The sequence below is a fragment of the Rissa tridactyla genome, chromosome 25, assembly GCF_028500815.1.
Source record: "Rissa tridactyla isolate bRisTri1 chromosome 25, bRisTri1.patW.cur.20221130, whole genome shotgun sequence".
NCBI lineage: Eukaryota > Metazoa > Chordata > Aves > Charadriiformes > Laridae > Rissa > Rissa tridactyla.
In genome coordinates this window covers 1,927,509-1,995,975 of record NC_071490.1, presented here as the reverse complement: position 1 = coordinate 1,995,975, position 68,467 = coordinate 1,927,509, and positions in this window count along the sequence as shown.

Sequence of the window (68,467 nt, the reverse complement as noted above, 5' to 3'; positions counted from 1 at the left end):
GAAGGCAGCAGGAAAGCCCGCAGCCCCCAGGTCTGCGGGGCTACGCAAGTGGTTCCCAAAGAGCTTTAGAACAAGGCATAGTTTTCCCTGCTGGCTCTTTGGGCGGGGGACCCATCTCCAGCCGTATGGCCATTATTGTGCTTGGCGCGGCGCCTACAGGGAAAGGGTGGTGTCGAGGCTGAAGGTAACAGGAAAGCCCGCAGCCCCCAGGTCTGTGGGGCTGCGCAAGCGGTTCCCAAAGAGCTTTAGAACAAGGCATAGTTTTCCCTGCTGGCTCCTTGGGCAGGGGAGCCATCTCCAGCCGTATGGCCATTTTTGTGCCTGTCGCGGCGCCAAGTGGGAAAGGGTGCTTTTGAGGCTGAAGGCACCAGGAAAGCCTGCAGCCCCCAGATCTGTTGGGCTACGCAAGCGGTTCCCAAAGAGCTTTAGAACAAGGCATAGTTTTCCCTGCTGTCTCTTTGGGCAGGGGACCCATCTCCAGCCACAGGCCTATTCTGTGCCTGGCCCGGCTCCCTAAGGGAAATGGTGGTGTCGAGGCTGAAGGCAGCAGGAAAGCCCGCAGCCCCCAGGTCTGTGGGGCTACACAAGCGGTTCCCAAAGAGCTTTAGAACAAGGCATAGTTTTCCCTGCTGGCTCCTTGGGCGGGGGACCCATCTCCAGCCATATGGCCATTATTGTGCCTGGCGCGGCGCCAAGTGTGAAAGGGTGGTTTTGAGGCTGAAGGCAGCATGAAAGCGCGCAGCCTCCAGGTATGTGGGGCTACGCAAGCGGTTCTCAAAGAGCTTTAGAACAAGGCATAGTTTTCCCTGCTGGCTCTTTGGGCGGGGGACCCATCTCCAGCCGTACGGCCATTTTTGTGCCTGGCGCGGCGCCAAGTGGGAAAGGGTGGTTTTGAGGCTGAAGGCAGCAGGAAAGCCCGCAGCCCCCAGATCTGTGGGGTTACGCAAGCGGTTCCCAAAGAGCTTTAGAACAAGGCATAGTTTTCCCTGCTGCCTCCTTGGGCAGGGGACCCATCTCCAGCCGTATGGCCATTTTTGTGCCTGGCGCGGCGCCCAGAGGGAAAGGGTGGTGTTGAGCCTGAAGGCAGCAGGAAAGCCCGCAGCGCCCAGTTCTGTGGGGCTACGCAAGCGGTTCCCAAAGAGCTTTAGAACAAGGCATAGTTTTCCCTGCTGCCTCCTTGGGCAGGGGACCCATCTCCAGCCGTATGGCCATTTCTGTGCCTGGCGCGGCATCAAGTGGGAAAGCGTGGTGTCGAGGCTGAAGGCAGCAGGAAAGCCCGCAGCCCCCAGGTCTGTGGGGCTACGCAAGCGGTTCCCAAAGACCTTTAGAACAAGGCATAGTTTTCCCTGCTGGCTCCTTGGGCGGGGGACCCATCTCCAGCCGTATGGCCATTTTTGTGCCTGGCGCGGCGCCAAGTGGGAAAGGGTGGTTTTGAGGCTGAAGGCAGCAGGAAAGCCGGCAGCCCCCAGGTCTGTGGGGCTACGCAAGCGGTTCCCAAAGAGCTTTAGAAGAAGGCATAGTTTTCCCTGCTGGCTCTTTGGGCGTGGCACACATCTCCAGCCATATGGCCATTTTTGTTCCTGGCGCGGCACCAATTGGGAAAGGGTGGTGTCGAGGCTGAAGGCAGCAGGAAAGCCTGCAGCCCACAGGTCTGTGGGGCTACGGAAGCAGTTCCCAAAGAGCTTTAGAACAAGGCATAGTTTTCCCTGCTGGCTCCTTGGGCGGGGGACCCATCTCCAGCCGTACGGCAATTTTTGTGCCTGGCGCGGCACCAAGTGGGAAAGGGTGGTGTCGAGGCTGAAGGCAGCAGGAAAGCCCGCAGCCCCCAGGTTTGTGGGGCTACGCAAGAGTTTCCAAAAGAGCTTTAGAACAAGGCATATTTTTCCCTGCTGGCTCCTTAGGCGTGGGACCCATCTCCAGCCATATGGCCATTTTTCTGCCTGGCGCGGCGCCAAGTGGGAAAGGGTGGTGTCGAGGCTGAAGGCAGCAGGAAAGCCTGCAGCCCCCAGGTCTGTGGGGCCACGCAAGCGGTTCCCAAAGAGCTTTAGAACAAGGCATAATTTTCCCTGCTGGCTCCTTGGGCGGGGGACCCATTTCCATCCTTATGGCCATTTTTGTGCCTGGCGCACTGCCCAGTGGGAAAGGGTGCTTTTGAGGCTGAAGGCAGCATGAAAGCCCGCAGCCCCCAGGTCTGCGGGGCTACGCAAGCGGTTCCCAAAGAGCTTTAGAACAAGGCATAGTTTTCCCTGCTGGCTCTTTGGGCGGGGGACCCATCTCCAGCCATAGGCCTTTTTTGTGCCTGGCGCGGCGCCCAGAGGGAAAGGGTGGTGTCGAGGCTGAAGGCAGCAGGAAAGCCCGCAGCCCCCAGGTCTGTGGGGCTACGCAAGCGGTTCCCAAAGAGCTTTAGAACAAGGCATAGTTTTCCCTGATGGCTCTTTGGGCGTGGGACCCATCTCCAGCCGTATGGCCATTTTTGTGCCTGGCGCGGTGCCCAGTGGGAAAGGGTGGTTTTGAGGCTGAAGGCAGCATGAAAGCCCGCAGCCTCCAGGTCTGTGGGGCTACGCAAGCGGTTCCCAAAGAGCTTTAGAACAAGGCATAGTTTTCCCTGCTGGCTCTTTGGGCGGGGGACCCATCTCCAGCCACAGGCCTTTTCTATGCCTGGCCCGGCTCCCAAAGGGAAATGGTGGTGTCGAGGCTGAAGGCAGCAGGAAAGCCGGCAGCCCCCAGGTCTGTGGGGCTACACAAGCGGTTCCCAAAGAGCTTTAGAACAAGGCATAGTTTTTCCTGCTGGCTCTTTGGGCCTGGGACCCATCTCCAGCCGTATGGCCATTTTTGTGCCTGGCGCGGCACCCAGAGGGAAAGGGTGGTTTTGAGGCTGAAGGCAGCAGGAAAGCCCGCAGCCCCCAGGTCTGTGGGGCTACGCAAGCAGTTCCCAAAGACCTTTAGAACAAGGCATAGTTTTCCCTGCTGCCTCTTTGGGCGGGGGACCCATCTCCAGCCGTATGGTCATTTTTGTGCCTGGCGTGGCGCCAAGTGATAAAGGGCGGTTTTGAGGCTGAAGGCAGCATCAAAGCCTGCAGCCCCAAGGTCTGTGGGGCTACGCAAGCGGTTCCCAAAGAGCTTTACAACAAGGCATAGTTTTCCCTCCTGGCTCCTTGGGCAGGGGACCCATCTCCAGCCGTATGGCCATTATTGTGCTTGGCGCGGCGCCTACAGGGAAAGGGTGGTGTCGAGGCTGAAGGTAACAGGAAAGCCCGCAGCCCCCAGGTCTGTGGGGCTGCGCAAGCGGTTCCCAAAGAGCTTTAGAACAAGGCATAGTTTTCCCTGCTGGCTCCTTGGGCAGGGGACCCATCTCCAGCCGTATGGCCATTTTTGTGCCTGTCGCGGCGCCAAGTGGGAAAGGGTGGTTTTGAGGCTGAAGGCACCAGGAAAGCCTGCAGCCCCCAGATCTGTTGGGCTACGCAAGCGGTTCCCAAAGAGCTTTAGAACAAGGCATAGTTTTCCCTGCTGTCTCTTTGGGCAGGGGACCCATCTCCAGCCACAGTCCTATTCTGTGCCTGGCCCGGCTCCCTAAGGGAAATGGTGGTGTCGAGGCTGAAGGCAGCAGGAAAGCCCGCAGCCCCCAGGTCTGTGGGGCTACACAAGCGGTTCCCAAAGAGCTTTAGAACAAGGCATAGTTTTCCCTGCTGGCTCCTTGGGCAGGGGACCCATCTCCAGCCATATGGCCATTATTGTGCCTGGCGCGGCGCCAAGTGTGAAAGGGTGGTTTGGAGGCTGAAGGCAGCATGAAAGCCCGCAGCCTCCAGGTATGTGGGGCTACGCAAGCGGTTCTCAAAGAGCTTTAGAACAAGGCATAGTTTTCCCTGCTGGCTCTTTGGGCGGGGGACCCATCTCCAGCCGTACGGCCATTTTTGTGCCTGGCGTGGCGCCAAGTGGGAAAGGGTGGTTTTGAGGCTGAAGGCAGCAGGAAAGCCCGCAGCCCCCAGATCTGTGGGGCTACGCAAGCGGTTCCCAAAGAGCTTTAGAACAAGGCATAGTTTTCCCTGCTGCCTCCTTGGGCAGGGGACCCATCTCCAGCCGTATGGCCATTTTTGTGCCTGGCGCGGCGCCCAGAGGGAAAGGGTGGTGTTGAGCCTGAAGGCAGCAGGAAAGCCCGCAGCGCCCAGTTCTGTGGGGCTACGCAAGCGGTTCCCAAAGAGCTTTAGAACAAGGCATAGTTTTCCCTGCTGGCTCTTTGGGCGGGGGACCCATCTCCAGCCATAGGGCCATTTCTGTGCCTGGCGCGGCATCAAGTGGGAAAGCGTGGTGTCGAGGCTGAAGGCAGCAGGAAAGCCCGCAGCCCCCAGGTCTGTGGGGCTACGCAAGCGGTTCCCAAAGACCTTTAGAACAAGGCATAGTTTTCCCTGCTGGCTCCTTGGGCAGGGTACCCATCTCCAGCCGTATGGCCATTTTTGTGCCTGGCGCGGCGCCAAGTGGGAAAGGGTGGTTTTGAGGCTGAAGGCAGCAGGAAAGCCGGCAGCCCCCAGGTCTGTGGGGCTACGCAAGCGGTTCCCAAAGAGCTTTAGAAGAAGGCATAGTTTTCCCTGCTGGCTCTTTGGGCGTGGCACACATCTCCAGCCATATGGCCATTTTTGTTCCTGGCGCGGCACCAATTGGGAAAGGGTGGTGTCGAGGCTGAAGGCAGCAGGAAAGCCTGCAGCCCACAGGTCTGTGGGGCTACGGAAGCAGTTCCCAAAGAGCTTTAGAACAAGGCATAGTTTTCCCTGCTGGCTCCTTGGGCGGGGGACCCATCTCCAGCCGTGTGGCCATTTTTTTGCCTGGCGCGGCGCCAAGTGGGAAAGGGTGGTGTTGAGGCTGAAGGCAGCAGGAAAGCCCGCAGCCCCCAGGTCTGTGGGGCTACGCAAGCGGTTCCCAAAGAGCTTTAGAACAAGGCATAGTTTTCCCTGCTGGCTCTTTTGGCGTGGGACCCGTCTCCAGCCATATGGCCATTTTTGTGCCTGGCGCGGCGCCAAGTGGGAAAGGGTGGTTTTGAGGCTGAAGGCAGCAGAAAAGCCCGCAGCCCCCAGGTCTGTGGGGCTACGCAAGCAGTTCTCAAATACCTTTAGAACAAGGCATAGTTTTCCCTGCTGGCTCCTTGGGCGGGGGACCATTTTCCAGCCGTATGGCCATTTTTGTGCCTGGCGCACTGACCAGTGGGAAAGGGTGCTTTTGAGGCTGAAGGCAGCAGGAAAGCCCGCAGCCCCCAGATCTGTGGGGCTACGCAAGCGGTTCCCAAAGAGCTTTAGAACAAGGCATAGTTTTCCCTGCTGCCTCCTTGGGCAGGGGACCCATCTCCAGCCGTATGGCCATTTCTGTGCCTGGCGCGGCATCAAGTGGGAAAGCGTGGTGTCGAGGCTGAAGGCAGCAGGAAAGCCCGCAGCCCTCAGGTCTGTGGGGCTACGCAAGCGGTTCCCAAAGACCTTTAGAACAAGGCATAGTTTTCCCTGCTGGCTCTTTGGGCGTGGCACCCATCTCCAGCCGTATGGCCATTTTTGTGCCTGGCGCGGCGCCAAGTGGGAAAGGGTGGTTTTGAGGCTGAAGGCAGCAGCAAAGCCCACAGCCCCCAGGTCTGTGGGACAACGTAAGCGGTTCCCAAAGAGCTTTAGAACAAGGCATAGTTTTCCCTGCTGGCTCCTTGGGCAGGGGACCCATCTCCAGCCGTATGGCCATTTTTGTGCCTGGCGCGGCACCAATTGGGAAAGGGTGGTGTCGAGGCTGAAGGCAGCAGGAAAGCCTGCAGCCCGCAGGTCTGTGGGGCTACGCAAGCGGTTCCCAAAGAGCTTTAGAAGAAGGCATAGTTTTCCCTGCTGGTTCCTTGGGCGGGGGACCCATCTCCAGCCGTACGGCAATTTTTGTGCCTGGCGCGGCACCAAGTGGGAAAGGGTGGTGTCGAGGGTGAAGGCAGCAGGAAAGCCCGCAGCCCCCAGGTCTGTGGGGCTACGCAAGCGGTTCCCAAAGAGCTTTAGAACAAGGCATAATTTTCCATGCTGGCTCTTTGGGCGTGGCACCCATCTCCAGCCGTACGGCCATTTTTGTGCCTAGCGCGGCGCCAAGTGGGAAAGGGTTTTTTTGAGGCTGAAGGCAGCAGGAAAGCCCGCAGCCCCCAGGTCTGTGGGGCTACGCAAGCGGTTCCCAAAGACCTTTAGAACAAGGCACAGTTTTCCCTGCTGGCTCTTTGGGCATGGGACCCATCTCCAGCCATAGGCCTTTTTTGTGCCTGGCGCGGCGCCCAGAGGGAAAGTGTGGTGTCGAGGCTGAAGGCAGCAGCAAAGCCCGCAGCCTCCAGGTTTGTGGGGCTACGCAAGAGTTTCCAAAAGAGTTTTAGAACAAGGCATATTTTTCCCTGCTGGCTCCTTAGGCGTGGGACCCATCTCCAGCCATATGGCCATTTTTGTGCCTGGCGCGGCGCCAAGTGGGAAAGGGTGGTGTCGAGGCTGAAGGCAGCAGGAAAGCCTGCAGCCCCCAGGTCTGTGGGGCCACGCAAGCGGTTCCCAAAGAGCTTTAGAACAAGGCATAGTTTTCCCTGCTGGCTCCTTGGGCGGGGGACCCATTTCCATCCTTATGGCCATTTTTGTGCCTGGCGCACTGCCCAGTGGGAAAGGGTGCTTTTGAGGCTGAAGGCAGCATGAAAGCCCGCAGCCCCCAGGTCTGTGGGGCTACGCAAGCGATTCCCAAAGAGCTTTAGAACAAGGCATAGTTTTCCCTGCTGGCTCTTTGGGCGGGGGACCCATCTCCAGCCATAGGCCTTTTTTGTGCCTGGCGCGGCGCCCAGTGGGAAAGGGTTGTGTCGAGGCTGAAGGCAGCAGAAAGCCCGCAGCCCCCAGGTCTGTGGGGCTACGCAAGCGGTTCCCAAAGAGCTTTAGAACAAGGCATAGTTTTCCCTGCTGGCTCTTTGGGCGTGGGACCCATCTCCAGCCGTATGGCCATTTTTGTGCCTGGCGCGGTGCCCAGTGGGAAAGGGTGGTTTTGAGGCTGAAGGCAGCATGAAAGCCCGCAGCCTCCAGGTCTGTGGGGCTACGCAAGCGGTTCCCAAAGAGCTTTAGAACAAGGCATAGTTTTCCCTGCTGGCTCCTTGGGCGGGGGACCCATCTCCAGCCACAGGCCTTTTCTGGGCCTGGCCCGGCTCCCAAAGGGAAATGGTGGTGTCGAGGCTGAAGGCAGCAGGAAAGCCCGCAGCCCCCAGGTCTGTGGGGGTACGCAAGCGGTTCCCAAAGAGCTTTAGAACAAGGCATAGTTTTCCCTGCTGGCTCTTTGGGCGGGGGACCCATCTCCAGCCGTATGGCCATTATTGTGCTTGGCGCGGCGCCTACAGGGAAAGGGTGGTGTCGAGGCTGAAGGCAACAGGAAAGCCCGCAGCCCCCAGGTCTGTGGGGCTACGCAAGCGGTTCCCAAAGAGCTTTAGAACAAGGCATAGTTTTCCCTGCTGCCTCCTTGGGCAGGGGACCCATCTCCAGCCGTATGGCCATTTTTGTGCCTGGCGCGGCGCCAAGTGGGAAAGGGTGGTTTTGAGGCTGAAGGCAGCAGGAAGGCCCGCAGCCCCAAGGTCTGTGGGGCTACGCAAGCGGTTCCCAAAGAGCTTTAGAACAAGGCATAGTTTTCCCTGCTGGCTCCTTGGGCAGGGGACCCATCTCTAGCCGTATGGCCATTTTTGTGCTTGGCGCGGCGCCAAGTGGGAAAGGGTGTTTTTGAGGCTGAAGGCAGCAGGAAAGCCTGCAGCCCCCACGTCTGTGGGGCTACGCAAGCGGTTCCCAAAGAGCTTTAGAACAAGGCATAGTTTTCCCTGCTGTCTCTTTGGGCAGGGGACCCATCTCCAGCCACAGGCCTCTTCTGTGCCTGGCCCGGCTCCCTAAGGGAAATGGTGGTGTCGAGGCTGAAGGCAGCAGGAAAGCCCGCAGCCCCCAGGTCTGTGGGGCTACACAAGCGGTTCCCAAAGAGCTTTAGAACAAGGCATAGTTTTCCTTGCTGGCTCCTTGGGCGGGGGACCCATCTCCAGCCACAGGCCATTTTTGTGCCTGGCGCGGCGCCAAGTGGGAAAGGGTGGTGTCGAGGCTGAAGGCAGCAGGAAAGCCCGCAGCCCCCAGGTCTGTGGGGCTACGCAAGCGGTTCCCAAAGACCTTTAGAACAAGGCATAGTTTTCCCTGCTGGCTCTTTGGGCATGGGACCCATCTCCAGCCGTATGGCCATTTTTGTGCCTGGCGCAGCGCCAAGTGGGAAAGGGTGGTGTTGAGGCTGAAGGCAGCAGGAAAGCCCGCAGCCCCCAGGTCTGTGGGGGTACGCAAGCGGTTCCCAAAGAGCTTTAGAACAAGGCATAGTTTTCCCTGCTGCCTCCTTGGGCAGGGGACCCATCTCCAGCCGTATGGCCATTTTTGTGCCTGGCGCGGCGCCAATTGGGAAAGGGTGGCTTTGAGGCTCAAGGCAGCAGAAAAGCCTGCAGCCCGCAGGTCTGTGGGGCTACGCAAGCGGTTCCCAAAGAGCTTTAGAACAAGGCATAGTTTTCCCTGCTGCCTCCTTGGGCAGGGGACACATCTCCAGCCGTATGGCCATTTTTGTGCCTGGCGCGGCGCCCAGAGGGAAAGGGTGGTGTCGAGCCTGAAGGCAGCAGGAAAGCCCGCAGCCCCCAGGTCTGTGGGGCTACGCAAGCGGTTCCCAAAGAGCTTTAGAACAAGGCACAGTTTTCACTGCTGGCTCTTTGGGCGGGGGACCCATCTCCAGCCATAGGCATTTTTTGTGCCTGGCGCGGCACCCAGAGGGAAAGGGTGGTTTTGAGGCTGAAGGCAGCAGGAAAGCCCGCAGCCCCCAGGTCTGTGGGGCTACGCAAGCAGTTCCCAAAGACCATTAGAACAAGGCATAGTTTTCCCTGCTGCCTCCTTGGGCGGGGGACCCATCTCCAGCCGTATGGCCATTTCTGTTCCTGGCGTGGCGCCAAGTGGGAAAGGGTGGTTTTGAGGCTGAAGGCAGCAGGAAAGCCCGCAGCCCCCAGGTCTGTGGGGGTACGCAAGCGGTTCCCAAAGAGCTTTAGAACAAGGCATAGTTTTCCCTGCTGGCTCTTTGGGCGGGGGACCCATCTCCAGCCGTATGGCCATTATTGTGCTTGGCGCGGCGCCTACAGGGAAAGGGTGGTGTCGAGGCTGAAGGCAACAGGAAAGCCCGCAGCCCCCAGGTCTGTGGGGCTACGCAAGCGGTTCCCAAAGAGCTTTAGAACAAGGCATAGTTTTCCCTGCTGGCTCTTTGGGCGGGGGACCCATCTCCAGCCATAGGCCTTTTTTGTGCCTGGCGCGGCGCCCAGTGGGAAAGGGTTGTGTCGAGGCTGAAGGCAGCAGAAAGCCCGCAGCCCCCAGGTCTGTGGGGCTACGCAAGCGGTTCCCAAAGAGCTTTAGAACAAGGCATAGTTTTCCCTGCTGGCTCTTTGGGCGTGGGACCCATCTCCAGCCGTATGGCCATTTTTGTGCCTGGCGCGGTGCCCAGTGGGAAAGGGTGGTTTTGAGGCTGAAGGCAGCATGAAAGCCCGCAGCCTCCAGGTCTGTGGGGCTACGCAAGCGGTTCCCAAAGAGCTTTAGAACAAGGCATAGTTTTCCCTGCTGGCTCCTTGGGCGGGGGACCCATCTCCAGCCACAGGCCTTTTCTGGGCCTGGCCCGGCTCCCAAAGGGAAATGGTGGTGTCGAGGCTGAAGGCAGCAGGAAAGCCCGCAGCCCCCAGGTCTGTGGGGGTACGCAAGCGGTTCCCAAAGAGCTTTAGAACAAGGCATAGTTTTCCCTGCTGGCTCTTTGGGCGGGGGACCCATCTCCAGCCGTATGGCCATTATTGTGCTTGGCGCGGCGCCTACAGGGAAAGGGTGGTGTCGAGGCTGAAGGCAACAGGAAAGCCCGCAGCCCCCAGGTCTGTGGGGCTACGCAAGCGGTTCCCAAAGAGCTTTAGAACAAGGCATAGTTTTCCCTGCTGCCTCCTTGGGCAGGGGACCCATCTCCAGCCGTATGGCCATTTTTGTGCCTGGCGCGGCGCCAAGTGGGAAAGGGTGGTTTTGAGGCTGAAGGCAGCAGGAAGGCCCGCAGCCCCAAGGTCTGTGGGGCTACGCAAGCGGTTCCCAAAGAGCTTTAGAACAAGGCATAGTTTTCCCTGCTGGCTCCTTGGGCAGGGGACCCATCTCTAGCCGTATGGCCATTTTTGTGCTTGGCGCGGCGCCAAGTGGGAAAGGGTGTTTTTGAGGCTGAAGGCAGCAGGAAAGCCTGCAGCCCCCACGTCTGTGGGGCTACGCAAGCGGTTCCCAAAGAGCTTTAGAACAAGGCATAGTTTTCCCTGCTGTCTCTTTGGGCAGGGGACCCATCTCCAGCCACAGGCCTCTTCTGTGCCTGGCCCGGCTCCCTAAGGGAAATGGTGGTGTCGAGGCTGAAGGCAGCAGGAAAGCCCGCAGCCCCCAGGTCTGTGGGGCTACACAAGCGGTTCCCAAAGAGCTTTAGAACAAGGCATAGTTTTCCTTGCTGGCTCCTTGGGCGGGGGACCCATCTCCAGCCACAGGCCATTTTTGTGCCTGGCGCGGCGCCAAGTGGGAAAGGGTGGTGTCGAGGCTGAAGGCAGCAGGAAAGCCCGCAGCCCCCAGGTCTGTGGGGCTACGCAAGCGGTTCCCAAAGACCTTTAGAACAAGGCATAGTTTTCCCTGCTGGCTCTTTGGGCATGGGACCCATCTCCAGCCGTATGGCCATTTTTGTGCCTGGCGCAGCGCCAAGTGGGAAAGGGTGGTGTTGAGGCTGAAGGCAGCAGGAAAGCCCGCAGCCCCCAGGTCTGTGGGGGTACGCAAGCGGTTCCCAAAGAGCTTTAGAACAAGGCATAGTTTTCCCTGCTGCCTCCTTGGGCAGGGGACCCATCTCCAGCCGTATGGCCATTTTTGTGCCTGGCGCGGCGCCAATTGGGAAAGGGTGGCTTTGAGGCTCAAGGCAGCAGAAAAGCCTGCAGCCCGCAGGTCTGTGGGGCTACGCAAGCGGTTCCCAAAGAGCTTTAGAACAAGGCATAGTTTTCCCTGCTGCCTCCTTGGGCAGGGGACACATCTCCAGCCGTATGGCCATTTTTGTGCCTGGCGCGGCGCCCAGAGGGAAAGGGTGGTGTCGAGCCTGAAGGCAGCAGGAAAGCCCGCAGCCCCCAGGTCTGTGGGGCTACGCAAGCGGTTCCCAAAGAGCTTTAGAACAAGGCACAGTTTTCACTGCTGGCTCTTTGGGCGGGGGACCCATCTCCAGCCATAGGCATTTTTTGTGCCTGGCGCGGCACCCAGAGGGAAAGGGTGGTTTTGAGGCTGAAGGCAGCAGGAAAGCCCGCAGCCCCCAGGTCTGTGGGGCTACGCAAGCAGTTCCCAAAGACCATTAGAACAAGGCATAGTTTTCCCTGCTGCCTCCTTGGGCGGGGGACCCATCTCCAGCCGTATGGCCATTTCTGTTCCTGGCGTGGCGCCAAGTGGGAAAGGGTGGTTTTGAGGCTGAAGGCAGCAGGAAAGCCCGCAGCCCCCAGGTCTGTGGGGGTACGCAAGCGGTTCCCAAAGAGCTTTAGAACAAGGCATAGTTTTCCCTGCTGGCTCTTTGGGCGGGGGACCCATCTCCAGCCGTATGGCCATTATTGTGCTTGGCGCGGCGCCTACAGGGAAAGGGTGGTGTCGAGGCTGAAGGCAACAGGAAAGCCCGCAGCCCCCAGGTCTGTGGGGCTACGCAAGCGGTTCCCAAAGAGCTTTAGAACAAGGCATAGTTTTCCCTGCTGGCTCTTTGGGCGGGGGACCCATCTCCAGCCGTATGGCCATTTTTGTGCCTGGCGCGGCGCCAAGTGGGAAAGGGTGTTTTTGAGGCTGAAGGCAGCAGGAAAGCCTGCAGCCCCCAGGTCTGTGGGGCTACGCAAGCGGTTCCCAAAGAGCTTTAGAACAAGGCATAGTTTTCCCTGCTGTCTCTTTGGGCAGGGGACCCATCTCCAGCCACAGGCCTATTCTGTGCCTGGCCCGGCTCCCTAAGGGAAATGGTGGTGTCGAGGCTGAAGGCAGCAGGAAAGCCCGCAGCCCCCAGGTCTGTGGGGCTACACAAGCGGTTCCCAAAGAGCTTTAGAACAAGGCATAGTTTTCCTTGCTGGCTCCTTGGGCGGGGGACCCATCTCCAGCCATAGGCCATTTTTGTGCCTGGCGCGGCGCCAAGTGGGAAAGGGTGGTGTCGAGGCTGAAGGCAGCAGGAAAGCCCGCAGCCCCCAGGTCTGTGGGGCTACGCAAGCGGTTCCCAAAGAGCTTTAGAACAAGGCATAGTTTTCCCTGCTGGCTCTTTGGGCGGGGGACCCATCTCCAGACGTATGGCCATTTTTGTGCCTGGCGCAGCGCCAAGTGGGAAAGGGTGGCTTTGAGGCTGAAGGCAGCAGCAAAGCCTGCATCCCCCAGGTCTGTGGGGCTTCGCAAGCGGTTCCCAAAGAGCTTTAGAACAACGCATAGTTTTCCCTGCTGCCTCTTTGGGCGGGGGACCCATCTCCAGCCGTATGGCCATTTTTGTGCCTGGCGTGGCGCCAAGTGGGAAAGGGTGGTTTTGAGGCTGAAGGCAGCAGGAAAGCCCGCAGCCCCCAGGTCTGTGGGGCTACGCAAGCGGTTCCCAAAGAGCTTTAGAACAAGGCATAGTTTTCCCTGCTGGCTCCTTGGGTAGGGGACCCATCTCCAGCCGTATGGCCATTATTGTGCTTGGCGCGGCGCCTACAGGGAAAGGGTGGTTTTGAGGCTGAAGGCAGCAGGAAAGCCCGCAGCCCCCAAGTCTGTGGGGCTACGCAAGCGGTTCCCAAAGAGCTTTAGAACAAGGCATAGTTTTCCCTGCTGGCTCCTTGGGCGGGGGACCCATCTCCAGCCACAGGCCTTTTCTGTGCCTGGCCCGGCTCCCAAAGGGAAATGGTGGTGTCGAGGCTGAAGGCAGCAGGAAAGCCCGCAGCCCCCAGGTCTGTGGGGCTACACAAGCGGTTCCCAAAGAGCTTTAGAACAAGGCATAGTTTTCCCCGCTGGCTCTTTGGGCATGGGACCCATCTCCAGCCATATGGCCATTATTGTGCTTGGCGCGGCGCCTACAGGGAAAGGGTGGTTTTGAGGCTGAAGGCAGCAGGAAAGCCCGCAGCCCCCAGGTCTGTGGGGCTACACAAGCGGTTCCCAAAGAGCTTTAGAACAAGGCATAGTTTTCCCTGCTGGCTCCTTGGGCAGGGGACCCATCTCCAGCCGTATGGCCATTATTGTGCTTGGCGCGGCGCCTACAGGGAAAGGGTGGTGTCGAGGCTGAAGGCAACAGGAAAGCCCGCAGCCCCCAGGTCTGTGGGGCTACGCAAACGGTTCCCAAAGAGCTTTAGAACAAGGCATAGTTTTCCCTGCTGCCTCCTTGGGCAGGGGACCCATCTCCAGTCGTATGGCCATTTTTGTGCCTGGCGCGGCGCCAAGTGGGAAAGGGTGGTTTTGAGGCTGAAGGCAGCAGGAAAGCCCGCAGGCCCCAGATCTGTTGGGCTACGCAAGCGGTTCTCAAAGAGCTTTAGAACAAGGCATAGTTTTCCCTGCTGGCTCCTTGGGCAGGGGACCCATCTCTAGCCGTATGGCCATTTTTGTGCTTGGCGCGGCGCCAAGTGGGAAAGGGTGGTGTCGAGGCTGAAGGCAGCAGGAAAGCCTGCAGCCCGCAGGTCTGTGGGGCTACGCAAGCGGTTCCCAAAGAGCTTTAGAAGAAGGCATAGTTTTCCCTGCTGGTTCCTTGGGCGGGGGACCCATCTCCAGCCGTACGGCAATTTTTGTGCCTGGCGCGGCACCAAGTGGGAAAGGGTGGTGTCGAGGGTGAAGGCAGCAGGAAAGCCCGCAGCCCCCAGGTCTGTGGGGCTACGCAAGCGGTTCCCAAAGAGCTTTAGAACAAGGCATAATTTTCCATGCTGGCTCTTTGGGCGTGGCACCCATCTCCAGCCGTACGGCCATTTTTGTGCCTAGCGCGGCGCCAAGTGGGAAAGGGTTTTTTTGAGGCTGAAGGCAGCAGGAAAGCCCGCAGGCCCCAGATCTGTTGGGCTACGCAAGCGGTTCTCAAAGAGCTTTAGAACAAGGCATAGTTTTCCCTGCTGGCTCCTTGGGCAGGGGACCCATCTCTAGCCGTATGGCCATTTTTGTGCTTGGCGCGGCGCCAAGTGGGAAAGGGTGGTGTCGAGGCTGAAGGCAGCAGGAAAGCCTGCAGCCCGCAGGTCTGTGGGGCTACGCAAGCGGTTCCCAAAGAGCTTTAGAAGAAGGCATAGTTTTCCCTGCTGGTTCCTTGGGCGGGGGACCCATCTCCAGCCGTACGGCAATTTTTGTGCCTGGCCCGGCACCAAGTGGGAAAGGGTGGTGTCGAGGCTGAAGGCAGCAGGAAAGCCCGCAGCCCCCAGGTCTGTGGGGCTACGCAAGCGGTTCCCAAAGAGCTTTAGAACAAGGCATAATTTTCCATGCTGGCTCTTTGGGCGTGGCACCCATCTCCAGCCGTACGGCCATTTTTGTGCCTAGCGCGGCGCCAAGTGGGAAAGGGTTTTTTTGAGGCTGAAGGCAGCAGGAAAGCCCGCAGCCCCCAGGTCTGTGGGGCTACGCAAGCGGTTCCCAAAGACCTTTAGAACAAGGCACAGTTTTCCCTGCTGGCTCTTTGGGCATGGGACCCATCTCCAGCCATAGGCCTTTTTTGTGCCTGGCGCGGCGCCCAGAGGGAAAGTGTGGTGTCGAGGCTGAAGGCAGCAGCAAAGCCCGCAGCCTCCAGGTTTGTGGGGCTACGCAAGAGTTTCCAAAAGAGCTTTAGAACAAGGCATATTTTTCCCTGCTGGCTCCTTAGGCGTGGGACCCATCTCCAGCCATATGGCCATTTTTGTGCCTGGCGCGGCGCCAAGTGGGAAAGGGTGGTGTCGAGGCTGAAGGCAGCAGGAAAGCCTGCAGCCCCCAGGTCTGTGGGGCCACGCAAGCGGTTCCCAAAGAGCTTTAGAACAAGGCATAGTTTTCCCTGCTGGCTCCTTGGGCGGGGGACCCATTTCCATCCTTATGGCCATTTTTGTGCCTGGCGCACTGCCCAGTGGGAAAGGGTGCTTTTGAGGCTGAAGGCAGCATGAAAGCCCGCAGCCCCCAGGTCTGTGGGGCTACGCAAGCGATTCCCAAAGAGCTTTAGAACAAGGCATAGTTTTCCCTGCTGGCTCTTTGGGCGGGGGACCCATCTCCAGCCATAGGCCTTTTTTGTGCCTGGCGCGGCGCCCAGTGGGAAAGGGTTGTGTCGAGGCTGAAGGCAGCAGAAAGCCCGCAGCCCCCAGGTCTGTGGGGCTACGCAAGCGGTTCCCAAAGAGCTTTAGAACAAGGCATAGTTTTCCCTGCTGGCTCTTTGGGCGTGGGACCCATCTCCAGCCGTATGGCCATTTTTGTGCCTGGCGCGGTGCCCAGTGGGAAAGGGTGGTTTTGAGGCTGAAGGCAGCATGAAAGTCCGCAGCCTCCAGGTCTGTGGGGCTACGCAAGCGGTTCCCAAAGAGCTTTAGAACAAGGCATAGTTTTCCCTGCTGGCTCCTTGGGCGGGGGACCCATCTCCAGCCACAGGCCTTTTCTGGGCCTGGCCCGGCTCCCAAAGGGAAATGGTGGTGTCGAGGCTGAAGGCAGCAGGAAAGCCCGCAGCCCCCAGGTCTGTGGGGGTACGCAAGCGGTTCCCAAAGAGCTTTAGAACAAGGCATAGTTTTCCCTGCTGGCTCTTTGGGCGGGGGACCCATCTCCAGCCGTATGGCCATTATTGTGCTTGGCGCGGCGCCTACAGGGAAAGGGTGGTGTCGAGGCTGAAGGCAACAGGAAAGCCCGCAGCCCCCAGGTCTGTGGGGCTACGCAAGCGGTTCCCAAAGAGCTTTAGAACAAGGCATAGTTTTCCCTGCTGCCTCCTTGGGCAGGGGACCCATCTCCAGCCGTATGGCCATTTTTGTGCCTGGCGCGGCGCCAAGTGGGAAAGGGTGGTTTTGAGGCTGAAGGCAGCAGGAAGGCCCGCAGCCCCAAGGTCTGTGGGGCTACGCAAGCGGTTCCCAAAGAGCTTTAGAACAAGGCATAGTTTTCCCTGCTGGCTCCTTGGGCAGGGGACCCATCTCTAGCCGTATGGCCATTTTTGTGCTTGGCGCGGCGCCAAGTGGGAAAGGGTGTTTTTGAGGCTGAAGGCAGCAGGAAAGCCTGCAGCCCCCACGTCTGTGGGGCTACGCAAGCGGTTCCCAAAGAGCTTTAGAACAAGGCATAGTTTTCCCTGCTGTCTCTTTGGGCAGGGGACCCATCTCCAGCCACAGGCCTCTTCTGTGCCTGGCCCGGCTCCCTAAGGGAAATGGTGGTGTCGAGGCTGAAGGCAGCAGGAAAGCCCGCAGCCCCCAGGTCTGTGGGGCTACACAAGCGGTTCCCAAAGAGCTTTAGAACAAGGCATAGTTTTCCTTGCTGGCTCCTTGGGCGGGGGACCCATCTCCAGCCACAGGCCATTTTTGTGCCTGGCGCGGCGCCAAGTGGGAAAGGGTGGTGTCGAGGCTGAAGGCAGCAGGAAAGCCCGCAGCCCCCAGGTCTGTGGGGCTACGCAAGCGGTTCCCAAAGACCTTTAGAACAAGGCATAGTTTTCCCTGCTGGCTCTTTGGGCATGGGACCCATCTCCAGCCGTATGGCCATTTTTGTGCCTGGCGCAGCGCCAAGTGGGAAAGGGTGGTGTTGAGGCTGAAGGCAGCAGGAAAGCCCGCAGCCCCCAGGTCTGTGGGGGTACGCAAGCGGTTCCCAAAGAGCTTTAGAACAAGGCATAGTTTTCCCTGCTGCCTCCTTGGGCAGGGGACCCATCTCCAGCCGTATGGCCATTTTTGTGCCTGGCGCGGCGCCAATTGGGAAAGGGTGGCTTTGAGGCTCAAGGCAGCAGAAAAGCCTGCAGCCCGCAGGTCTGTGGGGCTACGCAAGCGGTTCCCAAAGAGCTTTAGAACAAGGCATAGTTTTCCCTGCTGCCTCCTTGGGCAGGGGACACATCTCCAGCCGTATGGCCATTTTTGTGCCTGGCGCGGCGCCCAGAGGGAAAGGGTGGTGTCGAGCCTGAAGGCAGCAGGAAAGCCCGCAGCCCCCAGGTCTGTGGGGCTACGCAAGCGGTTCCCAAAGAGCTTTAGAACAAGGCACAGTTTTCACTGCTGGCTCTTTGGGCGGGGGACCCATCTCCAGCCATAGGCATTTTTTGTGCCTGGCGCGGCACCCAGAGGGAAAGGGTGGTTTTGAGGCTGAAGGCAGCAGGAAAGCCCGCAGCCCCCAGGTCTGTGGGGCTACGCAAGCAGTTCCCAAAGACCATTAGAACAAGGCATAGTTTTCCCTGCTGCCTCCTTGGGCGGGGGACCCATCTCCAGCCGTATGGCCATTTCTGTTCCTGGCGTGGCGCCAAGTGGGAAAGGGTGGTTTTGAGGCTGAAGGCAGCAGGAAAGCCCGCAGCCCCCAGGTCTGTGGGGGTACGCAAGCGGTTCCCAAAGAGCTTTAGAACAAGGCATAGTTTTCCCTGCTGGCTCTTTGGGCGGGGGACCCATCTCCAGCCGTATGGCCATTATTGTGCTTGGCGCGGCGCCTACAGGGAAAGGGTGGTGTCGAGGCTGAAGGCAACAGGAAAGCCCGCAGCCCCCAGGTCTGTGGGGCTACGCAAGCGGTTCCCAAAGAGCTTTAGAACAAGGCATAGTTTTCCCTGCTGGCTCTTTGGGCGGGGGACCCATCTCCAGCCGTATGGCCATTTTTGTGCCTGGCGCGGCGCCAAGTGGGAAAGGGTGGTGTCGAGGCTGAAGGCAGCAGGAAAGCCCGCAGCCCCCAGGTCTGTGGGGCTACGCAAGCGGTTCCCAAAGAGCTTTAGAACAAGGCATAGTTTTCCCTGCTGGCTCTTTGGGCGGGGGACCCATCTCCAGACGTATGGCCATTTTTGTGCCTGGCGCAGCGCCAAGTGGGAAAGGGTGGCTTTGAGGCTGAAGGCAGCAGCAAAGCCTGCATCCCCCAGGTCTGTGGGGCTTCGCAAGCGGTTCCCAAAGAGCTTTAGAACAACGCATAGTTTTCCCTGCTGCCTCTTTGGGCGGGGGACCCATCTCCAGCCGTATGGCCATTTTTGTGCCTGGCGTGGCGCCAAGTGGGAAAGGGTGGTTTTGAGGCTGAAGGCAGCAGGAAAGCCCGCAGCCCCCAGGTCTGTGGGGCTACGCAAGCGGTTCCCAAAGAGCTTTAGAACAAGGCATAGTTTTCCCTGCTGGCTCCTTGGGCAGGGGACCCATCTCCAGCCGTATGGCCATTATTGTGCTTGGCGCGGCGCCTACAGGGAAAGGGTGGTTTTGAGGCTGAAGGCAGCAGGAAAGCCCGCAGCCCCCAAGTCTGTGGGGCTACGCAAGCGGTTCCCAAAGAGCTTTAGAACAAGGCATAGTTTTCCCTGCTGGCTCCTTGGGCGGGGGACCCATCTCCAGCCACAGGCCTTTTCTGTGCCTGGCCCGGCTCCCAAAGGGAAATGGTGGTGTCGAGGCTGAAGGCAGCAGGAAAGCCCGCAGCCCCCAGGTCTGTGGGGCTACACAAGCGGTTCCCAAAGAGCTTTAGAACAAGGCATAGTTTTCCCCGCTGGCTCTTTGGGCATGGGACCCATCTCCAGCCGTATGGCCATTATTGTGCTTGGCGCGGCGCCTACAGGGAAAGGGTGGTTTTGAGGCTGAAGGCAGCAGGAAAGCCCGCAGCCCCCAGGTCTGTGGGGCTACACAAGCGGTTCCCAAAGAGATTTAGAACAAGGCATAGTTTTCCCTGCTGGCTCCTTGGGCAGGGGACCCATCTCCAGACGTATGGCCATTATTGTGCTTGGCGCGGCGCCTACAGGGAAAGGGTGGTGTCGAGGCTGAAGGCAGCAGGAAAGCCCGCAGCCCCCAAGTCTGTGGGGCTACGCAAGCGGTTCCCAAAGAGCTTTAGAACAAGGCATAGTTTTCCCTGCTGGCTCCTTGGGCAGGGGACCCATCTCCAGCCATGTGGCCATTATTGTGCTTGGCGCGGCGCGTACAGGGAAAGGGTGGTTTTGAGGCTGAAGGCAGCAGGAAAGCCCGCAGCCCCCAGGTCTGTGGGGCTACGCAGGCGGTTCCCAAAGAGCTTTAGAACAAGGCATAGTTTACCCTGCTGGCTCCTTGGGCGGGGGACCCATCTCCAGCCGTATGGCCATTATTGTGCTTGGCGCGGCGCCTACAGGGAAAGGGTGGTGTCGAGGCTGAAGGCAACAGGAAAGCCCGCAGCCCCCAGGTCTGTGGGGCTACGCAAGCGGTTCCCAAAGAGCTTTAGAACAAGGCACAGTTTTCCCTGCTGCCTCCTTGGGCAGGGGACCCATCTCCAGCCGTATGGCCATTTTTGTGCCTGGCGCGGCGCCAAGTGGGAAAGGGTGGTTTTGAGGCTGAAGGCAGCAGGGAAGCCCGCAGGCCCCAGATCTGTTGGGCTACGCAAGCGGTTCCCAAAGAGCTTTAGAACAAGGCATAGTTTTCCCTGCTGGCTCCTTGGGCAGGGGACCCATCTCTAGCAGTATGGCCATTATTGTGCTTGGCGCGGCGCCAAGTGGGAAAGGGTCGTTTTGAGGCTGAAGGCAGCAGGAAAGCCTGCAGCCCCCAGGTCTGTGGGGCTACGCAAGCGGTTCCCAAAGAGCTTTAGAACAAGGCATAGTTTTCCCTGCTGTCTCTTTGGGCAGGGGACCCATCTCCAGCCACAGGCCTATTCTGTGCCTGGCCCGGCTCCCTAAGGGAAATGGTGGTGTCGAGGCTGAAGGCAGCAGGAAAGCCTGCAGCCCCCAGGTCTGTGGGGCTACGCAAGCGGTTCCCAAAGAGCTTTAGAACAAGGCATAGTTTTCCCTGCTGGCTCTTTGGGCGGGGGACCCATCTCCAGACGTATGGCCATTTTTGTGCCTGGCGCGGCGCCAAGTGGGAAAGGGTGGCTTTGAGGCTGAAGGCAGCAGCAAAGCCTGCATCCCCCAGGTCTGTGGGGCTTCGCAAGCGGTTCCCAAAGAGCTTTAGAACAAGGCATAGTTTTCCCTGCTGCCTCTTTGGGCGGGGGACCCATCTCCAGACGTATGGCCATTTTTGTTCCTGGCGCGGTGCCCAGTGGGAAAGGGTGGTTTTGAGGCTGAAGGCAGCATGAAAGCCCGCAGCCTCCAGGTATGTGGGGCTACGCAAGCGGTTCTCAAAGAGCTTTAGAACAAGGCATAGTTTTCCCTGCTGGCTCTTTGGGCGGGGGACCCATCTCCAGCCGTACGGCCATTTTTGTGCCTGGCGCGGCGCCAAGTGGGAAAGGGTGGTGTCGAGGCTGAAGGCAGCATGAAAGCCCGCAGCCCCCAGATCTGTGGGCTACGCAAGCGGTTCCCAAAGAGCTTTAGAACAAGGCATAGTTTTCCCTGCTGGCTCTTTGGGCAGGGTACCCATGTCTAGAAATAGGCCATTTTTGTGCCTGGCGCGGCGCCAAGTGGGAAAGGGTGGTTTTGAGGCTGAAGGCAGCAGGAAAGCTCGCAGCCCCCAGGTCTGTGGGGCTACACAAGCGGTTCCCAAAGAGCTTTAGAACAAGGCATAGTTTTCCCTGCTGGCTCTTTGGGCGGGGGACCCATCTCCAGCCGTATGGCCATTTTTGTGCCTGGCGCGGTGCCCAGTGGGAAAGGGTGGTTTTGAGGCTGAAGGCAGCATGAAAGCCCGCAGCCTCCAGGTATGTGGGGCTACGCAAGCGGTTCCCAAAGAGCTTTAGAACAAGGCATAGTTTTCCCTGCTGGCTCCTTGGGCAGGGGACCCATCTCCAGCCATGTGGCCATTATTGTGCTTGGCGCGGCGCCAAGTGGGAAAGGGTCGTTTTGAGGCTGAAGGCAGCAGGAAAGTCCGCAGCCCCCAGGTCTGTGGGGCTACGCAAGCGGTTCCCAAAGAGCTTTAGAACAAGGCATAGTTTTCCCTGCTGTCTCTTTGGGCAGGGGACCCATCTCCAGCCACAGGCCTATTCTGTGCCTGGCCCGGCTCCCTAAGGGAAATGGTGGTGTCGAGGCTGAAGGCAGCAGGAAAGCCTGCAGCCCCCAGGTCTGTGGGGCTACGCAAGCGGTTCCCAAAGAGCTTTAGAACAAGGCATAGTTTTCCCTGCTGGCTCTTTGGGCGGGGGACCCATCTCCAGACGTATGGCCATTTTTGTGCCTGGCGCGGCGCCAAGTGGGAAAGGGTGGCTTTGAGGCTGAAGGCAGCAGCAAAGCCTGCATCCCCCAGGTCTGTGGGGCTTCGCAAGCGGTTCCCAAAGAGCTTTAGAACAAGGCATAGTTTTCCCTGCTGCCTCTTTGGGCGGGGGACCCATCTCCAGACGTATGGCCATTTTTGTTCCTGGCGCGGTGCCCAGTGGGAAAGGGTGGTTTTGAGGCTGAAGGCAGCATGAAAGCCCGCAGCCTCCAGGTATGTGGGGCTACGCAAGCGGTTCTCAAAGAGCTTTAGAACAAGGCATAGTTTTCCCTGCTGGCTCTTTGGGCGGGGGACCCATCTCCAGCCGTACGGCCATTTTTGTGCCTGGCGCGGCGCCAAGTGGGAAAGGGTGGTGTCGAGGCTGAAGGCAGCATGAAAGCCCGCAGCCCCCAGATCTGTGGGCTACGCAAGCGGTTCCCAAAGAGCTTTAGAACAAGGCATAGTTTTCCCTGCTGGCTCTTTGGGCAGGGTACCCATGTCTAGAAATAGGCCATTTTTGTGCCTGGCGCGGCGCCAAGTGGGAAAGGGTGGTTTTGAGGCTGAAGGCAGCAGGAAAGCTCGCAGCCCCCAGGTCTGTGGGGCTACACAAGCGGTTCCCAAAGAGCTTTAGAACAAGGCATAGTTTTCCCTGCTGCCTCTTTGGGCGGGGGACCCATCTCCAGCCGTATGGCCATTTTTGTGCCTGGCGCGGTGCCCAGTGGGAAAGGGTGGTTTTGAGGCTGAAGGCAGCATGAAAGCCCGCAGCCTCCAGGTATGTGGGGCTACGCAAGCGGTTCCCAAAGAGCTTTAGAACAAGGCATAGTTTTCCCTGCTGGCTCCTTGGGCAGGGGACCCATCTCCAGCCATGTGGCCATTATTGTGCTTGGCGCGGCGCCTACAGGGAAAGGGTGGTTTTGAGGCTGAAGGCAGCAGGAAAGCCCGCAGCCCCCAGGTCTGTGGGGCTACGCAGGCGGTTCCCAAAGAGCTTTAGAACAAGGCATACTTTTCCCTGCTGCCTCTTTGGGCGGGGGACCCATCTCCAGACGTATGGCCATTTTTGTGCCTGGCGTGGCGCCAAGTGGGAAAGGGTGGTTTTGAGGCTGAAGGCAGCAGGAAAGCCCGCAGCCCCCAAGTCTGTGGGGCTACGCAAGCGGTTCCCAAAGAGCTTTAGAACAAGGCATAGTTTTCCCTGCTGGCTCCTTGGGCAGGGGACCCATCTCCAGCCATGTGGCCATTATTGTGCTTGGCGCGGCGCGTACAGGGAAAGGGTGGTTTTGAGGCTGAAGGCAGCAGGAAAGCCCGCAGCCCCCAGGTCTGTGGGGCTACGCAGGCGGTTCCCAAAGAGCTTTAGAACAAGGCATAGTTTTCCCTGCTGGCTCCTTGGGCAGGGGACCCATCTCCAGCCGTATGGCCATTATTGTGCTTGGCGCGGCGCCTACAGGGAAAGGGTGGTGTCGAGGCTGAAGGCAACAGGAAAGCCCGCAGCCCCCAGGTCTGTGGGGCTACGCAAGCGGTTCCCAAAGAGCTTTAGAACAAGGCACAGTTTTGCCTGCTGCCTCCTTGGGCAGGGGACCCATCTCCAGCCGTATGGCCATTTTTGTGCCTGGCGCGGCGCCAAGTGGGAAAGGGTGGTTTTGAGGCTGAAGGCAGCAGGGAAGCCCGCAGGCCCCAGATCTGTTGGGCTACGCAAGCGGTTCCCAAAGAGCTTTAGAACAAGGCATAGTTTTCCCTGCTGGCTCCTTGGGCAGGGGACCCATCTCTAGCCGTATGGCCATTATTGTGCTTGGCGCGGCGCCAAGTGGGAAAGGGTCGTTTTGAGGCTGAAGGCAGCAGGAAAGCCTGCAGCCCCCAGGTCTGTGGGGCTACGCAAGCGGTTCCCAAAGAGCTTTAGAACAAGGCATAGTTTTCCCTGCTGTCTCTTTGGGCAGGGGACCCATCTCCAGCCACAGGCCTATTCTGTGCCTGGCCCAGCTCCCTAAGGGAAATGGTGGTGTCGAGGCTGAAGGCAGCAGGAAAGCCTGCAGCCCCCAGGTCTGTGGGGCTACGCAAGCGGTTCCCAAAGAGCTTTAGAACAAGGCATAGTTTTCCCTGCTGGCTCTTTGGGCGGGGGACCCATCTCCAGACGTATGGCCATTTTTGTTCCTGGCGCGGTGCCCAGTGGGAAAGGGTGGTTTTGAGGCTGAAGGCAGCATGAAAGCCCGCAGCCTCCAGGTATGTGGGGCTACGCAAGCGGTTCTCAAAGAGCTTTAGAACAAGGCATAGTTTTCCCTGCTGGCTCTTTGGGCGGGGGACCCATCTCCAGCCGTACGGCCATTTTTGTGCCTGGCGCGGCGCCAAGTGGGAAAGGGTGGTGTCGAGGCTGAAGGCAGCATGAAAGCCCGCAGCCCCCAGATCTGTGGGCTACGCAAGCGGTTCCCAAAGAGCTTTAGAACAAGGCATAGTTTTCCCTGCTGGCTCTTTGGGCAGGGTACCCATGTCTAGAAATAGGCCATTTTTGTGCCTGGCGCGGCGCCAAGTGGGAAAGGGTGGTTTTGAGGCTGAAGGCAGCAGGAAAGCTCGCAGCCCCCAGGTCTGTGGGGCTACACAAGCGGTTCCCAAAGAGCTTTAGAACAAGGCATAGTTTTCCCTGCTGCCTCTTTGGGCGGGGGACCCATCTCCAGCCGTATGGCCATTTTTGTGCCTGGCGCGGTGCCCAGTGGGAAAGGGTGGTTTTGAGGCTGAAGGCAGCATGAAAGCCCGCAGCCTCCAGGTATGTGGGGCTACGCAAGCGGTTCCCAAAGAGCTTTAGAACAAGGCATAGTTTTCCCTGCTGGCTCCTTGGGCAGGGGACCCATCTCCAGCCATGTGGCCATTATTGTGCTTGGCGCGGCGCCTACAGGGAAAGGGTGGTTTTGAGGCTGAAGGCAGCAGGAAAGCCCGCAGCCCCCAGGTCTGTGGGGCTACGCAGGCGGTTCCCAAAGAGCTTTAGAACAAGGCATAGTTTTCCCTGCTGGCTCCTTGGGCGGGGGACCCATCTCCAGCCGTATGGCCATTATTGTGCTTGGCGCGGCGCCTACAGGGAAAGGGTGGTGTCGAGGCTGAAGGCAACAGGAAAGCCCGCAGACCCCAGGTCTGTGGGGCTACGCAAGCGGTTCCCAAAGAGCTTTAGAACAAGGCATAGTTTTCCCTGCTGCCTCCTTGGGCAGGGGACCCATCTCTAGCCGTATGGCCATTATTGTGCTTGGCGCGGCGCCAAGTGGGAAAGGGTGGTTTTGAGGCTGAAGGCAGCAGGAAAGCCCCCGGCCCCCAGGTCTGTGGGGCTACGCAAGCGGTTCCCAAAGAGCTTTAGAACAAGGCATAGTTTTCCCTGCTGTCTCTTTGGGCAGGGGACCCTTCTCCAGCCACAGGCCTATTCTGTGCCTGGCCCGGCTCCCTAAGGGAAATGGTGGTGTCGAGGCTGAAGGCAGCAGGAAAGCCTGCAGCCCCCAGGTCTGTGGGGCTACGCAAGCGGTTCCCAAAGAGCTTTAGAACAAGGCATAGTTTTCCCTGCTGGCTCTTTGGGCGGGGAACCCATCTCCAGCCATAGGCCATTTTTGTGCCTGGCGCGGCGCCAAGTGCGAAAGGGTGGCTTTGAGGCTGAAGGCAGCAGGAAAGCCTGCAGCCCCCAGGTCTGTGGGGCTACACAAGCGGTTCCCAAAGAGCTTTAGAACAAGGCATAGTTTTCCCTGCTGCCTCTTTGGGCGGGGGACCCATCTCCAGCCGTATGGCCATTTTTGTGCCTGGCGCGGTGCCCAGTGGGAAAGGGTGGTTTTGAGGCTGAAGGCAGCATGAAAGCCCGCAGCCTCCAGGTATGTGGGGCTACGCAAGCGGTTCTCAAAGAGCTTTAGAACAAGGCATAGTTTTCCCTGCTGGCTCTTTGGGCGGGGGACCCATCTCCAGCCGTACGGCCATTTTTGTGCCTGGCGCGGCGCCAAGTGGGAAAGGGTGGTGTCGAGGCTGAAGGCAGCATGAAAGCCCGCAGCCCCCAGATCTGTGGGCTACGCAAGCGGTTCCCAAAGAGCTTTAGAACAAGGCATAGTTTTCCCTGCTGGCTCTTTGGGCAGGGTACCCATGTCTAGAAATAGGCCATTTTTGTGCCTGGCGCGGCGCCAAGTGGGAAAGGGTGGTTTTGAGGCTGAAGGCAGCAGGAAAGCTCGCAGCCCCCAGGTCTGTGGGGCTACACAAGCGGTTCCCAAAGAGATTTAGAACAAGGCATAGTTTTCCCTGCTGGCTCCTTGGGCAGGGGACCCATCTCCAGACGTATGGCCATTATTGTGCTTGGCGCGGCGCCTACAGGGAAAGGGTGGTGTCGAGGCTGAAGGCAGCAGGAAAGCCCGCAGCCCCCAAGTCTGTGGGGCTACGCAAGCGGTTCCCAAAGAGCTTTAGAACAAGGCATAGTTTTCCCTGCTGGCTCCTTGGGCAGGGGACCCATCTCCAGCCATGTGGCCATTATTGTGCTTGGCGCGGCGCGTACAGGGAAAGGGTGGTTTTGAGGCTGAAGGCAGCAGGAAAGCCCGCAGCCCCCAGGTCTGTGGGGCTACGCAGGCGGTTCCCAAAGAGCTTTAGAACAAGGCATAGTTTTCCCTGCTGGCTCCTTGGGCGGGGGACCCATCTCCAGCCGTATGGCCATTATTGTGCTTGGCGCGGCGCCTACAGGGAAAGGGTGGTGTCGAGGCTGAAGGCAACAGGAAAGCCCGCAGCCCCCAGGTCTGTGGGGCTACGCAAGCGGTTCCCAAAGAGCTTTAGAACAAGGCACAGTTTTCCCTGCTGCCTCCTTGGGCAGGGGACCCATCTCCAGCCGTATGGCCATTTTTGTGCCTGGCACGGCGCCAAGTGGGAAAGGGTGGTTTTGAGGCTGAAGGCAGCAGGGAAGCCCGCAGGCCCCAGATCTGTTGGGCTACGCAAGCGGTTCCCAAAGAGCTTTAGAACAAGGCATAGTTTTCCCTGCTGGCTCCTTGGGCAGGGGACCCATCTCTAGCAGTATGGCCATTATTGTGCTTGGCGCGGCGCCAAGTGGGAAAGGGTCGTTTTGAGGCTGAAGGCAGCAGGAAAGCCTGCAGCCCCCAGGTCTGTGGGGCTACGCAAGCGGTTCCCAAAGAGCTTTAGAACAAGGCATAGTTTTCCCTGCTGTCTCTTTGGGCAGGGGACCCATCTCCAGCCACAGGCCTATTCTGTGCCTGGCCCGGCTCCCTAAGGGAAATGGTGGTGTCGAGGCTGAAGGCAGCAGGAAAGCCTGCAGCCCCCAGGTCTGTGGGGCTACGCAAGCGGTTCCCAAAGAGCTTTAGAACAAGGCATAGTTTTCCCTGCTGGCTCTTTGGGCGGGGGACCCATCTCCAGACGTATGGCCATTTTTGTGCCTGGCGCGGCGCCAAGTGGGAAAGGGTGGCTTTGAGGCTGAAGGCAGCAGCAAAGCCTGCATCCCCCAGGTCTGTGGGGCTTCGCAAGCGGTTCCCAAAGAGCTTTAGAACAAGGCATAGTTTTCCCTGCTGCCTCTTTGGGCGGGGGACCCATCTCCAGACGTATGGCCATTTTTGTTCCTGGCGCGGTGCCCAGTGGGAAAGGGTGGTTTTGAGGCTGAAGGCAGCATGAAAGCCCGCAGCCTCCAGGTATGTGGGGCTACGCAAGCGGTTCTCAAAGAGCTTTAGAACAAGGCATAGTTTTCCCTGCTGGCTCTTTGGGCGGGGGACCCATCTCCAGCCGTACGGCCATTTTTGTGCCTGGCGCGGCGCCAAGTGGGAAAGGGTGGTGTCGAGGCTGAAGGCAGCATGAAAGCCCGCAGCCCCCAGATCTGTGGGCTACGCAAGCGGTTCCCAAAGAGCTTTAGAACAAGGCATAGTTTTCCCTGCTGGCTCTTTGGGCAGGGTACCCATGTCTAGAAATAGGCCATTTTTGTGCCTGGCGCGGCGCCAAGTGGGAAAGGGTGGTTTTGAGGCTGAAGGCAGCAGGAAAGCTCGCAGCCCCCAGGTCTGTGGGGCTACACAAGCGGTTCCCAAAGAGCTTTAGAACAAGGCATAGTTTTCCCTGCTGGCTCTTTGGGCGGGGGACCCATCTCCAGCCGTATGGCCATTTTTGTGCCTGGCGCGGTGCCCAGTGGAAAAGGGTGGTTTTGAGGCTGAAGGCAGCATGAAAGCCCGCAGCCTCCAGGTATGTGGGGCTACGCAAGCGGTTCCCAAAGAGCTTTAGAACAAGGCATAGTTTTCCCTGCTGGCTCCTTGGGCAGGGGACCCATCTCCAGCCATGTGGCCATTATTGTGCTTGGCGCGGCGCCAAGTGGGAAAGGGTCGTTTTGAGGCTGAAGGCAGCAGGAAAGTCCGCAGCCCCCAGGTCTGTGGGGCTACGCAAGCGGTTCCCAAAGAGCTTTAGAACAAGGCATAGTTTTCCCTGCTGTCTCTTTGGGCAGGGGACCCATCTCCAGCCACAGGCCTATTCTGTGCCTGGCCCGGCTCCCTAAGGGAAATGGTGGTGTCGAGGCTGAAGGCAGCAGGAAAGCCTGCAGCCCCCAGGTCTGTGGGGCTACGCAAGCGGTTCCCAAAGAGCTTTAGAACAAGGCATAGTTTTCCCTGCTGGCTCTTTGGGCGGGGGACCCATCTCCAGACGTATGGCCATTTTTGTGCCTGGCGCGGCGCCAAGTGGGAAAGGGTGGCTTTGAGGCTGAAGGCAGCAGCAAAGCCTGCATCCCCCAGGTCTGTGGGGCTTCGCAAGCGGTTCCCAAAGAGCTTTAGAACAAGGCATAGTTTTCCCTGCTGCCTCTTTGGGCGGGGGACCCATCTCCAGACGTATGGCCATTTTTGTTCCTGGCGCGGTGCCCAGTGGGAAAGGGTGGTTTTGAGGCTGAAGGCAGCATGAAAGCCCGCAGCCTCCAGGTATGTGGGGCTACGCAAGCGGTTCTCAAAGAGCTTTAGAACAAGGCATAGTTTTCCCTGCTGGCTCTTTGGGCGGGGGACCCATCTCCAGCCGTACGGCCATTTTTGTGCCTGGCGCGGCGCCAAGTGGGAAAGGGTGGTGTCGAGGCTGAAGGCAGCATGAAAGCCCGCAGCCCCCAGATCTGTGGGCTACGCAAGCGGTTCCCAAAGAGCTTTAGAACAAGGCATAGTTTTCCCTGCTGGCTCTTTGGGCAGGGTACCCATGTCTAGAAATAGGCCATTTTTGTGCCTGGCGCGGCGCCAAGTGGGAAAGGGTGGTTTTGAGGCTGAAGGCAGCAGGAAAGCTCGCAGCCCCCAGGTCTGTGGGGCTACACAAGCGGTTCCCAAAGAGCTTTAGAACAAGGCATAGTTTTCCCTGCTGCCTCTTTGGGCGGGGGACCCATCTCCAGCCGTATGGCCATTTTTGTGCCTGGCGCGGTGCCCAGTGGGAAAGGGTGGTTTTGAGGCTGAAGGCAGCATGAAAGCCCGCAGCCTCCAGGTATGTGGGGCTACGCAAGCGGTTCCCAAAGAGCTTTAGAACAAGGCATAGTTTTCCCTGCTGGCTCCTTGGGCAGGGGACCCATCTCCAGCCATGTGGCCATTATTGTGCTTGGCGCGGCGCCTACAGGGAAAGGGTGGTTTTGAGGCTGAAGGCAGCAGGAAAGCCCGCAGCCCCCAGGTCTGTGGGGCTACGCAGGCGGTTCCCAAAGAGCTTTAGAACAAGGCATAGTTTTCCCTGCTGGCTCCTTGGGCGGGGGACCCATCTCCAGCCGTATGGCCATTATTGTGCTTGGCGCGGCGCCTACAGGGAAAGGGTGGTGTCGAGGCTGAAGGCAACAGGAAAGCCCGCAGACCCCAGGTCTGTGGGGCTACGCAAGCGGTTCCCAAAGAGCTTTAGAACAAGGCATAGTTTTCCCTGCTGCCTCCTTGGGCAGGGGACCCATCTCTAGCCGTATGGCCATTATTGTGCTTGGCGCGGCGCCAAGTGGGAAAGGGTGGTTTTGAGGCTGAAGGCAGCAGGAAAGCCCCCGGCCCCCAGGTCTGTGGGGCTACGCAAGCGGTTCCCAAAGAGCTTTAGAACAAGGCATAGTTTTCCCTGCTGTCTCTTTGGGCAGGGGACCCTTCTCCAGCCACAGGCCTATTCTGTGCCTGGCCCGGCTCCCTAAGGGAAATGGTGGTGTCGAGGCTGAAGGCAGCAGGAAAGCCTGCAGCCCCCAGGTCTGTGGGGCTACGCAAGCGGTTCCCAAAGAGCTTTAGAACAAGGCATAGTTTTCCCTGCTGGCTCTTTGGGCGGGGAACCCATCTCCAGCCATAGGCCATTTTTGTGCCTGGCGCGGCGCCAAGTGCGAAAGGGTGGCTTTGAGGCTGAAGGCAGCAGGAAAGCCTGCAGCCCCCAGGTCTGTGGGGCTACACAAGCGGTTCCCAAAGAGCTTTAGAACAAGGCATAGTTTTCCCTGCTGCCTCTTTGGGCGGGGGACCCATCTCCAGCCGTATGGCCATTTTTGTGCCTGGCGCGGTGCCCAGTGGGAAAGGGTGGTTTTGAGGCTGAAGGCAGCATGAAAGCCCGCAGCCTCCAGGTATGTGGGGCTACGCAAGCGGTTCTCAAAGAGCTTTAGAACAAGGCATAGTTTTCCCTGCTGGCTCTTTGGGCGGGGGACCCATCTCCAGCCGTACGGCCATTTTTGTGCCTGGCGCGGCGCCAAGTGGGAAAGGGTGGTGTCGAGGCTGAAGGCAGCATGAAAGCCCGCAGCCCCCAGATCTGTGGGCTACGCAAGCGGTTCCCAAAGAGCTTTAGAACAAGGCATAGTTTTCCCTGCTGGCTCTTTGGGCAGGGTACCCATGTCTAGAAATAGGCCATTTTTGTGCCTGGCGCGGCGCCAAGTGGGAAAGGGTGGTTTTGAGGCTGAAGGCAGCAGGAAAGCTCGCAGCCCCCAGGTCTGTGGGGCTACACAAGCGGTTCCCAAAGAGCTTTAGAACAAGGCATATTTTTCCCTGCTGGCTCCTTGGGCGGGGGACCCATCTCCAGCCGTATGGCCATTTTTGTGCCTGGCGCTGCGCCAAGTGGCAAAGGGTGGTTTTGAGGCTGAAGGCAGCAGGAAAGCCCGCAGCCCCCAGGTCTGTGGGGCTGCGCAAGCGGTTCCCAAAGAGCTTTAGAACAAGGCATACTTTTCCATGCTGGCTCCTTGGGCGGGGGACCCATCTCCAGCCGTATGGCCATTATTGTGCTTGGCGCGGCGCCTACAGGGAAAGGGTGGTGTCGAGGCTGAAGGCAACAGGAAAGCCCGCAGCCCCCAGGTCTGTGGGGCTACGCAAGCGGTTCCCAAAGAGCTTTAGAACAAGGCATAGTTTTCCCTGCTGCCTCCTTGGGCAGGGGACCCATCTCCAGCCGTATGGCCATTTTTGTGCCTGGCGCGGCGCCAAGTGGGAAAGGGTGGTTTTGAGGCTGAAGGCAGCAGGGAAGCCCGCAGGCCCCAGATCTGTTGGGCTACGCAAGCGGTTCCCAAAGAGCTTTAGAACAAGGCATAGTTTTCCCTGCTGGCTCCTTGGGCAGGGGACCCATCTCTAGCCGTATGGCCATTTTTGTGCTTGGCGCGGCGCCAAGTGGGAAAGGGTCGTTTTGAGGCTGAAGGCAGCAGGAAAGCCTGCAGCCCCCAGGTCTGTGGGGCTACGCAAGCGGTTCCCAAAGAGCTTTAGAACAAGGCATAGTTTTCCCTGCTGTCTCTTTGGGCAGGGGACCCATCTCCACCACAGGCCTATTCTGTGCCTGGCCCGGCTCCCTAAGGGAAATGGTGGTGTCGAGGCTGAAGGCAGCAGGAAAGCCTGCAGCCCCCAGGTCTGTGGGGCTACGCAAGCGGTTCCCAAAGAGCTTTAGAACAAGGCATAGTTTTCCCTGCTGGCTCTTTGGGCGGGGGACCCATCTCCAGACGTATGGCCATTTTTGTGCCTGGCGCGGCGCCAAGTGGGAAAGGGTGGCTTTGAGGCTGAAGGCAGCAGGAAAGCTCGCAGCCCCCAGGTCTGTGGGGCTACACAAGCGGTTCCCAAAGAGCTTTAGAACAAGGCATAGTTTTCCCTGCTGCCTCTTTGGGCGGGGGACCCATCTCCAGCCGTATGGCCATTTTTGTGCCTGGCGCGGTGCCCAGTGGGAAAGGGTGGTTTTGAGGCTGAAGGCAGCATGAAAGCCCGCAGCCTCCAGGTATGTGGGGCTACGCAAGCGGTTCTCAAAGAGCTTTAGAACAAGGCATAGTTTTCCCTGCTGGCTCTTTGGGCGGGGGACCCATCTCCAGCCGTACGGCCATTTTTGTGCCTGGCGCGGCGCCAAGTGGGAAAGGGTGGTGTCGAGGCTGAAGGCAGCATGAAAGCCCGCAGCCCCCAGATCTGTGGGCTATGCAAGCGGTTCCCAAAGAGCTTTAGAACAAGGCATAGTTTTCCCTGCTGGCTCTTTGGGCAGGGTACCCATGTCTAGAAATAGGCCATTTTTGTGCCTGGCGCGGCGCCAAGTGGGAAAGGGTGGTTTTGAGGCTGAAGGCAGCAGGAAAGCTCGCAGCCCCCAGGTCTGTGGGGCTACACAAGCGGTTCCCAAAGAGCTTTAGAACAAGGCATATTTTTCCCTGCTGGCTCCTTGGGCGGGGGACCCATCTCCAGCCGTATGGCCATTTTTGTGCCTGGCGCTGCGCCAAGTGGCAAAGGGTGGTTTTGAGGCTGAAGGCAGCAGGAAAGCCCGCAGCCCCCAGGTCTGTGGGGCTACGCAAGCGGTTCCCAAAGAGCTTTAGAACAAGGCATAGTTTTCCATGCTGGCTCCTTGGGCGTGGGACCCATCTCCAGCCATATGGCCATTTTTGTGCCTGGCGCGGCGCCAAGTGGGAAAGGGTGGTTTTGAGGCTGAAGGCGCCACGAAAGCCTGCCGCCCGAGGTTTTCTTAATGAGTTTTCTTAATGATGTCTCCACAGTGTTAAGTTTTGCAGGATTTGAAAAAGTAATAGACACAGTGAAATTGAATCTATTGGAAACTTCCATACCTTTCCCTCCCTCTAAAATCTCTGCTGTCCTGTAGTATCCACTGCCTGCAGCTGCTGTTGCAGGAGCAGACAGAGTGGTATCAGATTTAGAAAAAAGGGACATCATTAAGAGGATTCACTCGCCTTATTTTTCACCGGTGTGGCCAGTAAAGAAACCAAAAAGGCAATAGCAGTTCACAGTAGATTACCAAAAGTTGGATGCCAACACTGCAGCCCTGACTGCTGCGGTTCCAAATATCGCGGAAATTGTGACAATGATACAAGGAGCTGCCCATCCTTGGAGGGTTGCCTTAGATGTTAAAGACATATTTTTTTATGATTCTCCTCCTTGAGCAGGACAAGGCGTAGTTTGCATTCACATGGAAAGGAGTCCAATATACCTTTAACCGCTTTCCGCAAGGATACAAACATTCCCCCACTATTGCCCATAATGCTTTGGCTAAAGTGCTAACAGAGATTCCTGTTTCACAGGGATGTACAGTATACCAATATATTATTGATGACATCTTAATAGGGGAGAGAACAAAGAAAGTGTACAAGACATGATGCAAAACATCCGAAAAACATTATCAGATTTGGGATTGGAAATTCCCGACTCAAAGTGTCAGGGACCAGCACAGGAAGTTAAATTCCTGGGGGGTCTGGTGGATTAAGGGAGCTGCTTCTGTCCCTCAGGATACCCTGGAAAAAATAGAACATGGCCAGAATCCATCCAGCGTGAAGGAGTTACAGCAAGTCCTGGGACTTTAAGTTATTGGCGTAAACACGTCCCTGGCTTTTCCATCATTGCTCGCCCCCTTCATAGCTTGCCAAAAAAGGGTAAATCCTGGGTGTGGACTGAAGAACACACTAATGCTCTGCAATTACTAATAAAGGAGCTAAGGTTATTCCAACAGCTTGGTCCTATGCATCCAACTGACCCTGTCCATGTAGAATGGGGGTTCAGTGAACATGGTTCCCGTTGTAATTTATGGCAGAAGGGACCAGCAGGACCGGAGAGACCATTAGAATTTTGCTCCCACTCCTTCAATGATACTGAGAGCAGATATTCAGACCTGGAGAAGGGTTTACTGTCCCTGGTGCGAGCGTTGCAACGAGCAGAGCAGATAAGAAGAGAACAGAGTGTGATCTTTCCTGGGACCTTTTCGCCTCCTAGATGTGGTCCATAAAGGGACACCACCACCAGCTGGCATTGCCCAGAGGCCTACAGTTCGAAAGTGGTATGCTTATTTAGAAGGCATTATTGAAATCAAGCCAGTCTCTGAAGGCAGTGTTAAAGTATCCAAGGCTACTTCACAAGGATACCAAAGGATATAGATGGTGCCCTATTGTTCCAATCCCCACCAAATAGACCATCTCCGATCCAAGAAGCTCCTCCTTTGAAGGAAGGCAGTGATCTTACAGGAGTGTGGATTACTGGTGTGTCATCTCACCGTGAAAACCATAAGTGGAAATATAAGGCCGTAGCACCGGAAGTAACAACGGAAGAAAGAGCGATTGAAACAGGGGAGGGTAGTGCACAAGTAGGGGAACTCAGAGCTGTCCTACTAGCTGCACAACATGGAGCCACCTCCTTTTACACTGACTCATATGCTGTTTTTAAAGGAGCCACTGAATGGATAGGACACTGGGCAGCCAATGATTGGCAGGTGAATAGAGTCCCAATCTGGGAGACAGATAGTTGGAAGCAACTGTTGGAAATAGGAGGACAGAGAACACTGCACATTGCTTGGGTAAAAGGCCACGATCGTTCAAACTCGATCACTGCTCAGTTCAACCAACAGGTAGATGGCCTCACGCGGCTACAACAAATTGACATTGTAGATGATGGTCGGGAATGGGACCGCTTACTTGAATCGTTACATATTAAGCCTGGCCATACAGGCCGTACTGATCTGTATCAGGAAGGACTAGCCCGGGGGTGGCCTGTGTCGGTTAAGCTGTGCGAACAAGTAGTAACTGCCTGGTCACAATGTCGCCTACGACTCAGCAAAGATCATCCGAGTAAGGCGCCTCCCTTACACATGCGGGACAAGAAAGCGTTGTGGCATTCATGGCAGATTGATTATATTGGGCCCTTGAGATCATCAGGTGGGAAAAGATATGTCCTGGTAGGAGTGGAGATTATCTCCAGCCTCAGTATGGCCAGCAGTTTCAAACCAGCTACCAGGGACAACACAGTGAAAGGCCTAAAAGGGTGGCTCAGCACACTTCCCCTTCCCGAGGAAATCCAAAGTGATAACGGTTCACACTTTACCGCTTCGGTGGTACAAGATTGGGCCAAAGAAGAAGGGATTCGATGGGTATTTCATACTCCCTATTATCCTCAGGCTAATGGCATTGTTGAATGCACCAACGGATTGGTTAAACGTTTTGCAAAAACTCATAAATCATAAGGGAAGGTGAAGAAGGCACCTTGCCCACCGAAATTCGAAAAGTAATATGGGATAATGCAATTGAGTTTGAGAGAAAATTTCAATCCTGGTGGTATCTGGTTAATTTCACCTACGATCCCACTGAGAGCAAAGCCACAGCTTTTGTCTTAACGATACGCAATGCCTCAGTATACACCATATACCCAATCATTGCACTGGGGTTGAATCACCAAGGAGCTCTACTCTATCCAACACAGCACAGAGGTTGGGCACGACAAAATGAGACTAAATGGCAAACTGCTGATGTTGACGCATGCGTTTCACGAGACCAACAAGGATACATTTGTGAGAGTAATACTCTCAAAGCACAAGACCTTTGTCTTGACACCAACCAGAATGTTTGTCACTTTGAGACACATCCCGATGAAACCCCAGAGACTGTGCTTGACTATATTGGGAAAGGGTGCGTTAGCATGAGGTCTCCCTGTAGTCTTGTATTACAGACGACAAAGGCTTGAGACCATGGCCACTCTGGGTCTCTTTGACTACAAACAACAGGGAATAAAAAGGTAAAACTGAATAGCATCAATTCCATCTGCCAATTCGTCATTTTAGAATTTGGGCCTCCAGGTAGCCATACATCATAAAAGTAGTATTATTGCCAGGATCAATGTCAGGATTCCCTGGAGACATTCAAAGGTAGCGTAGGCCAATCCGTCTGTACAGCTCATCCAAGGTTCCTGTAAGACATAAAGGAAAAGAAAATCTGCTCGGTCTTATTCGACCGACGGGGTTAAAAAGAAGGTGCGGTCCACCGGGTGCTGATCCGGTGTATCTTCCCTGAACAATCCTTGGCTTCCCATGCATAGGGATTTTTGGGAGTAGCTAGCACCATCGGCACCGTCCCATTTTGAGGCATTTTCACTAGCACAGGTAGTCCAGGGTGAAATCTTCCGGGGTATTTTCCCGGTTCATTGGCAGCCTTTGGAGAGATAATATTGGCAGGTACACAGAAAGCTTTCATTTTAGGACAGCCGTCTCCACTCCATCTGTTATTTAGTTGATAGATGGCATCATCCAATCGCAAATGCCAACCAGGTTCATGACTTTTTGCAAAACGCTTAACCAATCTATTGGTGCGTTCAACAATGCCATTAGCCTGGGGATAATAGGGAGTACGAAATACCCATCGAATCCCTTCTTCTTTGGCCCAATCTTGTACCACCGAAGCGGTAAAGTGTGAAACGTTATCACTCTGGATTTCCTCGGGAAGGGGAAGTGTGCTGAGCCACCCTTTTAGGCCTTTCACTGTGTTGTCCCTGGTAGCTGGTTTGAAACTGCTGGCCATACTGAGGCTGGAGATAATCTCCACTCCTACCAGGACATATCTTTTCCCACCTGATGATCTCAAGGGCCCAATATAATCAATCTGCCATGAATGCCACAACGCTTTCTTGTCCCGCATGTGTAAGGGAGGCGCCTTACTCGGATGATCTTTGCTGAGTCGTAGGCGACATTGTGACCAGGCAGTTACTACTTGTTCGCACAGCTTAACCGACACAAGCCACCCACCTTCCCGATACAGGTCAGGACGGCCTGTGCGGCCACGTTTAACATGTAACGATTCAAGTAAGCGTTCCCATTCCCGACCATCATCTACAATGTCAATTTGCTGTAGCCGCGTGAGGCTATCTACCTGTTGGTTGAATTGAGCAGTCATCGAGTTTGAACGATCATGGCCTTTTACCCAACCAATGTGCAGTGTTCTCTGTCCTCCTATTTCCAACAGTTGCTTCCAACTATCTGTCTCCCGGATTGGGACTCTATTCACCTGCCAATCGTTGGCTGCCCAGTGTCCTATCCATTCAGTGGCTCCTTTAAAAACAGCATATGAGTCAGTGTGAATGTAAGTAGCCCCATGTTGTGCAGCTAGTAGGACAGCTCTGAGTTCCCCTACTTGTGCCCTACCTTCTCCTGTTTCAATTGCTCTTTCCCCTGTTGCCACTTCCAGTGCTACGGCCTTATATTTCCACTTATGGTTTTCACGGTGAGATGACGCACCATTAAACCACACTCCTGTAAGATCACTGCCTTCTTTCAGAGGAGGAGCTTCTTGGATCGGAGATGGTCTATTTGGTGGGGATTGGAACAATAGGGCACCATCTATATCCTTCTGGAGCATGGATACTTTGATACTACCTTCAGAGATTGGCATGATATCATTAATGCCTTCTAAATAAGCATACCACTTTCGAACTGTGGGTTTCTGGGCAATGCCGGCTGGCGGTGCTGTCCCTTTACGGACCACATCTAGGAGTCGAAAAGGGCCCCGAACAATCACGCTCTGTTCTCTCCTTATCTGCTCTGCTCGTTGCAACGCTCGCACCAGGGACAGTAAACCCTTCTCCAGGTCTGAATATCTGCTCTCAGTATCATTAAGGCGTGAGAGCTAAATTCTAATGGTCTCTCCGGCCTTGTTGGTTTCTTTACTGGCCACACCGGTGAATTATAAGGCGAGTGAATCCTCTTAATCATGTTTCTTTTTTCTAAATCTGATACCACCCCATCTGCTTCTGCAAGTGCAGCTGCAGGCAGTGGGTACTGTCGGTCGTTGGTAATTTTAGAAGGAGGTAAAAGTATAGATGTTTCTAATAGCCCCAATTTAACTGTGTCTAATCCTTTTTTGCGTCCTGCAAAACTCCACACAGTTCCATCTCCATCTGGGAGTTTCCACATTCGCCCACGCAGTACGTCAAATCCTAGGAGGTTAGTACGCGAGGCACCCACTAACGCTTCTGCCCTAGTCATTCGCTGCTCTCCCGGCAACCAGAGGTTAATTTTTGCAGTGGGGCATGTTTTTACCGCACCATCAATTCCTGTGAAGTTGACTCTGCGTCGGGTGGGATTTATACCTAGAAGTTGTGCTGTTTCGTTAGTGATTGCAGACATTTGGGCTCCGGTATCAATAATAAAATTGACCAATATCTTCCGGGGGTCCAACAGGAATGACAATAACGGGTTCGGAGTCTTTATGAGAGCGCCATTGGATTGCTAGTACCTGCCGGACAGGGTGGCTCGCTGCCCTCCCCGGGGATAGGAGTGTTTTGGCCGGGACTCTGTCAAATCAATCAAGTTACGTTCCGGTGCAGAAGGCACAATTTTCTCACGGCTTGGGGATTCTCTGGTTAGACTTTTCTCCCCAGCCGCATTATTCTTTCTAGTTAGAGATTGGACTAGCGTACGGAGATCTCCCGTAGGATCACCGTGCAAGAATTGTCGGGGCACCCCTAATTGTAGGGCTTTACGCCACAACTCATTCCGGTCCTTATCAGGCTTAAACCTTCCCTCTGATTTAGGGTTTTGAGTGTGAGTTTGGACTTGGCGAACCTTTCGCGGGTGTTCGGAGGATTCCTCACTAGTTTGGCTGGCCCAGCCGATTCGGCGCCCATATTGATCTATTTCCTGTACATTCCAGGTGGGCATGTAGTGACGACGGCCCCGCCCATGAGCACCCCGAGCATCCCGTATACGATCTTGAGTGCGAACAAGGAACGGTTTCAGGCAATCGGGAAGACCACGGATGAGAGGGGCTAATCGATCCGGGTCGATAGGGGCTGACATTGGGGATTTCCGAAATTCCTCTCTGTCATACATGGCTTGCAGACAAGCTGCTTTCCGTACAGCCGCAAAGAGATCAGAGTAGCCTGTAGCTCTAATCTCTAACGGCTCCCCCCTCTCTCGCGGATCCATACCCCCTGCCCAATAGGCTGCTCGAGCGGTTAGGGAATAATTATGATCCCCAGGCATAGTGGTTAAAAACACTCCTGGTCCCCAAGAGTCTCCTGCTTCTTCCTCACTCAGCATAATTCTGTGCCCCCCTTCAGAAGAAACTCGCCACACGTACTCAACAGCTGACTCTTCTGGTCGCCTCGAATATTTCTCCCTTATTTTTGTTAACTCGGTTGGTGTCCATGGAACGGTACGCACAGTGGTGTGAATTTCATCACCATCATCAACTGCAGTTTCAGTTTTAACCAGAGGACGTAAAGGAAAAACTTGGGATTTCAAAGTAAAAGTCCTTTCCTCCTCATCTTCTTCGTCATCCTCACTATTAGACAAAAAATCTCCGGTCTGGGTTCCGGAATTTGGATAACACAGTAACTTACGAATCTGCTGGACCTGGGTCGAGGGCTGCATTTTATCTAAGAGCCCGGTCACCCTTTCAATAACATTTTAAGTTGGCGATTTTTCACTCCCAAGTTGAGCATTCCGGTTTCCTAAACATTCATTCTCACTCACAAGCTTACCGACTTGAGTTCTTAATCTTTCTCCTGTCTCCTTTTGCAAGGCTAATGATGACTTCAGCACCTCATTCTCCGATTTCAGGGTTGCATATTCTACAGCTGAAATCAGATTAGGAGCAGGGGTTTCTCTAGCTTCTTGTTGTGCACAAGATAAACAGGCGCCTAACACAGCACACTATCAGGCCAATCGCGTTTAATATGTGTTAAACTATTACGATTTGGAGACACTAATAGTGGGCTGCACCTTCAGTCTAGTCGTGCTCCTGAACCAGCACGGCCTCTCTCAAGTTTTGGTCGCGTTCAGTGAGAAAGCGAAACGACTAGCTACTGAAACAGTGCAGTTTATTTAAACAACAGATATACAGGTTCTTTAGGATTGCCGGTGATAAATACACTGTCTGCAAAGCACGTGCAAATAAAGACATTGTTAAATATACAAACGCGCGACAAAATTATAAACGATACAGCCTGGCTATAAATGTAGGGTAGAGATTCTCTAGAGAAATTTCTAGAGTCCCCAAGAAAGCACTCGGTGTAATCAAAGTCTTACCCAAAGGTGTCCTTATGGGGGGAAGAAAGGCTCAGCCCGTCGACTGATCCCAGAAAACAGCGGTGGGATTCTTCGCGATGGTGTCTTCCCTGACATCCCCCCTCTCTTGGGCTATTTTTATATTATTTTTTTATCTTCAAAGTGGAGTTTGAGTGACTTTAGTCATATGTACCTTTATTATGATTAATGTACTCAAGGAGGAGTGTTCACACCTCGGGGGCGGATAGCCTCCGGGATGGAGGTGTGTTTTGGTACATTGTGGTGAGCAAAGTTCGCACAAAAGGACAGCATTTCATCAACATTTGACGAAATGTTGGCTCGGGTAGCGTGTAGGCCGCTTATCAGTTCCGTAGTACCATCTCGTCCCCATATCTGCTATTCGTCACAAGGGAAGGCCACGGAACAAGCGCGTTCCGTTCCATCCCTCGTGTAGTTTCGCAAACAACCTTGTACAGGGAATCACAGCTGTTGCATTCTTCCTGTGCTAGCTGCGGCTGTATTCTACCTCAGAAGCCTCTTGATTTTATGACTTTCCTTAATGTGTGAACAATGCTGTATTTTTGTATTCTTGGCCAATTTAGTAATTATTCCACAAGAACACACATTGGTTGCCGATTTATCAACGGGTCTAATCACCACAGGCCAACTGTAATTAAAACCATCTATGTAGACTCTACCAAAGCGGACAAATACAACACTGATTGTTACAAAATTATGGAGCCAAATTCAGATTGCTGGCACAATTTCACTTTCATCAAACCTACAGTAGTGTACTGTATTTGGGGCTACAAGGGCACAGAATTGTTATTTGCATTTATGATTGACTCAAATACACCTGAACTTGCTGAAATGAATCCAGAACCTACACCCCACAAACTCTCAAAGGCTCTCTCTTCTAAGAGAAAAAAAAACACCTCTCTCTTTTCTAAGCCCTCCATTAGACTAACTCCTTACATTTTCAACATTGGCCCTTACGTTATTAAACACACACAGGTCAACAACAGGTACTCTTTAATCCCACATATACCCTCAAACGAGCAGAATTGTCAATGCAGATTAAAATCTCTGCGATCAAACCCACCTGCTTACCATTCCTGAGTACATCTTATGCAGAATGGTCAGCATGGTTACGCAAACGAACTCTTGCCACTTCACACGGACGGAAGAGGGATGCGACTGGTATCTTAGGAACAGGCCTGGGAGTCTTGAATAGTATAGATGCTGAGATACTTGCCAACAAACAGTCACAACCACTACTGATCTGGACAAATTAAGACATCCCCTACGGTCCTCTCTATTAGCATTGGGAAACCACCAACGGCTTTTATCGAATATATTGCCTCAATGGGAAGAAACGGGTGAAAAAGACCATCAGCTGATCACAGATGCACTTGGTACAACCCAAACCAATGTTTCCTTGGCTCTTAGTTGTATCCAAGCCCAATTGTGGGTGCAATCTATGACAGCCGCAATCATAAGGGAAGGTGAAGAAGGCACCTTGCCCACCGAAATTCGAAAAGTAATATGGGATAACGCAATTGAATTTGAGAAAAAATTTCAGTCCAGGTGGTATCTGGTTAATTTCACCTACGATCCCACTGAGAGCAAAGCCACAGCTTTTGTCTTAACGATACGCAATGCCTCAGTATACACCATATACCCAATCATTGCACTGGGGTTGAATCACCAAGGAGCTCTACTCTATCCAACACAGCACAGAGGTTGGGCACGACAAAATGAGACTAAATGGCAAACTGCTGATGTTGACGCATGCGTTTCACGAGACCAACAAGGATTCATTTGTGAGAGTAATACTCTCAAAGCACAAGACCTTTGTCTTGACACCAATCAGAATGTTTGTCACTTTGAGACACATCCCGATGAAACCCCAGAGACTGTGCTTGACTATATTGGGAAAGGGTGCGTTAGCATGAGGTCTCCCTGTAGTCTTGTATTCAGAGATGGCATAGTAATCACTCAAATCTTTGTGTTTGAACTTTACTAACACAAAGTTACGGGATGCGACTTCAATTATTAAGCTCCTGTTACGTCTTTTCAATTGCTACAACCTAATTATACGTTGATTAGAGATTGTTGCCTACCCCTATCGGAATGAATCTCTCCCTGGTGAAGAAGCTGATAAACACAATGAATTGAAGCAACTCTTGAAAGAGGCCCAAGAAAATAGACAGACAACTTTGATTACCGTCCATCATCAGGTTGAAGAAATACACCAAGCGTTGGAAAGAGTGAAGAGAGGCGGAGGACATAGATGGGGAGATACTCTTTTTGGATGGTCACCGACAGTTACAGGACTTTATAACAAGATGCTTCACTCTGTTGTTGTTTTACTAATACTCACTGTATTGTGCTTTGCTTAGACAATTCTTTTGCATGTTAGACTTTGGATTATGATGAAAAGTTTAAATCGCTTGATCACTCCGCGAGCAGGATTTCCACTTGATATCCCTCACCAAAAGAACACATGTGATCTTTCTTATCAATGTTGAATACGTCGACCTTGACTGACTGTAGACAAAGTTTTCCCTGCAGGCTCTTTGGGCGGGGGACCCATCTCCAGCCATACGGCCATTTTTGTGCCTGGCGCGGTGCCCAGTGGGAAAGGGTGGTTTTGAGGCTGAAGGCAGCAGGAAAGCCCGCAGCCCCCAGGTCTGTGGGGCTACGCAAGCGGTTCCCAAAGAGCTTTAGAACAAGGCATAGTTTTCCCTGCTGGCTCATTGTTGGTGCTACCAATCTCCAGCCGTATGGCCATTTTTGTGCCTGGCGCGGTGCCAAGTGGGAAAGGGTGGTTTTGAGGCTGAAGGCAGCAGGAAAGCCTGCATCTCCCAGGTCTGTGGGGCTACGCAAGTGGTTCCCAAAGACCTTTAGAACAAGGCATAGTTTTCTCTGCTGGCTCTTTGGGCGGGGGACCCATCTCCAGCCGTATGGCCATTTTTGTGCCTGGCACGGCGCAAAGTGGGAAAGGGTGGTTTTGAGTGAGAAGACAGCAGGAAAGCCTGCAGCCCCCAGGTCTGTGGGGCTACGCAAGCGGTTCCCAAAGAGCTTTAGAACAAGGCATAGTTTTCCCTGCTGGCTCTTTGGGCGGGGGACCCATCTCCAGCGATAGGCCTTTTTTGTGCCTGGCCCGGCGCTCAGACGTAAAGGGTGGTGACGAGGCTGAAGGCAGCAGGAAAGCCCGCAGCCCCCAGGTCTGTGGGGCTATGCAAGCGGTTCCCAAAGAGCTTTAGAACAAGGCATAGTTTTCCCTGCTGGCTCTTTGGGCAGGGGACCCATCTCCAGCCTTATGGCCATTTTTGTGCCTGGCGCGGCGCCAAGTGGGAAAGGGTGGTTTTGAGGCTGAAGGCAGCAGGAAAGCCTGCAGCCCCCAGGTCTGTGGGGCTACGCAAGCGGTTCCCAAAGAGCTTAAGAACAAGGCACATTTTTCCCTGCTGGTTCTTTGGGCGGGGGTCCCATCTCCAGCCATATGGCAATTTTTGTGCCTGGCCCGGCGCCAAGTGGGAAAGGGTGGTGTCGAGGCTGAAGGCAGCAGGAAAGCCCACAGCCCCCAGGTCTGTGGGGCTACGCAAGCGTTTCCCAAAGAGCTTTAGAAAAAGGCATAGTTTTCCCTGCTGGCTCTTTGGGCGGGGCACCCATCTCCAGCCATGTGGCCATTATTGTGCTTGGCGCGGCACCAAATGGGAAAGGGTGGTTTTGAGGCTGAAGGCAGCAGGAAGGCCCGCAGCTCCCAGGACTGTGGGGCTATGCAAGCGGTTCCCAAAGAGCTTTAGAACAAGGCATAGTTTTCCCTGCTGGCTCCTTGGGCGGGGGACCCATCTCCAGCCGTATGGCCATTATTGTGCTTGCTGCGGCGACAAGTGGGAAAGGGTGTTTTTGAGGCTGAAGGCAGCAGGAAAGCCTGCAGCCCCCAGGTCTGTGGGGCTACGCAAGCGGTTCCCAAAGAGCTTTAGAACAAGGCATAGTTTTCCCTGCTGGCTCTTTGGGCGGGGGACCCATCTCCAGCCGTATGGCCATTTTTGTGCCTGGCGCGGCGCCAAGTGGGAAAGGGTGGTGTCGAGGCTGAAGGCAGCAGGAAAGCCCGCAGCCGCAAGGTCTGTGGGGCTACGCAAGCGGTTCCCAAAGACCTTTAGAACAAGGCATAGTTTTCCCTGCTGGCTCCTTGGGCGGGGGACCCATCTCCAGCCGTATGGCCATTTTTGTGCCTGGCGCGGCGCTAAGTGGGAAAGTGTGGTGTCGAGGCTGAAGGCAGCAGGAAAGCCCGCAGCCCCCAGGTCTGTGGGGCTGCGCAAGCGGTTCCCAAAGACCTTTAGAACAAGGCATATTTTTCCCTGCTGGCTCTTTGGGCGTCGCATAATTCTCCAGCTGTATGGCCATTTTTGTGCCTGGCGTGGCGCCAAGTGGGAAAGGGTGGTTTTGAGGCTGAAGGCAGCAGGAAAGCCTGCAGCCCCCAGGTCTGTGGGGCTACGCAAGCGGTTCCCAAAGAGCTTAAGAAGAAGGCACAGTTTTCCCTGCTGGTTCTTTGGGCGGGGGACCCATCTCCAGCCATATGGCAATTTTTGTGCCTGGCCCGGCGCCAAGTGGGAAAGGGTGGTGTCGAGGCTGAAGGCAGCAGGAAAGCCCACAGCCCCCAGGTCTGTGGGGCTACGCAAGCGTTTCCCAAAGAGCTTTAGAAAAAGGCATAGTTTTCCCTGCTGGCTCTTTGGGCCTGGGACCCATCTCCAGCCATGTGGCCATTATTGTGCTTGGCGCGGCACCAAATGGGAAAGGGTGGTTTTGAGGCTGAAGGCAGCACGAAGGCCCGCAGCTGCCAGGTCTGTGGGGCTATGCAAGCGGTTCCCAAAGAGCTTTAGAACAAGGCATAGTTTTCCCTGCTGGCTCTTTGGGCGGGGGTCCCATCTCCAGCCGTGTGGCCATTATTGTGCTTGGTGCGGCGACAAGTGGGAAAGGGTGTTTTTGAGGCTGAAGGCAGCAGGAAAGCCTGCAGCCCCCAGGTCTGAGGGGCTACAAAGCGGTTCCCAAAGAGCTTTAGAACAAGGCATAGTTTTCCCTGCTGGCTCCTTGGGCGGGGGACCCATCTCCAGCCGTATGGCCATTTTTGTGCCTGGCGCGGCGCTAAGTGGGAAAGTGTGGTGTCGAGGCTGAAGGCAGCAGGAAAGCCCGCAGCCCCCAGGTCTGTGGGGCTGCGCAAGCGGTTCCCAAAGAGCTTTAGAACAAGGCATAGTTTTCCCTGCTGGCTCTTTGGGCATGGGACCCATCTCCAGCCGTATGGCCATTTTTGTGCCTGGCGCGGCGTCAAGTGGGAAAGGGTGGTTTTGAGGCTGAAGGCAGCAGGAAGGCCCGCAGCTCCCAGGTCTGTGGGGCTGCGCAAGCGGTTCCCAAAGAGCTTTAGAACAAGGCATAGTTTTCCCTGCTGGCTCCTTGGGCGGGGACCCATCTCCAGCCGTATAGCCATTATTGTGCTTGGCGCGGCGCCCAGATGGAAAAGGGTGTTGTCGAGGCTGAAGGCAGCAGGAAAGCCCGCAGCCCCCAGGTCTGTGGGGCTACGCAAGCGGTTCCCAAAGAGCTTTAGAACAAGGCATAGTTTTCCCTGCTGGCTCCTTGGGCGGGGGACCCATCTCCAGCCATATGGCCATTTTTGTGCCTGGCGCGGCGACAATTGGGAAAGGGTGGTGTCGAGTCTGAAGGCAGCAGGAAGGCCCGCAGCTCCCAGGTCTGTGGGGCTGCGCAAGCGGTTCCCAAAGAGCTTTAGAACAACGCATAGTTTTCCCTGCTGGCTCTTTGGGCGGGGGACCCATCTCCAGCCGTATAGCCATTATTGTGCTTGGCGCGGCGCCCAGATGGAAAGGGTGATGTCGAGGCTGAAGGCAACAGGAAAGGCCGCAGCCCCCAGGTCTGTGGGGCTACGCAAGCGGTTCCCAAAGAGCTTTAGAACAAGGCATAGTTTTCCCTGCTGGCTCTTTGGGCATGGGAACCATCTCTGGCCATATGGCCATTTTTGTGCCTGGCGTGGCGCCAAGTGGGAAAGGGTGGTTTTGAGGCTGAAGGCAGCAGGAAAGCCTGCAGCCCCCAGGTCTGTAGGGCTACGCAAGCGGTTCCCAAAGAGCTTTAGAACAAGGCACAGTTTTCCCTGCTGGCTCTTTGGGCGGGGGACCCATCTCCAGCCATATGGCAATTTTTGTGCCTGGCGCGGTGCCAAGTGGGAAAGGGTGGTTTTGAGGCTGAAGGCAGCAGGAAAGCCTGCAGCCCCCAGGTCTGTAGGGCTACGCAAGCGGTTCCCAAAGAGCTTTAGAACAAGGCACAGTTTTCCCTGCTGGCTCTTTGGGCGGGGGACCCATCTCCAGCCATATGGCAATTTTTGTGCCTGGCGCGGTGCCAAGTGGGAAATGGTGGTGTCGAGGCTGAAGGCAGCAGGAAGGCCCGCAGCTCCCACGTCTGTGGGGCTACGCAAGCAGTTCCCAAAGAGCTTTAGAACAAGGCATAATTTTCCCTGCTGGCTCTTTGGGCGGGGGACCCATCTCCAGCCAGATGACCATTTTTGTGCCTGGCGCTGCGCCAAGTGGGAAAGGGTGGTTTTGAGGCTGAAGGCAGCAGGAAAGCCCGCAGCCCCCAGGTCTGTGGGGCTATGCAAGCGGTTCCCAAAGAGCTTTAGAACAAGGCATAGTTTTCCCTGCTGGCTCTTTGGGCGTGGCACCCATCTCCAGCCGTACAGCCATTTTTGTGCCTGGCGCGGCGCCAAGTGGTAAAGGGTGGTGTCGAGGCTGAAGGCAGCAGGAAAGCCTGCAGCCCCCAGGTCTGTGGGGCTACGCAAGCGGTTCCCAAAGAGCTTTAGAACAAGGCATAGTTTTCCCTGCTGGCTCTTTGGGCGGGGGACCCATCTCTAGCCATAGGCCTTTTTTGTGCCTGGCCCGGCGCCAAGTGGGAAAGGGTGGTGTTGAGGCTGAAGGCAGCAGGAAGGCTTGCAGCCCCCAGGTCTGTGGGGCTACGCAAGCAGTTCCCAAAGAGCTTTAGAACAAGGCATAGTTTTCCCTGCTGGCTCTTTGGGCGGGGGACCCATCTCCAGCCGTATGGCCATTTTTGTGCCTGGCGCGGCGACAATTGGGAAAGGGTGGTGTCGAGTCTGAAGGCAGCAGGAAAGCCCGCAGCCCCCAGGTCTGTGGGGCTACGCAAGCCGTTCCCAAAGACCTTTAGAACAAGGCACAGTTTTCCCTGCTGGCTCTTTGGGCGGGGGACCTATCTCCAGCCATATGGCCATTTTGGTGGCTGGCGCGGCGCCAAGTGGGAAAGGGTTTTGTCGAGGTGGAAGAGAGCAGCAAAGCCTGCAGCCCCCAGGTCTGTGGGGCTATGCAAGCGGTTCCGAAAGAGCTTTAGAACAAGGCATAGTTTTCCCTGCTGGCTCTTTGGGCGGGGGACCCATCTCCAGCCATAGGCCTTTTTTGTGCCTGGCCCGGCGCTCAGACGTAAAGGGTGGTGACGAGGCTGAAGGCAGCAGGAAAGACCGCAGCCCCCAGGTCTGTGGGGCTACACAAGCGGTTCCCAAAGACCTTTAGAACAAGGCACAGTTTTCCCTGCTGGCTCTTTGGACATGGGAACCATCTCTGGCCATATGGCCATTTTTGTGTCTGGCGCGGCGCCAAGTGGGAAAGGGTGGTGTCGAGGCTGAACGCAGCATGAAGGTCCGCTGCCCCCAGGTCTGTGGGACAACGCAAGCGGTTCGCAAAGAGATTTAGATCAAGGCATAATTTTCCCTGCTGGCTCTTTGGGCGGGGGACCCATCTCCAGCCGTATGGCCATTTTTGTGCCTGGCACGGCGCAAAGTGGGAAAGGGTGGTTTTGAGGCTGAAGGCAGCAGGAAACCCTGCAGCCCGCAGGTCTGTGGGGCTACGCAAGCGGTTCCCAAAGAGCTTTAGAACAAGGCATAGTTTTCCCTGCTGGCTCTTTGGGCGGGAGACCCATCTCCAGCCGTATGCCCATTCTTGGGCCTGGCGCGGCACCAAGTGGGAAAGGGTGGTGTCGAGGCTGAAGGCAGCAGGAAAGCCCGCAGCCCCCAGGTCTGTGGGGCTACGCAAGCGGTTCCCAAAGAGCTTTAGAACAAGGCATAGTTTTCCCTGCTGGCTCTTTGGGCGGGGGACCCGTCTACAGCCATATGGCCATTTTTGTGCCTGGCGCGGCGCCAAGTGGGAAAGTGTGGTTTTGAGGCTGAAGGCAACAGGGAAGCCTGCAGTCCCCAGGTCTGTGGGGCTACGCAAGCGGTTCCCAAAGATCTTTAGAACAAGGCATAATTTTCCATTCTGGCTCCTTGGGCAGGGGAGCCATCTCCAGCCGTATGGCCATTTTTGTGCCTGGCGTGGCGCCAAGTGGGAAAGGGTGTTGTCGAGGCTGAAGGCAGCAGGAAAGCCCGCAGCCCCCAGGTCTGTGGGACAACGCAAGCGGTTCCCAAAGAGCTTTATAACAAGGCATAGTTTTCCCTGCTGGCTCTTTGGGCGGGGGACCCATCTCCAGCCATATGGCCATTTTGGTGGCTGGCGCGGCGACAATTGGGAAAGGGTGGTGTTGAGGCTGAAGGCAGCAGGAAAGCCCGCAGCCCCCAGGTCTGTGGGGCTACGCAAGCGGTTCCCAAAGAGCTTTAGAACAAGGCATAGTTTTCCCTGCTGGCTCTTTGGGCGGGGGACCCATCTCCAGCCGTATGGCCATTTTTGTGCCTGGCGCGGCGCCAAGTGGGAAAGGGTGGTGTCGAGGCTGAAGGCAGCAGCAAAGCCCACAGCCCCCAGGTCTGTGGGACAACGCAAGCGGTTCCCAAAGAGCTTTATAACAAGGCACAGTTTTCCCTGCTGGCTCTTTGGGCGGGGGACCCATCTCCAGCCATATGGCCATTTTTGGGCCTGGCGCGGCACCAAGTGGGAAAGGGTGGTGTCGAGGCTGAAGGCAGCATGAAGGCCCGCAGCCCCCAGGTCTGTGGGGCTACGCAAGCGGTTCCCAAAGAGCTTTAGAACAAGGCATAGTTTTCCCTGCTGGCTCTTTGGGCGGGAGACCCATCTCCAGCCGTATGGCCATTCTTGGGCCTGGCGCGGCACCAAGTGGGAAAGGGTGGTGTCGAGGCTGAAGGCAGCAGGAAAGCCCGCAGCCCCCAGGTCTGTGGGACAACGCAAGCGGTTCCCAAAGACCTTTAGAACTAGGCATAGTTTTCCCTGCTGCCTCCTTGGGCGTGGGACCCATCTCCAGCCGTATGGCCATTTTTGTGCCTGGCGCGGCGCCAAGTGGTAAAGGGTGGTGTTGAGGCTGAAGGCAGCAGGAAGGCTTGCAGCCCCCAGGTCTGTGGGGCTACGCAAGCAGTTCCCAAAGAGCTTTAGAACAAGGCATAGTTTTCCCTGCTGGCTCTTTGGGCGGGGGACCCATCTCCAGCCGTATGGCCATTTTTGAGCCTGGCGCAGCACATAGTGGCGAAGGGTGGTGTCGAGTCTGAAGGCAGCAGGAAAGCCCGCAGCCCCCAGGTCTGTGGGGCTATGCAAGCGGTTCCCAAAGACCTTTAGAACAAGGCACAGTTTTCCCTGCTGGCTCTTTGGGCGTGGGACCCATCTCCAGCCATATGGCCATTTTGGTGGCTGGCGCGGCGCCAGTGGGAATGGGTTTTGTCGAGGCGCAAGAGAGCAGCAAAGCCTGCAGCCCCCAGGTCTGTGGGGCTACGCAAGCGGTTCCCAAAGAGCTTTAGAACAAGGCATAGTTTTCCCTGCTGGCTCCTTGGGCGGGGGACCCATCTCCTGCCGTATGGCCATTTTTGTGCCTGGCGCGGCGCCAAGTGGGAAAAGGTGGTTTTGAGGCTGAAGGCAGCAGGAAAGCCCGCAGCCCCCAGGTCTGTGGGGCTACGCAAGCGGTTCCAAAGACCTTTAGAACAAGGCATAGTTTTCCCTGCTGGCTCTTTGGGTGGGGGACCCATCTCCAGCCGTATGGCCATTTTTGTGCCTGGCGCGGCGCCAAGTGGGAAAGGGTGATTTTGAGGCTGAAGGCAGCAGCAAAGCCCGCAGCCCCCAGGTCTGTGGGGCTACGCAAGCGGTTCCCAAAGAGCTTTAGAACAAGGCATAGTTTTCCCTGCTGGCTCTTTGGGCGGGGGACCCATCTCCAGCCGTATGGCCATTTTTGTGCCTGGCGCGGCGCCAAGTGGGAAAGGGTGGTTTTGAGGCTGAAGGCAGCAGGAAAGCCCGCAGCCCCCAGGTCTGTGGGGCTACGCAAGCGGTTCCCAAAGAGCTTTAGAACAAGGCATAGTTTTCCCTGCTGGCTCCTTGGGCGGGGACCCATCTCCAGCCGTATAGCCATTATTGTGCTTGGCGCGGCGCCCAGATGGAAAGGGTGTTGTCGAGGCTGAAGGCAGCAGGAAAGCCCGCAGCCCCCAGGTCTGTGGGGCTACGCAAGCGGTTCCCAAAGAGCTTTAGAACAAGGCATAGTTTTCCCTGCTGCCTCTTTGGGCGGGGGACCCATCTCCAGCCATGTGGCCATTATTGTGCTTGGCGCGGCGCCAAGTGGGAAAGGGTGGTTTTGAGGCTGAAGGCAGCAGGAAAGCCTGCAGTTCCCAGGTCTGTGGGGCTACGCAAGCGGTTCCCAAAGAGCTTTAGAACAAGGCATAGTTTTCCCTGATGGCTCTTTGGGCGGGGGACCCATCAGTAGCCATAGACCCTTTTTGTGCCTGGCCCGGCACCAAGTGGAAAAGGGTGGTGTCGAGGCTGAAGGCAGCAGCAAAGCCCGCAGCCCCCAGGTCTGTGGGGCTACGCAAGCGGTTCCCAAAGAGCTTTAGAACAAGGCATAGTTTTCCCTGCTGGCTCTTTGGGCACGGGACCCATCTCTGGCCATATGGCCATTTTTGTGCCTGGCGCGGCGCCCAGACGGAAAGGGTGGTTTTGAGGCTGAAGGCAGCAGGAAAGCCTGCAGTGCCAGGTCTGTGGGACAACGCAAGCGGTTCGCAAAGAGATTTAGATCAAGGCAGAATTTCCCCTGCTGGCTCTTTTGGCAGGGGACCCATGTCCAGCCGTATGGACATTTTTGTGCCTGGCGCGGCACCTAGTGGGAAATGGTGGTGTCGAGGCTGAAGGCAGCAGGAAAGCCCGCAGCCCCCAGGTCTGTGGGGCTACGCAAGCGGTTCCCAAAGACCTTTAGAACAAGGCATAGTTTTCCCTGCTGGCTCTTTGGGCGTGGCACACTTCTCCAGCCGTATGGCCATTCTTGGGCCTGGTGCGGCACCAATTGGGAAAGGGTGGTGTCGAGGCTGAAGGCAGCAGGAAAGCCCGCAGCCCCCAGGTCTGTGGGGCTACGCAAGCGGTTCCCAAAGAGCTTTAGAACAAGGCATAGTTTTCCCTGCTGGCTCTTTGGGCGGGGGACCCATCTCCAGCTGTATGGCCATTTTTGTGCCTGGCGTGGCGCCAAGTGGGAAAGGGTGGTTTTGAGGCTGAAGGCAGCACGAAGGCCCGCAGCCCCCAGGTCTGTGGGGCTACGCAAGTGGTTCCCAAAGAGCTTTAGAACAAGGCATAATTTTCCCTGCTGGCTCTTTGGGCGGGGGACCCATCTCCAGCCGTATGGCCATTTTTGTGCCTGGCGCGGCGCCAAGTGGGAAAGGGTGGTTTCGAGGCTGAAGGCAGCAGGAAAGCCCGCAGCCCCCAGGTCTGTGGGGCTGCGCAAGCGGTTCCCAAAGAGCTTTAGAACAAGGCATAGTTTTCCCTGCTGGCTCTTTGGGCGGGGCACACATCTCCAGCCGTATGGCCATTTTTGTGCCTGGCGCGGCGCCAAGTGGGAAAGGGTGGTGTCGAGGCTGAAGGCAGCAGGAAAGCCCGCAGCCCCCAGGTCTGTGGGGCTACGCAAGCGGTTCCCAAAGAGCTTTAGAACAAGGCATAGTTTTCCCTGCTGGCTCTTTGGGCATGGCACATTTCTCCAGCTGTATGGCCATTCTTGTGCCTGGCGCGGCGCCAAGTGGGAAAGGGTGGTTTTGAGGCTGAAGGCAGCAGGAAAGCCCGCAGCCCCCAGGTCTGTGGGGCTACGCAAGCGGTTCCCAAAGAGATTTAGACCAAGGCACAGTTTTCCCTGCTGGCTCTTTGGGCGGGGGTCCCATCTCCAGCCATATGGCAATTTTTGTGCCTGGCGCGGCACCAAGTGGGAAAGGGTGGTGTCGAGGCTGAAGGCAGCAGGAAAGCCCGAAGCCCCCAGGTCTGTGGGGCTACGCAAGCGGTTCCCAAAGAGCTTTAGAAAAAGGCATAGTTTTCCCTGCTGGCTCTTTGGGCGGGGGACCCATCTCCAGCCATGTGGCCATTATTGTGCCTGGCGTGGCGCCAAATGGGAAAGGGTGGTTTTGAGGCTGAAGGCAGCAGGAAGGCCCGCAGCTCCCAGGTCTGTGGGGCTACGCAAGCGGTTCCCAAAGAGCTTTAGAACAAGGCATAGTTTTCCCTGCTGGCTCTTTGGGCGGGGGACCCATCTCCAGCCGTATGGCCATTTTTGTGCCTGGCGCGGCGCCAAGTGGGAAAGGGTGGTGTCGAGGCTGAAGGCAGCAGGAAAACCCACAGCCCCCAGGTCTGTGGGACTACGCAAGCGGTTCCCAAAGAGCTTTAGAACAAGGCATAGTTTTCCCTGCTGGCTCTTTGGGCGTGGCACCCATCTCCAGCCGTATGGTCATTTTTGGGCCTGGCGCGGCACCAAGTGGGAAAGGGTGGTGTCGAGGCTGAAGGCAGCAGGAAGGCCCGCAGCCCCCAGGTCTGTGGGGCTACGCAAGCGGTTCCCAAAGAGCTTTAGAACAAGGCATAGTTTTCCCTGCTGGCTCTTTGGGCATGGGAACCATCTCTGGCCATATGGCCATTTTTGTGTCTGGCGCGGCGCCAAGTGGGAAAGGGTGGTTTTGAGGCTGAAGGCAGCAGGAAAGCCTGCAGCCCCCAGGTCTGTGGGGCTACGCAAGCGGTTCCCAAAGAGCTTTAGAAGAAGGCATAGTTTTCCCTGCTGGCTCTTTGGGCAGGGGACCCATCTCCAGCCGTATGGCCATTTTTGTGCCTGGCGCGGCGCCAAGTGGGAAAGGGTGTTGTCGAGGCTGAAGGCAGCAGGAAAGCCCGCAGCCCCCAGGTTTGTGGGGCTACGCAAGCGGTTCCCAAAGAGCTTTAGAACAAGGCATAGTTTTCCCTGATGGCTCTTTGGGCGTGGGAACCATCACCAGCCATAGACCCTTATTGTGCCTGGCCCGGCGCCAAGTGGAAAAGGGTGCTGACGAGGCTGAAGGCAGCAGGAAAGCCTGCAGCCCCCAGGTCTGTGGGGCTACACAAGCGGTTCCCAAAGAGCTTTAGAACAAGGCATAGTTTTCCCTGATGGCTCTTTGGGCGGGGGACCCATCAGTAGCCATAGACCCTTTTTGTGCCTGGCCCGGCACCAAGTGGAAAAGGGTGGTGTCGAGGCTGAAGGCAGCAGCAAAGCCCGCAGCCCCCAGGTCTGTGGGGCTACGCAAGCGGTTCCCAAAGAGCTTTAGAACAAGGCATAGTTTTCCCTGCTGGCTCTTTGGGCACGGGACCCATCTCTGGCCATATGGCCATTTTTGTGCCTGGCGCGGCGCCAAATGGGAAAGGGTGGTTTTGAGGCTGAAGGCAGCAGGAAAGCCTGCAGTGCCAGGTGTGTGGGACAACGCAAGCGGTTCGCAAAGAGATTTAGATCAAGGCAGAATTTTCCCTGCTGGCTCTTTTGGCAGGGGACCCATGTCCAGCCGTATGGACATTTTTGTGCCTGGCGCGGCACCTAGTGGGAAATGGTGGTGTCGAGGCTGAAGGCAGCAGGAAAGCCCGCAGCCCCCAGGTCTGTGGGGCTACGCAAGCGGTTCCCAAAGACCTTTAGAACAAGGCATAGTTTTCCCTGCTGGCTCTTTGGGCGTGGCACACTTCTCCAGCCGTATGGCCATTCTTGGGCCTGGCGCGGCACCAATTGGGAAAGGGTGGTATCGAGGCTGAAGGCAGCAGGAAAGCCCGCAGCCCCCAGGTCTGTGGGGCTACGCAAGCGGTTCCCAAAGAGCTTTAGAACAAGGCATAGTTTTCCCTGCTGGCTCTTTGAGCGGGGGACCCATCTCCAGCTGTATGGCCATTTTTGTGCCTGGCGTGGCGCCAAGTGGGAAAGGGTGGTTTTGAGGCTGAAGGCAGCACGAAGGCCCGCAGCCCCCAGGTCTGTGGGGCTACGCAAGTGGTTCCCAAAGAGCTTTAGAACAAGGCATAATTTTCCCTGCTGGCTCTTTGGGCGGGGGACCCATCTCCAGCCATATGGCCATTTTTGTGCCTGGCGCGGCGCCAAGTGGGAAAGGGTGGTGTCGAGGCTGAAGGCAGCAGGAAAGCCCGAAGCCCCCAGGTCTGTGGGGCTACGCAAGCGGTTCCCAAAGAGCTTTAGAAAAAGGCATAGTTTTCCCTGCTGGCTCTTTTGGGTGGGGGACCCATCTCCAGCCATATGGACATTTTTGTGCCTGGCGCAGCGCCAATTGGGAAATGGTGGTGTTGAGTCTGAAGGCAGCAGGAAGGCCCGCAGCTCCCAGGTCTGTGGGGCTACGCAAGCGGTTCCCAAAGAGCTTTAGAACAAGGCATAGTTTTCCCTGCTGGCTCTTTGGGCGGGGGACCCATCTCCAGCCGTATGGCAATTTTTGTGCCTGGCGCGGCGCCAAGTGGGAAAGGGTGGTGTCGAGGCTGAAGGCAGCAGGAAAACCCACAGCCCCCAGGTCTGTGGGGCTACGCAAGCGGTTCCCAAAGAGCTTTAGAACAAGGCATAGTTTTCCCTGCTGGCTCTTTGGGCGTGGCACACATCTCCAGCCGTATGGTCATTTTTGGGCCTGGCGCGGCACCAAGTGGGAAAGGGTGGTGTCGAGGCTGAAGGCAGCAGGAAAGCCCGCAGCCCCCAGGTCTGTGGGGCTACGCAAGCGGTTCCCAAAGAGCTTTAGAACAAGGCATAGTTTTCCCTGCTGGCTCTTTGGGCATGGGAACCATCTCTGGCCATATGGCCATTTTTGTGCCTGGCGCGGCGCCAAGTGGGAAAGGGTGGTTTTGAGGCTGAAGGCAGCAGGAAAGCCTGCAGCCCCCAGGTCTGTGGGGCTACGCAAGCGGTTCCCAAAGAGCTTTAGAAGAAGGCATAGTTTTCCCTGCTGGCTCTTTGGGCGGGGGACCCATCTCCAGCCGTATGGCCATTTTTGTGCCTGGCGCGGCGCCAATTGGGAAAGGGTGGTGTCGAGGCTGAAGGCAGCAGGAAGGCCCGCAGCCCCCAGGTCTGTGGGGCTACGCAAGCGGTTCCCAAAGAGCTTTAGAACAAGGCATAGTTTTCCCTGCTGGCTCTTTGGGCATGGGAACCATCTCTGGCCATATGGCCATTTTTGTGCCTGGCGCGGCGCCAAGTGGGAAAGGGTGGTTTTGAGGCTGAAGGCAGCAGGAAAGCCCGCAGCCCCCAGGTCTGTGGGGCTACGCAAGCGGTTCCCAAAGAGCTTTAGAAGAAGGCATAGTTTTCCCTGCTGGCTCTTTGGGCGGGGGACCCATCTCCAGCCGTATGGCCATTTTTGTGCCTGGCGCGGCGCCAAGTGGGAAAGGGTGGTGTCGAGGCTGAAGGCAGCAGGAAAGCCCGCAGCCCCCAGGTCTGTGGGGCTACGCAAGCGGTTCCCAAAGACCTTTAGAACAAGGCATAGTTTTCCCTGATGGCTCTTTGGGCGTGGGAACCATCACCAGCCATAGACCCTTTTTGTGCCTGGCCCGGCACCAAGTGGGAAAGGGTGCTGACGAGGCTGAAGGCAGCAGCAAAGCCCGCAGCCCCCAGGTCTGTGGGGCTACGCAAGCGGTTCCCAAAGACCTTTAGAACAAGGCATAGTTTTCCCTGCTGGCTCCTTGGGCGGGGGACCCATCTCCAGCCGTATGGCCATTTTTGTGCCTGGCGCGGCGACAATTGGGAAAGGGTGGTGTCGAGTCTGAAGGCAGCAGGAAGGCCCGCAGCTCCCAGGTCTGTGGGGCTGCGCAAGCGGTTCCCAAAGAGCTTTAGAACAAGGCATAGTTTTCCCTGCTGGCTCCTTGGGCGGGGACCCATCTCCAGCCGTATAGCCATTATTGTGCTTGGCGCGGCGCCGAGATGGAAAGGGTGATGTCGAGGCTGAAGGCAACAGGAAAGGCCGCAGCCCCCAGGTCTGTGGGGCTACGCAAGCGGTTCCCAAAGAGCTTTAGAACAAGGCATATTTTTCCCTGCTGGCTCTTTGGGCATGGGAACCATCTCTGGCCATATGGCCATTTTTGTGTCTGGCGCGGCGCCAAGTGGGAAAGGGTGGTTTTGAGGCTGAAGGCAGCAGGAAAGCCCGCAGCCCCCAGGTCTGTGGGGCTACGCAAGCGGTTCCCAAAGAGCTTTAGAACAAGGCATAGTTTTCCCTGCTGGCTCTTTGGGCATGGGAACCATCTCTGGCCATATGGCCATTTTTGTGCCTGGCGTGGCGCCAAGTTGGAAAGGGTGGTTTTGAGGCTGAAGGCAGCAGGAAAGACTGCAGCCCCCAGGTCTGTAGGGCTACGCAAGCGGTTCCCAAAGAGCTTTAGAACAAGGCACAGTTTTCCCTGCTGGCTCTTTGGGCGGGGGACCCATCTCCAGCCATATGGCAATTTTTGTGCCTGGCGCGGCGCCAAGTGGGAAATGGTGGTGTCGAGGCTGAAGGCAGCAGGAAGGCCCGCAGCTCCCACGTCTGTGGGGCTACGCAAGCGGTTCCCAAAGAGCTTTAGAACAAGGCATAATTTTCCCTGCTGGCTCTTTGGGCGGGGGACCCATCTCCAGCCATATGACCATTTTTGTGCCTGGCGCTGCGCCAAGTGGGAAAGGGTGGTTTTGAGGCTGAAGGCAGCAGGAAAGCCCGCAGCCCCCAGGTCTGTGGGGCTATGCAAGCGGTTCCCAAAGAGCTTTAGAACAAGGCATAGTTTTCCCTGCTGGCTCTTTGGGCGTGGCACCCATCTCCAGCCGTACAGCCATTTTTGTGCCTGGCGCGGCGCCAAGTGGTAAAGGGTGGTGTCGAGGCTGAAGGCAGCAGGAAAGCCCGCAGCCCCCAGGTCTGTGGGGCTACGCAAGCGGTTCCCAAAGACCTTTAGAACAAGGCACAGTTTTCCCTGCTGGCTCTTTGGGCGGGGGACCTATCTCCAGCCATATGGCCATTTTGGTGGCTGGCGCGGCGCCAAGTGGGAAAGGGTTTTGTCGAGGTGGAAGAGAGCAGCAAAGCCTGCAGCCCCCAGGTCTGTGGGGCTATGCAAGCGGTTCCCAAAGACCTTTAGAACAAGGCATAGTTTTACCTGCTGGCTCTTTGGGCGGGGGACCCATCTCCAGCCATAGGCCTTTTTTGTGCCTGGCCCGGCGCTCAGACGTAAAGGGTGGTGACGAGGCTGAAGGCAGCAGGAAAGCCCGCAGCCCCCAGGTCTGTGGGGCTACACAAGCGGTTCCCAAAGACCTTTAGAACAAGGCACAGTTTTCCCTGCTGGCTCTTTGGGCATGGGAACCATCTCTGGCCATATGGCCATTTTTGTGTCTGGCGCGGCGCCAAGTGGGAAAGGGTGGTGTCGAGGCTGAACGCAGCATGAAGGTCCGCTGCCCCCAGGTCTGTGGGACAACGCAAGCGGTTCGCAAAGAGATTTAGATCAAGGCATAATTTTCCCTGCTGGCTCTTTGGGCGGGAGACCCATCTCCAGCCGTATGGCCATTTTTGTGCCTGATGCGGCGCCAAGTGGGAAAGGGTGTTTTTGAGGCTGAAGGCAGCAGGAAAGCCTGCAGCCCGCAGGTCTGTGGGGCTGCGCAAGCGGTTCCCAAAGAGCTTTAGAACAAGGCATAGTTTTCCCTGCTGGCTCTTTGGGCGGGGGTCCCATCTCCAGCCGTATGGCCATTTTTGTGCCTGGCGCGGCGCCAAGTGGGAAAGTGTGGTTTTGAGGCTGAAGGCAGCAGGGAAGCCTGCAGTCCCCAGGTCTGTGGGGCTACGCAAGCGGTTCCCAAAGAGCTTTAGAACAAGGCATAATTTTCCATTCTGGCTCCTTGGGCAGGGGACCCATCTCCAGCCGTATGGCCATTTTTGTGCCTGGCGTGGCGCCAAGTGGGACAGGGTGTTGTCGAGGCTGAAGGCAGCAGGAAAGCCCGCAGCCCCCAGGTCTGTGGGACAACGCAAGCGGTTCCCAAAGAGCTTTATAACAAGGCATAGTTTTCCCTGCTGGCTCTTTGGGCGGGGGACCCATCTCCAGCCATATGGCCATTTTGGTGGCTGGCGCGGCGACATTTGGGAAAGGGTGGTGTCGAGGCTGAAGGCAGCAGGAAAGCCCGCAGCCCCCAGGTCTGTGGGGCTACGCAAGCGGTTCCCAAAGACCTTTAGAACAAGGCATAGTTTTCCCTGCTGGCTCTTTGGGCGTGGCACACATCTCCAGCCGTATGGTCATTTTTGTGCCTGGCGCGGCACCAAGTGGGAAAGGGTGGTGTTGAGGCTGAACACAGCAGGAAGGCCCGCAGCCCCCAGGTCTGTGGGGCTACGCAAGCGGTTCCCAAAGAGCTTTAGAACAAGGCATAGTTTTCCCTGCTGGCTCTTTGGGCATGGGAACCATCTCTGGCCATATGGCCATTTTTGTGTCTGGCGCGGCGCCAAGTGGGAAAGGGTGGTTTTGAGGCTGAAGGCAGCAGGAAAGCCCGCAGCCCCCAGGTCTGTGAGGCTACGCAAGCGTTTCCCAAAGACCTTTAGAACAAGGCATAGTTTTCCCTGATGGCTCTTTGGGCGGGGGACCCATCAGTAGCCATAGACCCTTTTTGTGCCTGGCCCGGCACCAAGTGGAAAAGGGTGGTGTCGAGGCTGAAGGCAGCAGCAAAGCCCGCAGCCCCCAGGTCTGTGGGGCTACGCAAGCGGTTCACAAAGAGCTTTAGAACAAGGCATAGTTTTCCCTGCTGGCTCTTTGGGCACGGGACCCATCTCTGGCCATATGGCCATTTTTGTGCCTGGCGCGGCGCCCAGACGGAAAGGGTGGTTTTGAGGCTGAAGGCAGCAGGAAAGCCTGCAGTGCCAGGTGTGTGGGACAACGCAAGCGGTTCGCAAAGAGATTTAGATCAAGGCAGAATTTTCCCTGCTGGCTCTTTTGGCAGGGGACCCATGTCCAGCCGTATGGACATTTTTGTGCCTGGCGCGGCACCTAGTGGGAAATGGTGGTGTCGAGGCTGAAGGCAGCAGGAAAGCCCGCAGCCCCCAGGTCTGTGGGGCTACGCAAGCGGTTCCCAAAGACCTTTAGAACAAGGCATAGTTTTCCCTGCTGGCTCTTTGGGCGTGGCACACTTCTCCAGCCGTATGGCCATTCTTGGGCCTGGCGCGGCACCAATTGGGAAAGGGTGGTGTCGAGGCTGAAGGCAGCAGGAAAGCCCGCAGCCCCCAGGTCTGTGGGGCTACGCAAGCGGTTCCCAAAGAGCTTTAGAACAAGGCATAGTTTTCCCTGCTGGCTCTTTGGGCGGGGGACCCATCTCCAGCTGTATGGCCATTTTTGTGCCTGGTGTGGCGCCAAGTGGGAAAGGGTGGTTTTGAGGCTGAAGGCAGCACGTAGGCCCGCAGCCCCAAGGTCTGTGGGGCTACGCAAGCGGTTCCCAAAGAGCTTTAGAACAAGGCATAATTTTCCCTGCTGGCTCTTTGGGCGGGGGACCCATCTCCAGCCGTATGGCCATTTTTGTGCCTGGTGCGGCGCCAAGTGGTAAAGGGTGGTGTTGAGGCTGAAGGCAGCAGGAAGGCTTGCAGGCCCCAGGTCTGTGGGGCTACGCAAGCAGTTCCCAAAGAGCTTTAGAACAAGGCATAGTTTTCCCTGCTGGCTCTTTGGGCGGGGGACCCATCTCCAGCCGTATGGCCATTTTTGTGCCTGGCGCGGCGCCAAGTGGGAAAGGGTGGTTTTGAGGCTGAAGGCAGCAGGAAAGCCTGCAGCCCCCAGGTCTGTGGGGCTACGCAAGCGGTTCCCAAAGAGCTTTAGAACAAGGCATAGTTTTCCCTGCTGGCTCTTTGGGCGTGGCACCCATCTCCAGCCGTACAGCCATTTTTGTGCCTGGCGCGGCGCCAAGTGGTAAAGGGTGGTGTCGAGGCTGAAGGCAGCAGGAAAGCCCGCAGCCCCCAGGTCTGTGGGGCTACGCAAGCGGTTCCCAAAGAGCTTTAGAACAAGGCATAGTTTTCCCTGCTGGCTCTTTGGGCGGGGGACCCATCTCTAGCCATAGGCCTTTTTTGTGCCTGGCCCGGCGCCAAGTGGGAAAGGGTGGTGTTGAGGCTGAAGGCAGCAGGAAGGCTTGCAGCCCCCAGGTCTGTGGGGCTACGAAACAGTTCCCAAAGAGCTTTAGAACAAGGCATAGTTTTCCCTGCTGGCTCTTTGGGCGGGGGACCCATCTCCAGCCGTATGGCCATTTTTGTGCCTGGCGCGGCACCAAGTGGGAAAGGGTGGTATCGAGGCTGAAGGCAGCAGGAAAGCCCGCAGCCCCCAGGTCTGTGGGGCTACGCAAGCGGTTCCCAAAGAGCTTTAGAACAAGGCATAGTTTTCCCTGCTGGCTCTTTGGGCGGGAGACCCATCTCCAGCCGTATGGCCATTTTTGGCCTGGCCCGGCGCCAAGTGGGAAAGGGTGGTATCGAGGCTGAAGGCAGCAGGAAAGCCCGCAGCCCCCAGGTCTGTGGGACAACGCAAGCGGTTCCCAAAGAGCTTTAGAACTAGGCATAGTTTTCCCTGCTGCCTCCTTGGGCGTGGGACCCATCTCCAGCCGTATGGCCATTTTTGGGCCTGGCGCGGCGTCAAGTGGGAAAGGGTGATTTTGAGGCTGAAGGCAGCAGGAAAACCCACAGCCCCCAGGTCTGTGGGGCTACGCAAGCGGTTCCCAAAGAGCTTTAGAACAAGGCATAGTTTTCCCTGCTGGCTCCTTGGGCGGGGGACCCATCTCCAGCCATAGGCCATTTTTGTGCCTGGCGCGGCGCCAAGTGGTAAAGGGTGGTGTTGAGGCTGAAGGCAGCAGGAAGGCTTGCAGCCCCCAGGTCTGTGGGGCTACGCAAGCAGTTCCCAAAGAGCTTTAGAACAAGGCATAGTTTTCCCTGCTGGCTCTTTGGGCGGGGGACCCATCTCCAGCCGTATGGCCATTTTTGAGCCTGGCGCGGCACATAGTGGCGAAGGGTGGTGTCGAGTCTGAAGGCAGCAGGAAAGCCCGCAGCCCCCAGGTCTGTGGGGCTACGCAAGCGGTTCCCAAAGACCTTTAGAACAAGGCACAGTTTTCCCTGCTGGCTCTTTGGGCGGGGGACCCATCTCCAGCCATATGGCCATTTTGGTGGCTGGCGCGGCGCCAGTGGGAATGGGATTTGTCGAGGCGCAAGAGAGCAGCAAAGCCTGCAGCCCGCAGGTCTGTGGGGCTACGCAAGCGGTTCCCAAAGAGCTTTAGAACAAGGCATATTTTTCCCTGCTGGCTCTTTGGGCGGGTGACCCATCTCCAGCCGTATGGCCATTTTTGTGCCTGGCGCGGCGCCAAGTGGGAAAAGGTGGTGTCGAGGCTGAAGGCAGCAGGAAAGCCCGCAGCCCCCAGGTCTGTGGGGCTACGCAAGCGGTTCCAAAGACCTTTAGAACAAGGCATAGTTTTCCCTGCTGCCTCTTTGTGTGGGGGACCCATCTCCAGCCGTATGGCCATTTTTGTGCCTGGCGCGGCGCCAAGTGGGAAAGGGTGATTTTGAGGCTGAAGGCAGCAGCAAAGCCCGCAGCCCCCAGGTCTGTGGGGCTACGCAAGCGGTTCCCAAAGAGCTTTAGAACAAGGCATAGTTTTCCCTGCTGGCTCTTTGGGCGGGGGACCCATCTCCAGCCGTATGGCCATTTTTGTGCCTGGCGCGGCGCCAAGTGGGAAAGGGTGGTTTCGAGGCTGAAGGCAGCAGGAAAACCAGCAGCCCCCAGGTCTGTGGGACAACGCAAGCGGTTCCCAAAGAGCTTTAGAACAAGGCATAGTTTTCCCTGCTGGCTCTTTGGGCGGGGGACCCATCTCCAGCCATATGGCCATTTTTGTGCCTGGCGCGGCGCCAAGTGGGAAAAGGTGGTGTCGAGGCTGAAGGCAGCAGGAAAGCCCGCAGCCCCCAGGTCTGTGGGGCTACGCAAGCGGTTCCAAAGACCTTTAGAACAAGGCATAGTTTTCCCTGCTGCCTCTTTGTGTGGGGGACCCATCTCCAGCCGTATGGCCATTTTTGTGCCTGGCGTGGCGCCAAGTGGGAAAGGGTTGTGTTGAGGCTGAAGGCAGCAGGAAAGCCTGCAGCCCCCAGGTCTGTGGGGCTACGCAAGCGGTTCCCAAAGACCTTTAGAACAAGGCATAGTTTTCCCTGCTGGCTCTTTGGGCGGGGGACCCATCTCCAGCCGTATGGCCATTTCTGTGCCTGGCGCGGCGCCAAGTGGGAAAGGGTGGTTTTGAGGCTGAAGGCAGCAGCAAAGCCCGCAGCCCCCAGGTCTGTGGGGCTACGCAAGCGGTTCCCAAAGAGCTTTAGAACAAGGCATAGTTTTCCCTGCTGGCTCTTTGGGCGGGGGACCCATCTCCAGCCATGTGGCCATTTTTGTGCCTGGCGCGGCGCCAATTGGGATAGGGTGGTTTTGAGGCTGAAGGCAGCAGGAAAGCCTGCAGCCCCCAGGTCTGTGGGGCTACGCAAGCGGTTCCCAAAGAGCTTTAGAACAAGGCATAGTTTTCCCTGCTGGCTCTTTGGGCGGGGGACCCATCTCCAGGCATAGGCCATTTTTGTGCCTGGCGCGGCGCCAAGTGGGAAAGGGTGGTGTCGAGGCTGAAGGCAGCAGGAAGGCCCGCAGCTCCCACGTCTGTGGGGCTACGCAAGCGGTTCCCAAAGAGCTTTAGAACAAGGCATAATTTTCCCTGCTGGCTCTTTGGGCGGGGGACCCATCTCCAGCCATATGGTCATTTTTGTGCCTGGCGCTGCGCCAAGTGGGAAAGGGTGGTTTTGAGGCTGAAGGCAGCAGGAAAGCCCGCAGCCCCCAGGTCTGTGGGGCTACGCAAGCGGTTCCCAAAGAGCTTTAGAACAAGGCATAGTTTTCCCTGCTGGCTCTTTGGGCGTGGCACCCATCTCTAGCAATAGGCCTTTATTGTGCCTGGCCCGGCGCCAAGTGGGAAAGGGTGGTTTTGAGGCTGAAGGCAGCAGGAAAGCCCACAGCCCCCAGTTCTGTGGGACAACGTAAGCGGTTCCCAAAGAGCTTTAGAAAAAGGCATAGTTTTCCCTGCTGGCTCTTTGGGCGGGGGACCTATCTCCAGCCGTATGGCCATTTTTGTGCCTGGCGCGGCGCCAAGTGGGAAAGGGTGGTGTCGAGGCTGAAGGCAGTAGGAAAGCTCGCAGCCCCCAGGTCTGTGGGGCTACGCAAGCGGTTCCCAAAGAGCTTTAGAACAAGGCATAGTTTTCCCTGCTGGCTCTTTGGGCGGGGGACCCATCTCCAGCCGTATGGCCATTTTTGTGCCTGGCGCGGCGCCAAGTGGGAAAGGGTGGTGTCGAGGCTGAAGGCAGCAGGAAAGCCCGCAGCCCCCAGGTCTGTGGGGCTACGCAAGCGGTTCCCAAAGTGCTTTAGAACAAGGCATAGTTTTCCCTGCTGGCTCTTTGGGCAGGGGAGCCATCTCCAGCCGTATGGCCATTTTTGTGCCTGGCGCGGCGTCAAGTGGGAAAGGGTGGTTTTGAGGCTGAAGGCAGCAGGAAGGCCCGCAGCTCCCACGTCTGTGGGGCTACGCAAGCGGTTCCCAAAGAGCTTTAGAACAAGGCACAGTTTTCCCTGCTGGCTCTTTGGGGAGGGGACCCATCTCCAGCCGTATGGCCATTTTTGTGACTGGCACGGCGCCAAGATGGAAAGGGTGATGTCGAGGCTGAAGGCAGCAGGAAAGCCCGCAGCCCCCAGGTCTTTGGGGCTACGCAAGCGGTTCCCAAAGAGCTTTAGAACAAGGCATAGTTTTCCCTGCTGGCTCCTTGGGCACGGGACCCATCTCTAGCCATAGGCCTTTTTTGTGCCTGGCCCGGCACCAAGTGGGAAAGGGTGGTTTTGAGGCTGAAGGCAGCAGGAAGGCCCGCAGCTCCCAGGTCTGTGGGGCTACGCAAGCGGTTCCCAAAGAGCTTTAGAACAAGGCACAGTTTTCCCTGCTGGCTCTTTGGGCGCGGGACCCATCTCCAGCCGTATGGCCATTTTAGTGCCTGGCGTGGTCCCAAGAGGGAAAAGGTGGTTTTGAGGCTGAAGGCAGCAGGAAAGCCCGCAGCCCCCAGGTCTGTGGGACAACGTAAGCGGTTCCCAAAGAGCTTTAGAAAAAGGCATAGTTTTCCCTGCTGGCTCTTTGGGCGGGGAACCCATCTCCAGCCATAGGCCTTTTTTGTGCCTGGCGCGGAGCCAAGTGCGAAAGGATGGTGTCGAGGCTGAAGGCAGCAGGAAAGCCTGCAGCCCCCAGGTCTGTGGGGCTACGCAAGCGGTTCCCAAAGAGCTTTAGAACAAGGCATAGTTTTCCCTGCTGGCTCCTTGGGCGGGGGACCCATCTCCAGCCGTATGGCCATTTTTGTGCCTGGCGCGGCGCCAAGTGGGAAAGGGTGGTGTCGAGGCTGAAGGCAGCAGGAAGGCCGGCAGCTCCCACCTCTGTGGGGCTACGCAAGCGGTTCCCAAAGAGCTTTAGAACAAGGCATAATTTTCCCTGCTGGCTCTTTGGGCGGGGGACCCATCTCGAGAGATAAGGCCATTTTTGTACCTGGCACGGCGCCCAGAGGGAAAGGGTGGTTTTTGAGGCTGAAGGCAGCAGGAAAGCCCGCAGCCCCCAGGTCTGTGGGGCTCTGCAAGCGGTTCCCAAAGAGCTTTAGAACAAGGCATAGTTTTCCCTGCTGGCTCTTTGGGCGTGGCACCCAACTCCAGCCGTATGGCCATTTTTGAGCCTGGCGCGGCGCCAAGTGGTAAAGGGTGGTTTTGAGGCTGAAGGCAGCAGGAAAGCCCGCAGCCCCCAGTTCTGTGGGGCTACGCAAGTGGTTCCCAAAGAGCTTTAGAACAAGGCATAGTTTTCCCTGCTGGCTCTTTGGGTGTGGAACCCATCTCTAGCCATAGGCCTTTTTTGTGCCTGGCGCGGCGCCAAGTGGGAAAGGGTGGTTTTGAGGCTGAAGGCAGCAGGAAAGCCCGCAGCCCCCAGGTCTGTGGGACAACGTAAGCGGTTCCCAAAGAGCTTTAGAAAAAGGCATAGTTTTCCCTGCTGGCTCTTTGGGCGGGGGACCCAGCTCCAGCCGTATGGCCATTTTTGTGCCTGGCGCGGCGCCAAGTGGGAAAGGATGGTGTCGAGGCTGAAGGCAGCAGGAAAGCCCGCAGCCCCCGGGTCTGTGGGGCTACGCAAGCGGTTCCCAAAGAGCTTTAGAACAAGGCATAGTTTTCCCTGCTGGCTCCTTGGGCGGGGGACCCATCTCCAGCCATGTGGCCATTATTGTGCTTCGCGCGGCTCCAAGTGGGAAAGGGTGGTTTTGAGGCTGAAGGCAGCAGGAAGGCCCGCAGCTCCCACGTCTGTGGGGCTACGCAAGCGGTTCCCAAAGAGCTTTAGAACAAGGCATAGTTTTCCCTGCTGGCTCTTTGGGCGGGGGACCCATCTCCAGCCGTATGGCCATTATTGTGCTTGGCGCCGAGCCAAGTGTGAAAGGGTGTTTTTGAGGCTGAAGGCAGCAGCAAAGCCCGCAGCCCCCAGGTCTGTGGGGCTACAAAGCGGTTCCCAAAGAGCTTTAGAACAAGGCATAGTTTTCCCTGCTGGCTCTTTGGGCCTGGGACCCATCTCCAGCCGTATGGCCATTTTTGTGCCTGGCGCGGCGCAAAGTGGTAAAGGGTTGTGTCGAGGCTGAAGGCAGCAGGAAAGCCTGCAGCCCCCAGGTCTCTGGGGCTACGCAAGCGGTTCCCAAAGAGCTTTAGAACAAGGCATATTTTTCCCTGCTGGCTCTTTGGGCGTGGCACACATCTCCAGCCGTATGGTCATTTTTGGGCCTGGCGAGGCGCCAAGTGGGAAAGGGTGGTTTTGAGGCTGAAGGCAGCAGGAAAGCCTGCAGCCCCCAGGTCTGTGGGGCTACGCAAGCGGTTCCCAAAGAGCTTTAGAACAAGGCATAGTTTTCCCTGCTGGCTCTTTGGGCGGGGGACCCATCTCCAGCCATAGGCCATTTTTGTGCCTGGCGCGGCGCCAAGTGCGAAAGGATGGTGTCGAGGCTGAAGGCAGTAGGAAAGCCTGCAACCCCCAGGTCTGTGGGGCTACGCAAGTGGTTCCCAAAGAGCTTTAGAACAAGGCATAGTTTTCCCTGCTGGCTCTTTGGGCAGGGGACCCATCTCCAGCGGTATGGCCATTTTTCTGCCTGGCCCGGCGACAAGTGGGAAAGGGTGGTGTCGAGGCTGAACGCAGCAGGAAAGCCTGCAGCCCCCAGGTCTGTGGGGCTACGCAAGCGGTTCCCAAAGAGCTTTAGAACAAGGCATAGTTTTCCCTGCTGGCTATTTGGGCGCGGGACCCATCTCCAGCCGTATGGCCATTTTAGTGCCTGGCGCGGCGCCAAGTGGGAAAGGGTGGTGTCGAGGCTGAAGGCAGCAGGAAAGCCCGCAGCCCCCAGGTCTGTGGGGCTACGCAAGCGGTTCCCAAAGAGCTTTAGAACAAGGCATAGTTTTCCCTGATGGCTCTTTGGGCGGGGTCTCTCTGCAGCCGTATGGCCATTTTTGTGCCTGGCGCGGCGCCAAGTGGGAAAGGGTGGCTTTGAGGCTGAAGGCAGCAGGAAAGCCCGCAGCCCCCAGGTCTGTGGGGCTACGGAAGCGGTTCCCAAAGAGCTTTAGAACAAGGCACAGTTTTCCCTGCTGGCTATTTGGGCGTGGGACCCATCTCCAGCCATATGGCCATTTTTGTGCCTGGCGTGGTCCCAAGAGGGAAAAGGTGGTTTTGAGGCTGAAGGCAGCAGGAAAGCCCGCAGCCCCCAGGTCTGTGGGACAACGTAAGCGGTTCCCAAAGAGCTTTAGAAAAAGGCATAGTTTTCCCTGCTGGCTCTTTGGGCGGGGAACCCATCTCCAGCCATAGGCCTTTTTTGTGCCTGGCGCGGCGCCAAGTGCGAAAGGATGGTGTCGAGCCTGAAGGCAGCAGGAAAGCCCGCAGCCCGCAGGTCTGTGGGGCTACGCAAGCGGTTCCGAAAGAGCTTTAGAACAAGGCATAGTTTTCCCTGCTGGCTCTTTGGGCGGGGGTCCCATCTCCAGCCATATGGCCATTTTTGTGCCTGGCACGGCGCCCAGAGGGAAAGGGTGGTGTCGAGGCTGAAGGCAGCAGGAAGGCCCGCAGCTCCCACGTCTGTGGGGCTACGCAAGCGGTTCCCAAAGAGCTTTTGAACAAGGCATAATTTTCCCTGCTGGCTCTTTGGGCGGGGGACCCATCTCCAGCCGTATGGCCATTTTTGTGCCTGGCACGGCGCCCAGAGGGAAAGGGTGGTTTTTGAGGCTGAAGGCAGCAGGAAAGCCCGCAGCCCCCAGGTCTGTGGGGCTATGCAAGCGGTTCCCAAAGAGCTTTAGAACAAGGCATAGTTTTCCCTGCTGGCTCTTTGGGCGTGGCACCCAACTCCAGCCGTATGGCCATTTTTGAGCCTGGCGCGGCGCCAAGTGGTAGAGGGTGGTTTTGAGGCTGAAGGCAGCAGGAAAGCCCGCAGCCCCCAGTTCTGTGGGGCTACGCAAGTGGTTCCCAAAGAGCTTTAGAACAAGGCATAGTTTTCCCTGCTGGCTCTTTGGGCGGGGGACCCATCTCTAGCCATAGGCCTTTTTTGTGCCTGGCCCGGCGCCAAGTGGGAAAGGGTGGTTTTGAGGCTGAAGGCAGCAGGAAAGCCCGCAGCCCCCAGGTCTGTGGGACAACGTAAGCGGTTCCCAAAGAGCTTTAGAAAAAGGCATAGTTTTCCCTGCTGGCTCTTTGGGCGGGGGACCCATCTCCAGCCGTATGGCCATTTTTGTGCCTGGCGCGGCGCCAAGTGGGAAAGGATGGTGTCGAGGCTGAAGGCAGCAGGAAAGCCCGCAGCCCCCGGGTCTGTGGGGCTACGCAAGCGGTTCCCAAAGAGCTTTAGAACAAGGCATAGTTTTCCCTGCTGGCTCCTTGGGCGGGGGACCCATCTCCAGCCATGTGGCCATTATTGTGCTTCGCGCGGCTCCAAGTGGGAAAGGGTGGTTTTGAGGCTGAAGGCAGCAGGAAGGCCCGCAGCTCCCACGTCTGTGGGGCTACGCAAGCGGTTCCCAAAGAGCTTTAGAACAAGGCATAGTTTTCCCTGCTGGCTCTTTGGGCGTGGCACACATCTCCAGCCGTATGGCCATTATTGTGCTTGGCGCGGAGCCAAGTGTGAAAGGGTGTTTTTGAGGCTGAAGGCAGCAGCAAAGCCCACAGCCCCCAGGTCTGTGGGGCTACAAAGCGGTTCCCAAAGAGCTTTAGAACAAGGCATAGTTTTCCCTGCTGGCTCTTTGGGCATGGGAACCATCTCCAGCCGTATGGCCATTTTTGTGCCTGGCGCGGCGCAAAGTGGTAAAGGGTGGTGTCGAGGCTGAAGGCAGCAGGAAAGCCTGCAGCCCCCAGGTCTGTGGGGCTACGCAAGCGGTTCCCAAAGAGCTTTAGAACAAGGCATATTTTTCCCTGCTGGCTCTTTGGGCGTGGCACCCAACTCCAGCCGTATGGCCATTTTTGAGCCTGGCGCGGCGCCAAGTGGTAAAGGATGGTGTCGAGGCTGAAGGCAGTAGGAAAGCCTGCAACCCCCAGGTCTGTGGGGCTACGCAAGTGGTTCCCAAAGAGCTTTAGAACAAGGCATAGTTTTCCCTGCTGGCTCTTTGGGCGGGGGGACCCATCTCCAGCGGTATGGCCATTTTTCTGCCTGGCCCGGCGACAAGTGGGAAAGGGTGGTGTCGAGGCTGAACGCAGCAGGAAAGCCTGCAGCCCCCAGGTCTGTGGGGCTACGCAAGCGGTTCCGAAAGAGCTTTAGAACAAGGCATAGTTTTCCCTGCTGGCTCCTTGGGCGCGGGACCCATCTCCAGCCGTATGACCATTTTAGTGCCTGGCGCGGCGCCAAGTGGGAAAGGGTGCTGTTGAGGCTGAAGGCAGCAGGAAAGCCCGCAGCCCCCAGGTCTGTGGGGCTACGCAAGC